The sequence below is a fragment of the Macadamia integrifolia genome, chromosome 10 (assembly GCF_013358625.1).
Source record: "Macadamia integrifolia cultivar HAES 741 chromosome 10, SCU_Mint_v3, whole genome shotgun sequence".
NCBI lineage: Eukaryota > Viridiplantae > Streptophyta > Magnoliopsida > Proteales > Proteaceae > Macadamia > Macadamia integrifolia.
This window is the reverse complement of record NC_056566.1, coordinates 18495854-18567273: the sequence shown is the minus strand read 5'-3', so window position 1 is coordinate 18567273 and position 71420 is coordinate 18495854. Positions and strand designations below refer to the sequence as shown.

At 41.0% G+C, this 71420-nt stretch overlaps 1 long non-coding RNA gene and 1 other non-coding gene across 2 annotated transcripts; one reads left to right on the top strand and one right to left on the bottom strand.

The window, feature by feature from the left end:
* The first annotated feature begins 20367 nt into the window (after positions 1 to 20367).
* On the top strand, positions 20368 to 20474 carry LOC122092570. Its single transcript, XR_006144223.1, has one exon. It is a non-coding gene; the product is annotated as a small nucleolar RNA R71 (small nucleolar RNA).
* Positions 20475 to 35252: 14778 nt separating this feature from the next.
* LOC122091310 lies at positions 35253 to 37541 on the bottom strand. Its single transcript, XR_006143913.1, has 3 exons — positions 37414 to 37541; positions 36330 to 36395; positions 35253 to 35542 (listed from the first exon to the last, which is right to left on the bottom strand). It is a non-coding gene; the product is annotated as an uncharacterized LOC122091310 (long non-coding RNA).
* Between the last annotated feature and the right edge of the window lie 33879 nt (positions 37542 to 71420).

The window sequence follows — 71420 nt, the reverse complement described above, 5'->3', positions numbered from 1 at the left end:
CGGTTGGGCCCGAAGGCCCCCCTGCCTTCTCAGATGGGTACCCACAGGTGAGTAGGAGCCCACCGGTTGTACCCACCGGTCTTGGCGGAAAAGACACTGTTTCTTCCCCATTTCTCCATTCTTTGGGGAATCAAATGGGGCTTTTCCCCACCCATTCTTCACACCCTCAAGGTCCTATAGGATGGTTCTAACCTAGATCTAGGTTAGATTCAAGTGAGGGAAAACCATCTTACCTTCTTTGCTCAAGAACGACTTCAAACCCTCCAACCACTTCAAACCCACAATGTTCCTTCCACCTTGTCAATATCTCTTCAAATCCTTCAAGATCAACACATAAATCATCTATTAAACCTTAGATTCATCATTTCAAAGGGGTTTTACAAGATCTCAAGAAACCATACTCGAATCAAGGGTTTAAAGCTTGGGTATGGTGAATGTTCACAAAACCCAACTTTTCTTACCTCCAACTGTAGATCTAGAGTTGAAGATCACTCTCCCGGCACCGGAATGGGAAGACCGAGCTTCGGCGCCGCTGAAATCCCCCTTTTCTTCCTCTTCCTTCTCTTCCTTTCTTCTTCCCTTTCTTTTCTCTCTCCTCTTTTCTTTTCTCACCAACGTACGAGGGTAATAAATGGAAAGAAAAGAAATCATAAAGCCTTATATACTATTCCTACTTAAGTGAATAGTGATGGATGGGTCACTCAGGTGGGTGGTACCCACCTGTCTTACCCACCGGTTGGGACCGGCGGGTAGGGGCCCGCCAGTAGTACCCGCCGGTGGTACCCCCCCGGTTGGGCCAGGGACCCCCTTGCTAGGACCGGCGGGTAGGTACCCGCCGATTGTACTCGCCGGTGGTACCCGCCGGTTGGGCCTGAAGGCCCCCTGCCTTCTCAGGTGGGTACCCACAGGCGGGTAGGAGCCCACCGGTTGTACCCACCGGTCTTGGCGGAAAAGACACTGTTTCTTTCCCATTTTCTCCATTCTTTGGGGAATCAAATGGGGCCTTTCTCCACCCATTATTCACATCTTCAAGGTCCTATAGGATGGTTCTAACCTAGATCTAGGTTAGATTCAAGTGAGGGAAAACCATCTTACCTTCTTTGCTCAAGAACGACTTCAAACCCTCCAACCACTTCAAACCCACAATGTTCCTTCCACCTTGTCAATATCTCTTCAAATCCTTCAAAATCAACACATAGACCATCTATTAAACCTTAGATTCATCATCTCAAGTGGGATTTACAAGATCTCAAGGAACTCTACCCAAATCAAGGGTTTCACTTAGGTTTGGTGAAAGTTTACAAAACCCAACTTTTCTTACCTCCAACTGTAGTTCTAGAGTTGAAGATCACTCTCCCGGCAACGGAATGGGAAGACCGAGCTTTGGCGCCGCTGAAATCCCCCTTTTCTTCCTCTTCCTTCTCTTCCTTTCTTCTTCCCTTTCTTTTCTCTCTCCTCTTTACTTTTCTCACCAACGTACGAGGGTAATAAATGGAAAGAAAAGAAAATCATAAAGCCTTATATACCATTCCTAATTAAGTGAATAGTGCACTTGGATGGGTCACTTAGGTGGGTGCACCCACCTGTCCTACCCACCTGAGAGCCAAGACTTGGGATTTTGACCGGGTTCGGACCTCGGCGCGAACCCCACCCCAGGCATACGATGTAGTTTACGTATATACCTTAAAATATGGATATATTACCTGTTTTATCCGTACATAGCCTTATGGTAGGTGCACGTACACAGTTTGGGTACTCCCGTCTCTTCTGGCACTGGCTCGGACTTGTCGGGCCAGCCGGTGTTTAAGGTCACCCGTGCCATCATAGCCCATAAGGAACGCGCTCTAATTTCCTCTGGATCGGTTCCTGCATGGTTAAATCGGTTCAACCGCGAAATCAGACCGGGTTTAAGAAGCGGGGTATTACAGGTTTGCCCACCGGTCCTTGCCCGTTGGTCTTCTCAGGTGGGCAAGGCTTGCCCACCAGTCCAACCGGCGGGCACCCTCAAGTGGGTGGGTTGGCCCACCGGTTCTCGCCCACCGGTGGGAACCGAGGGGCTGCCCTCTCAGGCGGGCAGGTTGGCCCGTCGGTCTTCGCCCACCTGAGGGGGTGAAAATTTGCCTTCTTCCTTGAAACTTTCCCCAACCTTGGGGAAACTAAATGGGACTGTTCCAATCACATTTTTCACACATCTAAGGTCTTATAAGATGATCCTAACCTAGATCTAAGTTAGATTTAAGGATTAAAAAGCCATCTTACCTTCTTTGCTCAAGAACTCTTCCAAAACCCCAAAATCACTTCTTAGCTCAAGAAATCACCAATGCTTCTCAAATCTTGTAAACATTTCTTCAAATCCTTCAAAATCAACACATAGACCATCTATTAAACCTTAGATTCATCATCTCAAGTGGGATTTACAAGATCTCAAGGAACTCTACCCAAATCAAGGGTTTCACTTAGGTTTGGTGAAAGTTTAAGAAGCATAGCCTTTGCTCACCTCAAATCGTAGATCTCGTGTTGGGGATCACTCTTCTGGCATTAGAATGAGAAGATCAAACCTCAACATCGCTTAAATCCATTTCTTCCTCCTCTTTCTTTCCCTTTCTTCTTCGTTCTCTTTTCTTCCTTTCTTTTCTCTCTCCTCTTTACTCTTCTCACCAACTCTTTAATGCAATAAATGAGAAAAGGAGAAACATAATAAGTGCTATTTATACTTTAAAATATCTAGTAACCACATGGGTGAGTCACTCAGGTGGGCGGATTCGCCTGCCTGTAACCGCCCACTTGTGGGTCGAAACTTAGCCAACAAGTGAGATTCGACTCTCGGCATGTATCTCACTCTCGGCACAAGGTATATTATACGTATACACTTTAGGATACGGCTACATACCAGCGTTACCTGTACATGGCCTTATGATACGTGCATGTACACGGCTTGGGTACACCGGTCTCCTCTGGCACTGACTCGGACTTATCTGGCCAACCTGTGTTCAAAGTCACCCTTGCCATCATGGTCCATAAGGAACCTGCCTTTACCCTCTCTAGTTCAGGTCCTGCATGGTTAAACCGGGTCAACTATGTAATTAAACCAGGTTTAAAAAGTAGGGTATCACACAATGAGATTGGGCCGCCTGGTGCCGGGTCAATGAAATTATGTCTCTTCTTGATTTTTCCTTGATTCTTGATTTTTGGTTCTTTGATTTAGAATTTTTCTTTTTGCCTTTGATATAGAATTTGATTTGAAATCTGATGCTTGATTTAGAATCTTTAAATTTTTTTTTCTTTTTTTTGGAAGAACGATTTTTTTTATATAAAATGGGTCCCCTCCCCTATTCATTTTCATTCTAACTTTTCTGAGTGAGTTTTGAGTTCCTAGAGCTCTCTGGTTTTTCTCGAAGTTTTCCTTATTGTTCTTGGAGTTTTTCACCTTGCTCTTGAAGTTCTTGAAGATCTTCATCTTGTTCTTGAGGGAGGAGTTATTTGGAGAATTTGATATTCTTATAGGCTTTTGTGCAAATTGGGAAACTTTCTGGGGCTTCTTACAATTTTGGAAACTTTTTGAGGTTTCTCACAATTTCAAAAAGTTTCTGGGGCTTCTCGTAGTTTAAAAAAATATGGCTGATAGGAGAAAGAGAAAGACTTTGGGAGAAGTCTAGCTTGAGAGTTGCAGCAATCCTTCCCGCAGGGATGAGGGCTTGGCCGACTGGTACTCTGGGTAGACCCTTCACAATAGTCGGTGAAACTCCATGTGGGGTTCCTGGGTGACTCTTTACATTGTATTCATTATTTTGATTATCTTTTACTTTTGTTTTGTCTTTCTTTTTATGCTATTTTTTCTTTTTGTTGTTTTTTCTTTTTATGCATTCTTTATTTCCATTAGCATGAGGGGAGGGAACCACCTACCTTGGCCTTGTATGGCCATCCGAATATGGTTCAGTCATGGCATAAGATGCTTCCTCATTGAGTAAAGCAGACAGTTGATGCGTCATACCTAGGCTGGCTAGCTTTGGTAGAGACTTGGAAGTTTAACCTGTCACTGGTGGGAGCCCTGATGGAGCGGTGGCGGCCGAGTACTCATTCTTTCCATCTTCCTGCTGGCGAGATCACCACCACGCCCTTGTGCTTCTATGTTTTGACAGGCATTCCATTTGGGGGTAGATCCATAACCCTACTTAGGGCTCTGATTGTCCAGGAGTTTGCAGTCCTGATCGGCATCACCATTATGGCTGGTTAGACACACATCCTCCTCAGGGAGATTAGTGCCCGATGGTGGAAAGTCGGCTTGGGGGAGAACCCAGGTAACATATCTCATGTGGCCCGTTCCTTCTTGCTGTTTGCTGTGGGTCAGTGGCTCTTCAGCGACCTCCGAGGGGGAGTGGATATCCGTTTGGTGTACTTCCTTCGAGATCTTCGTACACTAGACTCTTAGGACTAGGGTGGGGCTGCCTATGCATATCTCCTACGATCCCCAGATCTGATGTCCTATGGAGACAGGGGCCTCAAGGGGGCAGGCTTCATTATTCAGGTAACTTTCCTTCTTGTACCCATTTCCTTTCATTCATTTGGATTACACTTTCTTACTTTAATTTCTTGAAACTGCCTTAGTGCTTTGAGCATTTGGGGGCCATAGATCCCAAACTGAGGGACCTTGAGGCATTCTTCTTCCCTATAGCCACAAAGTGGGGAGATAAATAGGTGCTTAAGGCTCGACACCATCCTCTGAGGACCACTGCTCGTTCTCTTTTGAACGTTCACACTGAGGTATGCCATGTCTGACACTAAAATTCCTTTCATCTTCTATTGTACTTACTTCTCCTTGGTTTCGTAGGTTACTTGAAGACCATTCCATGACCTCATATTTCCAGATCTTGAAAGATTAGCCTTGGTTAAGCACTTATCTGAGCACCGAGTCCTTTTTCGGGGAATGTGTGGTCACACCTAGTATTTGGGAGAGAGAGTAGTACCCTAGTGGTTGGATATCGAGCCACGCCCTTCTCCCGGTCTTCCTCCACCCATTATGCACTGCCCACAGATCATCCCAGCATACGAGATGGAGCCTTTGGTTGGCAAGTATGGGATGACTCATTTCTGGATCAGGATAGGGACTACGGAGCCTTCCTGGAGGAGGAGACAGTATGCACTCCTCTTGGTCCTGATGGTCCAGTGGTATGTTACCCTGTCTTGAGTATTTCCTTCAAATCCTTTTCTGTTTTGGTTTTGACTGATGTTCTTTCATGGGAGAGTGAGACATGTAGATCCTTCTGCTATTTGGTCACATGCCAGTGCTATCGATCCTTCACAAGCAGGACCCTTTACCAGCGCCGGTGTGTCTCTCAAGGTTGCTAACGTCCCTTTTTGTGGCTTCCCCACCTTGACCTATCCCAACGCAGCCAACCCCAGTCTCCCTCATCTTCCCTTGGGCTGCCTATTCCTTATGATTATGTGAGTATCTAATCATCCTCCAATTAACTCTTAATTTCCTCTAGTTGATATGCTCTTTCTCAGGTGTCCCCGGAGGTCTATGCTGAGATTAGGAGGATTCACTATGGCCTGTGCAGGTTGATAGTTGCTAAGGATCGGGAGATTGCACGACAGGACATGTTGATTCAGGACCTGACCCAAAGGCTAGAGCAGGCTGGACTAGCATCTGTAGATTCCCGGTGGTTCATGAGGATAGTTCAAAGTACGGCTTAGATGATGGCTTTTGACTTGTAGGGATTTGTTCCTGCATTTATTGAAAACACAAACACATGGATATTTTCTTTCATTTTTCTTTTTCCCTCCCCTTGTTTGTTCATCATTTTATTTTAGCATCTTATGAATGAAAACTTATCTTTGGTACAAAGAAAAACTTTTTTTTTGTTTGCTTGCAATGCTTAGGTATAATCAATTCCATAACTCAAGTCATAATTAGAATAATTGGGATTACATAGGAATCCAATTACTTCCTCATTCTATTACCAAGTGAATTACATGGGAGGGAAACGACTTTCCTATGATAGACAAGATAGGTAAGTAACAAGTTGGGGGAGACGACTCTTGAGGTGGGTGAAAGTTCACTAACTCTTCTGGGTCCATCTCCTCGAGCGCTTATTGTCGGCTGATGTACATAGGCAAATAAAAGGATGTGTGAGTCAATCCCATCAACCTGACATAATTGTAACCAGGGGTCTTCATCAAAAAATCTTCTTGTGGCCTCCTCCTTGGGTCCCTCCATGCGATGTCTTGCATAGTTCTTTCCTGTAGGTACTTCTCCCAATCAGTGATGAGGTTGAATTCTGAAACTTCCCTCTTATCCTGGCAGCAAAGGGCTCTGAGTAGGCCTCTTTTTGATGGCTTGGTTAACTTCAATTTTTTGAGGAGCAAAATCTGAAAAATAGCAGGACTCCCCTGATAATGATCTAATCAGAATCTATGGCCATAGATCATGTCATCAAATCCCTTGAGTGTTTCTGTGAGAACCGTAGGAACGATGTCACCTCCCTTCTTCAACTGTTTTACTACCTCAATCAGAATGGACGGTGCACCACGTCTAGGAGTGTAGAGAATATAACGAGCTATCATACAAAGTAAATAAGAATCCTGTGATCTTTGTTGATGGATTCTTCCCATTGGTAGATATTGGATGAAGATCGGGGCCACCTTCAAAATGTCGACCTTCCCATACCTGACAAATTGCTTCACTTCCTCTTCTTTCCATCCGAAGAAGTCCTAAATTTCCTCTGAGGATTTTTTCTTTAAAGATGGTTGGAGCAAATTGCCTTTGGGGTGAGATAACATACAAAACCCAGAATTCTTCCACAGTTGGGCAAATCTCTACTAATCTAAACCGAAATACATACAAGTTAGCATCCCAGTGTTGAGGCACTTGTCGGAGTAATTAGTGATGTAGCTTCACACATCCAATCCAACCAAGAAATGACACATTTATGGATTCCAGCAATTATGGTGCCCACATATTTATGTCTAAAGTCCATTTCCTCAATGTCTCATCCAACGAGCCCATGAGTTTTCCTGAAACCAACACAAACAAAGAGATATGATGATTTATTAAAGCATTACTCATTAGCTAATGACTCAAACCAGCCTTTACCACTGTTGCATCAAGCTTTTTTTTTTCTTTACTGATCTAGGGTGGGGAATAAACTGGCCTTGATAAATTGGTAACGGGTGGCGATTTTCTTTTTAAGGGATAGAATCCTGGATAAGTGTGGACGGGCAATAGGTGAATGACAGATACCTAATGTCCTTGTATACCAAATGGTGATTCTTGAGGAATAGAACCCTGGATAAGAAGTGATGGACCAATGGGTGGATGACAAATACCTAATGGCTTTTTATGCCAAATGGCGATTCTTGGGGGACACAAACTATGATGATCTTTTCAAATACTTTGGTTATTAATCGAGGAATCAATTTATTGCCTTTAGATGGTTGAGATCGCACTTGCACATGTCAAGTTGCCTACGTATCCCTTGAAAGGAATCAGGTCTGACGAAGTTCAGGCTATTCTCCCTTTCAGACATAATATTTCTTGAGTTGATCCACATTGACCAGTCTGGGTATTTCTTCGCTTGTGGTCTATGTATTTCACACCTTTGCCTGGTAGAATTTCTTTGGCCATGAATGGGCCACTCCAGTTGGGCCTGAATTTTCCTCTTGGGTAATGAATTGGGGCTCTTTGTTCTCGAGGAACAAGTTCATCCACCTCTATATGGTGGGGCTTCACGTTCTTTTTAAAGGCCCTAGCCATTCTCAATTGATATTTCTTTAGGTTATCATTGGCTTTCATACCCCTTTCATCGAGAAAATTAAGCTCATCATGTTTGGCCTGCACCCACTCTCCTTCGGGTAGCCGACTATCAAGGAGCACCCTTAGGGATGGTACTAGGATTTCCACGGGTAGAATTTCCTCAACCCCATATACCATGGAAAAGGGGTTGCCCCTGTCGAGGATGGTACAAAAGTTCGGTATGCCCATAAGGCGAGGGGCAACTTATTGGCCCAATTCTTGTGTGTTTCTGCCATTTTCTGCAAGATGACTTTGATGTTCTTGTTGGCTGCTTCCACTGCCCCATTGGTATGTGGCTTGTAAGTGGTAGAGCAATGTCTTCTGATACTGAACTTTGTGCAGATTTTGTTAGTCTTGCCCCAGAAATGGGATCCCTGATCTGATATCAATTCTTGTGGTACTCTATATCGGGAAATAATATTTTCTTGTATGAATTGGGCTACCTTAGCAGGCGTGAGGACCACATAAGACTGAGCTTCTACCCATTTGATGAAATAATCAATGGCTATCAAGATGAACTCGAAACCATTAGATGCCTTGGGGTTGATCTTCCCAATGATGTCGATGCCCCAAGTGGAGAATGGCCAAGGTGAATTGAGCGAATGCAACTCTATTGGCGGGATATGCATGATATTAGCAAATATCTGACACTTGTGGCATTTCTTGACAAAGTCCACACAATCTGCTTCTATTGTGTTCCAATAATATTCGAGCCTAAGGATCTTCTTAGATAACATCTTGGCATTCATGTGGGGTCCACAAAGACCTTAATGAATTTCCTCCATAATGGCTGTAGCTTGTTCTTTATCCACACAAAAAAACTGTATTCCATCATAGGATGTCTTGTATAACAGATCCTCTTGAAGAATAAACTGGGTGGCATATCTTCTCATAAACTTTTTTTCTTTGTCAGTTGCTTCAATCGGGTACTTCTTTTCCCTGATAAAATCCACTATGTGAGCGAACCAAGACCGACCATCCACAGTGAGAGAATTCACCGAATTCTGATAAATGGGCTTGCTTCTTTGTTCTACCAAGAATGGTCAGACCCTAGCCATAGGGTTGCATTCTACCATGGAAGCCAAGGTTGCAATGGCATCAACAAACCTATTGTTATCTCTCTAGAAGTATTCGAACGAGATCTTCTCAAAGTGTTCAATTACCTCTTCCAGATGTTCTTGATATGGCTTCAGCTTTTCACCTCTAATTTTTCACTTTCCCTGTGTCTAGCAGATGACAATGGATAAATCTCTATACACCTTGATCCTTTTGACCCCAATGGTTAGGTCCATTTCTAGTCCCAAAGCATAGGCTTTATACTTAGCAATGTTGTTGGTACAGGGGAATTCGAGGTGGAATGACGAAGGCAAATAAAGACCGTCAGGAGTGATAAGCAATATTCCTGCACCACATCCCTTCTGATTGGCTACTCCATAAAAAAATAACTGCCAGTCATTGACTGTCTTCTTCATCTATTGCGGCAATTCCATTATCGGGAAAGGCATCATCCAAGGATCTTCCTTCTTATGTGGGATGGGCAGCCAAATGATCGGCTATGGCCTGCCCCTTGATAGATTTCTGAGTAACATAGGTAGTGTCAAACTCTGATAGTAAAAGCAACCAATAGGCCATCCTTCCAGTTAAGGATGGTTTCTCAAAGAGATATTTGATGGGATCCATCCTTGAGATCAAGTGCACCGGGTAAGAAACCATGTAGTGTCGTAACCTTTTCTTTGCCCAACTCAGTGCAGCACAAGTTCTTTCCAAAGATGTGTACCGTGTCTCATATTCCAGGAACTTCTTGCTAAGATAATATAAGGCATGCTCTACCAATTCTTTTGTCTCCTTCTGTGCTAGCAAAGAATCCATGGAGTATTCTCCTATAGATAGATACAACAAAAGCGGCTCTCCTTCCACCGGCAGTGTCAATACTGGTGGGTTCTTGAGGTATCCCTTGATTTTATCAAAAGCTTGTTGGCATTGGTCATTCCATTTTGTGGCTGATCCTTCTTCAACAGTTTGAAAATTGGTTCACAGATTGTAGTCAGCTGAGCTATGAATTTGCTAATATACTGGATGTGACCCAAAAATCCTTGTATTTGCTTCTCAGTCCGAGGTGGGGGCATTTCTTGAATTGCCTTGATTTTTATAGGGTTGACTTTAATGCCTCTTTTACTTACTAAGAAACCTAACAACTTTCCTTCTGTTGCCCCAAATACACACTTCTGAAGTTCAACTTTAGCTGATACTTCTTGATTCTTTCAAAGAAATGCCTTAGCGCGGGAATATGGCCTTGCCGATCTTTTAACTTCACTATCATGTCGTCCACATAGACTTCCACATCTTTGTTTATCATGTCATGTAATATGGCCGTGGCTGCTCTCTGATAAGTTGCCTTGGCATTCTTCAGTCCAAAAGGCATCACCTTGTAACAATAGGTTCCCCACGGAGTGGTGAAGGCTGTCTTCTCACGATCTTCTGGGTGCATGCTTATTTGGTTGTATCCCGAGAATCCATCCATAAATGATAACAAAGCATGCCCTGCTGTGTTGTCCACCAATACATCAATGTGAGGTAATGGGAAGTCATCTTTAGGGCTCACTTTGTTAAGATCTCAGAAGTCTACGCACTTTCATACCTTACCATCTTTCTTCGGTACTGGTATGATGTTGGCCAACCATTGGGGGTACTTACTACTTGTAAAAACCCTACATTCCACTGCTTCACAACTTCTTCTCTAATTTTCTCACTCCATTCTGGCCGCATTCTTCAGAGCTACCATGTTATCGGCTTTGCCCCAAGCTAGGTCGACAATCGATGCTGCACGATGTTGGGGTCGATACCGGGCATATCCTTATAAGGCCAAGAAAAGACCTCGGTGAATTCCTTCAGAAGACTAATCATCTATTTTGCTTCTTTGTCATCAAGGGTAGTACTGATTTTTACTTCTCGAATGCATTGGTCGGTTCCTAGATTAATAACCTGAGTATCCTCACGGATGGGTTGGGCTTTCTTTGGTTTGCATTGTTTTATTAATTCTTAGTATTTATTAAGATCATCATTGGAAAAAGGAGGCAAGTCATACTCGGGATCAGAAATTTCATTCACAAAAGGAGTAACAAACTCGACATACACGGACTCTGGACTTGCCTCGAGAGGGGAGGCCTACACAAAATCATAAACAACAGACTCGATTATAGACTTGATAACTGGCTTGATGCTTTTGCTAGGCGTATTCAGGCTGGTTGACTTAAAAGCATGAGAAAACTTCAAGTTTTCTCCAATGCTTGTCTAGTTTAGGAGTGGTTCAGTGGCTTGATGGATGAGGACGTGTGGCAAAGAGCCTTCTTCTCCTTCCGAGAAAGTTGCTGCTATTTCTTCAGGGGTGCAATAGTTCCTCTGGACAGGTGCCTACTTCTTCACTAATACCAGCTGATAAATCTCGTGCTCTCGGAAGTCGAACTTTCTGAGGGGTGAAGATTGGTGGAGATTGGTCAATCCTTTTTCTATGAAGTCCATCTTTTCGAGCCTGTTGTGGGATGCCATCCCGATGCCTCGGACACATCTTTGACCACATTCACAAGACATCCCGTTGCATTTGGTTCGGGCACAGTACATACAGACCATCATTCTCTGTGCTCTTCTTTGCTTTGCATATGTACTTCTTCCTCTGAAAGGATGAGGCTTGAGCTTATGCAACTCTCGGGTCCTTGGCTCTAGTAGGAGGGAGCAAATGAAGCCTTTCAAATCAATGGGAAGCGGCAAACTCCAGGTGAGCCTTATCTTCCTTTCCCATTCTCTTTTCAGGAGAACTCAAGGGCTTGGTGCCTCCTTCGATTGGATCAATGTTGTAGGATCACCAAAGGAAGACCCAGTCTCAATCAGTGCAATTTCCACTATCCCAGTGATGCAACTATCTTGGTCACTTTCATTAACTAACAACTTCTGTTGTTCCACTTCATGAGTCACCCAGTCGAACTCGTCTTGAAAAAACACTTCAAATCTTGGTTGCATCTTTGCTGTAGTTTCATCAAACCATGCCTCCACATTTCCATAAAAGGGGAAATCCTCTCCTTCTTTTACAAAATACCCATTAAGAGTAGGGTAGTAAGAGATAGAGATCTTCCTAGTCATCCTCGGCACTTTCTGCCCCTTGGTGCTCGGAGGAGTATACCTAAGACCATTCTTTCCTTTGTTCACCGCCAAACTAGGCTATTTTGGAACTCCTTGATGATATTTCCCTGGTCCCATGCCATGAAAATATTATATATTCTTCATCATCTGATTCACTGGAGGACTCCAGATGGCTTCATAGTTAGCTGGGACTTCCTCCTTTGGCCCTTCTTTGGCAATGGCTGCACAAGTTGTATTTAATTCAAAACCACTTAGTTGGACCTCTTGGTCTTGTTCTTCCCCATTTTCAATGCTGGCCAAGGTATTCACCACTTCGGGATCTCCAGTTACTATGATCACCTTTCCTTTATAGATGAACTTCATTTTTTAGTGGAGACTAGAGGACACTACCTTCGTAGGATGCAATCAGGGCCTTCCCAAGAGCATTGTTTGAGATTTTAAAATGTAACCGCAAGCGTACAGATCAGTGTAGCTACGGGTCGAACACAAAGAGACTCACAAGTAGGTTTCTCTAAGAATTTAAAGACGCAAGCCACACAATTAAAATAAAATAAAATAAATAAATAACTGAAAATAAACAAACCACGTAATTAAAATAAAATAATAAAGGAAAAAAATGCTAAAATAAAAATAAAGTAAAAGAAAAGGGATAAAGCTAGAGAGAGACTCACAAGTAGGTTTCTCTACTTAGCCCGAGAAATGCATCATAATATGAGATTCCCTACTTGACCAGAGAGTCACTCTTAAAGGGTTACTCTACTTGGCTTTAGGAAAAGGGAGACAATTAAAATAAAAACAATAAATTGATGGTTCTATGGCTAGGAGGGGCAAAGCCAACACATACACTAGCCATGAACCTTGGGGGAAAGGGATAACAATAATGTAACGACTGAAATTAAAATCCTAAATTAAGAAAGAAAGGGTAGTCAGAAGAGGGAATGAGAGGGGGGAGAGAAGACTACTGAAGGAGCCTACTTACTTGAACTTCATCGCTTGAACTGAAAACTTGATCGATTTGAGATACTACTAGTATTAAAAACCAGATCTGGAATAAGATACCCAAATCTAAAATTTCTAGTACTAGAGAAAACAATTCTGAAGAAAAAATTGAACTTGAAAGACATGCTTCATAGCTTGTTCTTGTCACCTGGAACTAAGCTTAGAACTAGAACTTGAAAATTATAACTTCAATTGTTTAAACAATAAAAATAAAAAACTAAATCAAAAATAAAAGTGCTTGCATTAATTGAATAAAAAGAACTTACAAAAGTGTTTAAAGCATAAACCTAGAACTAGAGCTAGAGAAAGAGATAGAGCAACTAAGAAAAAACCCTAGAAGAAGAATAAAGTGCCTCCTCCCCTTATGTTAATTCTATTATATAGAGAATGGGGGAGGGAAGCTAACGACTTTAGCTTCTAAAAAAAGATTTTTTTTTATCTTGTTGATGAAGTGGAGGAGAGAGAAGAGAGAAAACATGTGGAGAGAGATCTCCCACGATTTTTCTTGCCTTTTTCTTCCAATTTTTTCTCCCTTTTTTATTTTTCTCTCTCTTCTTGCACAATAAACCCCCTTTGGCCGATTTTTCTTGCTTGGATTTGGACAATATTCTATTTTAATGAGAAATTCCATCCATGCCCTTATCTTTTCTTTTCTTTTTTTCTTGCTTGGATTTGGACAATATTCTATTTTAATGAGAAATTCCATCCATGCCCTTATCTTTTCTTTTCTTTTTTTCTTCTTTCCTATTTTTTCTCTTTATTTTCTCTCTCTTCTTCAAACTTGCATTTTCTCTCTCTTCTTCAAACTTGCGTACAACTATCTTGGCCAACCTCCTTTAAGTGATGAGTTGGAGGGAGAGAAAATCTTCTAAAAAAAACCTCAACAAAATGGCAGCTAAGAGGTTCGAACTTGAGACCTCCTAATAAGCAAGGGATTTTGCACACCACAACTCACCAACTACGCTAGGTAGTTATTGTTACCAAAAATGAATCTTCAATCACTTAAGGATGTGGTCCATCGATCCTTGTTAGCATTTGGAATATTCCTTATACCCTTGGGACAATTGCAGATGGGTTGGTTCTGCATCTTGATTCAGTTTTGATCAAATATTCTTTTTCTAACCCGAAAAGAATAATCACTTCTACGGTTGACCAAACGAATGTGTACTTGCAATTGAACACTTCCATCTTGCACATAATTTCATCCTCTTCACAACAATGGAAAGAAATAGGATCTCTTTACATGTAAAATTGGAGATATAGCACCCGATAGTCCTTAAGGCCTTGAAAATATAAAACCTACAAAAAGAAAGTAATACCCAAGGTAGCTCCATTATAAATATGTAAAATGCATATTTTACTACACTAGATTTCACACATAAATGTGCTCATCAGAATTCCCCCACACTTAGACTTTGCTAGTCCTCGAGCAAAACAAAAAGAAAAAGAATAAAAACAAAAAACCTTACTTTCGTAGGAATCACGGTTGCACTTTGTATGTGCAACAAGCCCTTAAACCCCTAGGTCACCCCTAGTGGACGAGTTGTGTCTCGTGGCTGTTTGTAGTGAATATACACCCAAAATTTGGAATAAATTAATCCCAACCTTGGCTAAAGGTAAGGGCCATACCGATCCGGAGCAAAGATACTTCCCCTCACAAGGGATCCCCACACTTGAACTTTTATTACCCTTTATCAATTCCAGGCACTAGCATATTTCTTAATTTGGAACTCACTTCGTCTCTTCCAAAACATCCTTATCTTAAGGCAAAACCACTTATGAAGAAATAGAGAACCAATGACTATGGCGTTGGAGTGTTTTTGACCAAACATGTTACCTAGCATTAATGACATTTGCACATTTTTTTTCTCATTTTTTTGCTTAATAAACTCTATTCTACTCCACTACTTTTGGCCTGAATTACATGGTGGGGCAAACATTAGACACCCAAGTTACTATGTAGCTTCGCTTTTTGCATATGCCCACAAAGACAGTGATGCTAGAGCTCTTTCAGAAGTTTCCTCCCTAGGAATTTCGATCAAGACACCGCGCTTCTGAGGTGCAATGCCCTGTCTAGTTCCAAGGGAATCAACCCTTATTCTTCTTTATACCACATTTCACACTTCATTAAAATTGTGCATTTGTCAACTCATGCCAAATTAAAAAGAATGTCTCAACTCCAAATCAAAAGTACAAGGAACCCGTAGACTTACATCTGGTCCAACACCATAAAACAAGGGTCTCTTATTTTTCAAAAGAAAGTCCCATCTCAAGACACATGCTTGTTTCTTTCTCTCAACAGGGTTTTTATGCGTTCAAAATGGGTACCTTAATCCAAAATTTTATTTTCGTACATCAAGCAACCGAATGGTATGATTATTAGCCAAAAGCCAAAGTAGGACTTCATCCTTAGCAAGCTCAAAAATAAAAAGAAAAACAAACAAAACAAAGTGGAAAAAGAAAAAATTGGTTTCCCTCCCCCACACTAAAGTCATGCAATGTCCTCAATGCATGGAAAGAATTAAAAGCGAAGACAATGCAAGGGGGTCATACCTGATTAAAAGTTAGTCATCAGTGTAAAGAGGTTCATGGAGATCCATGACCTCTTCACTACCAGTAGTAGGAAACTCGAGGAACGGTTTCAAATGCTAACCATTAACTTTCGAAACTATCCCTGTTGCTGGATTCAGATTCTCCACAGCCCCATGGGCATATACATTATGGACATTAAACGGGCCATCCCATCGGGATCTAAGCTTACCAGGGAAAAGATGCAATCGAGAGTTGTACAATAAGACCTTATCACCAATTACAAAAGATTTACGTAGAATGTGCTTATCATGGAAAGCTTTGGTCTTTTCCTTATAAATCTTAGAACTTTCATAGGCATCATTCCTAAGTTCCTCTAACTCAGATTGTTGGAGTCTACGATGAATTCCCGCATCAGACAAATCAAAGTTGAGCTTCTTGATGGCCCAAAAGGCCTTATGCTCTAACTCAACTAGTAAGTGACAAGCTTTCCCATACACTAAACGGTAGGGAGACTAACCAAGGTCGGTATTGAATGTAGTTCGATGGGCCCCCAGGGCATCAATGAGCCTAAGGGAGCATTCCTTACGGTTGGGATTAACAGTTTTCTCTAAGATTTGTTTGATCTACCTATTAAACACCTCCACTTGGCCACTAGTTTGGAGGTGCTAAGGGATAGATAACTTATAGGTGATCCCATACTTTTTCATTAAGGCCTCAAAAGGCCGATTACAAAAATGAGTACCCCTATCACTAATTATTGCACGTGGTGCACCAAAGCAGAAAAAATGTTCTTTTTGAGAAACTGGACCACCACTTTGTGGTCATTAGATTTACAAGGTATGTCCTCTATCCATTTAGAAACATAATCAACAACCAAAAATATGTACAAATTCCCAAAAGAATTAGGGAATGGTCCCATAAAATCGATGCCCCATACATTAAAGATCTCAACTACCAAAATAGGGTTGAGAGGCATCATGTTCCTCTTATTGATATGGCCAAAAGACTGGCAGGTGGGACAAGCCTTGCAAAAATCAAAAGCATCTCTAAAAAGAGTAGGCCAATAAAATCTGCATTGGAGAACCTTTACGGCAGTCTTCTTAGGTCCAAAGTGTCCACCACATGCATGATCTTGACAAAAAGGGAGAATAGAATATTGCTCATGATCAGGAACACATCGTCGGATAATCTGATCTGGACATATCTTAAACAAATAAGGATCATCCTAGAAAAAGTGCTTAACTTGGGAATAAAATCTACACTGAGTCACACCGGAGTAACACCTGAAACTAAGAAGTTGACAATGTCAGCAAACCATGGTTCACTGGACATTGCAAATAATTGTTCATCTAGAAAGTTCTCGTTGACTGGAGAATCGACAGTCAAGGAATTGGAAAGCCAGGATAAATGGTCTGTAACTAGGTTTTCAACTCCTTTTTTATCCCTAATTTCTAAATCAAACTCTTACAAATGTAAAACCCTCCTAATGAGATGGGCTTTGGCATCCTTCTTCTGAACTAGGTATCTGAGAGCAGAATGATTAGTATACACCACCACATGTGAACCAACTAAGTAAGACCAAAACTTTTCTAATGCAAACACAACAGGTAAAAATTCTTTTTCAGTGATTGTATAATTGAGTTGTGCATCATTTAAGGCCCTACTAGCATAGTAAATGACAGTGGGCAACTTATTAATCCTTTGACCCAAAACCGCTCCTATGGCGAAATCCGAAGCATCACACATCAGTTCAAAATTTTTAGTCCAAACAAGTGATTGAACAATAGGAGCATTGGTCAACTCCTTAAGTTGTTTGAAGGATTCTAGGCACTCTTCAGAAAACTCAAAAGTTTAATCTTTGGCAAGTAATGAAGTGAGAGGTCGGGCTAACTGACTAAATTTCTTAATAAACCTTCTATAGAAGCCCACATGCCCTAGAAAAGACCAGACATCCTTAACAGATTGAGAAGGTGGTAAATCATTAATTAAATCCACTTTGGCTCTATCTACCTTAATTCTCTCATTGTATGTTACATGGCCTAAAACAATACCGAGATTTAACCATAAAATGGCATTTCTTCCAATTCAAAACCAAATTCTTAGATGTGCACCTTTTCAAAACTAGGGAAAGATGATGAAGACATTAAGAATATGAATTCCCATGAATTGAAAAGTCATCCATAAATACTTCTAAGAATTTTTTGACCATGTCAAAAAATATGCTCATCATGCATCATTGGAACGTAGCAGGGGCATTGCAAAGCCCACAGGGCATACGCCTGTAAGCAAATGTTCCATATGGGCATGTAAAAGTGGTCTTAAGATGGTCCTCTAAAGCAATTGGGATCTGGTGATAGTCGGCATATCCATCAAGAATACAATAGTATTCATGTCCAGCTAACTTCTCTAACATCTGGTCAATGAATGGCAATGGGAAGTGGTCCTTCCAGGTTGCCCCATTAAGTTTCCTGTAGTCTATACACACTCTCCACCCTGATTGGGTTGGAATTAGTTTATTATTGGCATTAGGAACTACAGTCACCCCAGACTTCTTAGGCACTACGTGCACTGGGCTTACCCATTGGCTGTCAGAAATAGGATAAATTATTCCATGATCCAAGCACTTTAGGATCTCTTTCTTAATGGCTTCCATCATCACGGGGTTAGCTCTTCTTTGGGGTTCCATGGATGGCTTGGAATCCTCCATAAGATGTATATGATGTTGCACAATAGAAGGGCTTATACCCTTGATATCAGCCATGGTCCAACCTAGAGCTTCCTTATTATCTTTTAATACTTTAAGTAACTCCTCTTTTTGGCTAGAAGTTAAATTTGAAAAAATTAATACAGGAAGAGTCTGGTCAGGCCCTAGGAAAGCATACCTCAAATTAGATGGCAACTCCTTAAGATCTAGCTTAGGGGGCTCAATATGGAAGGTTTGGGAATGGAATTGGAAAGGGGTCCTAAGGGCTCTACAGGTGTGTGAAGACTTCAGAAAAGAAATTTTCACCATCATTATCCAACTCATCCATATACTCTTGGAATTCTGAATCAAAATCAATATCAAAGTTGGCACTAAATTATCAGAAAAATCCAAAAAATCCTCAAGCATATTAATCTCTTCTTCTATATGTGGTTGCTTGCCTATCCTAAACATGTTAAACTCAATAGTTTGGTCACCAAAAGATAACCTTAGGAAACCATTCCGACAATTGATTAATGCATTACTGGTAGCCAAGAATGGTCTTCCTAGAATTATTGGGATCTCATCCTTGGTTGAGAAGGGATTAGTATCTAACACAATGAAATCAATAGGGAAAATAAATTCCCCCACCTTTAGTAAGACATCCTTAGTCATCCCTTTAGGAATCTTAACAGACCTATTTTCCAACTGAAGAGTAGTTACAATGGCTTTTAATTCTCCCAATCCTAGTTGCTTATACACATAGTAAGGTAAAAGATTCACACTTGCACCAAGGTCAAGTAAGGAATGCTCAATGTAGGTGTTGCCTATGACACAAGATATGGTAGGGCTCCTTGGATCCTTATACCTGGTTGTTATAGGTTGAGTAATTATGGAACTAATGTTACCTGCCAAGAACGCTTTTTTGGGCACAGTAGTGATATGTTTGTGAGTACACAAATCTTTCAGTACCTTTGCATAGACGAAGATCTGAGATATGGCATCCAAAAGAGGGATGTTCACTTCTACCTTTTTGAAGACTTCTAAAATTTTATCCATGGAAGCAATCTTCTTTTTGTTTATCAAGCGATCAGGAAATGGGATAGGAGGAACATAAGGATTATTAGGGATTTGTCCTTTTTCAAAAGAATCATTTTTGGTTTCCTCAACCAAATCACCTTTAATTTCAAAAGAATCTTTAGGTTCATCAGACGAACTTGGAACAAGAGGCACACTTGTGTCCTCAACTAAAGGAGAGTTAATAGGAGTAATAGATGGGGAAGATTTAGGAATGCTCTGTTGGTATCTCTACCACTCCTAAGGGCATAAACAACATTACATTGGTTAGAGGGCCCTTGTTGGGTCTAACCTTGTTCTATATTCAGTGGTGCATTAGTTAGTGCTTGTGAACTAACAAGCTGATGATGCATAGGGTTAGGCTTTGGTTGACTAGGTAAAGTTCCTTTCTCCCTCTTACATATAATTGAGATAACTTGGGTGAGTTCTCTCGTAAGATTTTGATGGCTTGTCATGAGGAGGGCCATATTTTTTTTCAAGTCACTTATTCTACTTACCTCTCCAGTGTTGGTAAACTTAGGGGGTTGCTGATAAGATGACAGGAGAGGGGCCTAGGAAAACTATCTGAGGTCCTACATTTGACCTAGGAAAAGTATTTTGGAAAAAATATTGTTGTGGAAAGGGAGGCCTTTGGGGTCCAGGTTGACCTTGATTATGAAAATTGGAAGGCCCTACTTGGTTGCCCTGATTTCAAGAGAAATTTGGGTGATTTCTCCATCCTAGATTATAGGTGTTACTGTATGGATTATTCTGATATAAAGCATTAATACTATCATTAGAAGTGCCCCCAGAGGTGTTGGGGTATTCTTCTATGACATGTCTAGGGGACTGGCACCAAGCACAAATCTTAACCAAATTGACTGATGATGGCTCTCTAGGAACAATAGCCTCAATCCTCTTGATTCGGCTATCCAAATGGGCTTCCTTGGCTACTATCCCATCCACAAAATATCATTTTCCTCCTATAGTTCTTTCACTCCCTTGGGTTGATTCCCACTTATGAGTTTTTTCAGCTAAGTCTAGTAAGAATTCCCATGCCTTTCCTTCATCTGTAAAGGATGTGAATCCCTCAGGGAACATAGACTCTATCATTTGTTTAGTTGGGTAATCAATACCCTCATAAATTATTTGACATAAATGCCATAAGTCTAGGCCATGGTGAGGGCATTCTTGGAGTAGATCCTTGAATCTCTCCATAAGTTTGGAAAATGACTCACTAGGCTTTTGCCTAAATTGAAGGATATCACTTCTAAGTTTATTGGTCTTGAGCGTTGGGAAAAACTTCTTAAGGAAGACAACTGTGAACTATTCCCATGAGGTTATGGAATTTGTAGATAACCCATACAACCACTTCTTAGCTTGGTCTTTTAATGCAAAAGTGATAAACCTAAGCTTAACAGCATCATCAAAAAGCTGTTGGATCTTAATTAGAATACATACCTCTTCAAATTCCCTTAGAAATAGGTATGTATCCTCAGAGGTCAACCCATGGAAGTGGGGCAACATAGTGATGTATTGAGATTTGAGTTCAAAATTATTGTCCTGGGCTTGTGGTAGAACTATGTAGGAAGGTTGGGCTGTTCTAGTAGGGTAGAACCTATCTTTTAGAGATTTAGGTGAAGGGTTTTGATATTGGTCTCCCATATTGAAAGGTTTTAAAGAGAGCAAACGTATAGGGTCACTACTTGTTGGATCTCTTCTTTTTAACCAATTCTTACTATTATGTACCCACCTAACACTCATGCAATAGAAAACTACCCACAACTAGAGTAAGACAAGCACAAAAGAATGGATAGAAAAACAATTTTTTTATGATTTTTTGATTTTTTTGATTTATTTTTTGGATTTTTGGGAGCTTACCTGCAGGGATCCGGGGTTGCTCAGGTCAATTCCTGAGGTACTGCTATAGGGCGAAACCTGTCTTTATCATACTGTGAGGTATGACGACCTCCACCGATACAACTTTTATTGCAAGTTGCTCTTCTTAGAAATTCAATAAAAAAAAGAAAAAACAAAACAAAGCAAATAAAGCACTTTGATTTACAAAAAAAAAGCGAAAAATAATATAGAACTCTCCCCGGCAACGGTGCCAAAAACTTGTTTGAGATTTTAAAATATAACCGCAAGCATACGGATCAGTGTAGCTATGGGTCGAACACAGAGAGAGCAACCACTTTATTTATTTTTTCTTCTTTTAATCATACGAAAGTGAAGTGATTAATGATTGTGATCTAATTCTAATTACCGTCCTAAACATATGTATCTAAAATAACATCTTAACCATACGTCATCTAAGAATTTAAAGAAGCAAGCAACGCAGTTAAAATTAAATAAATAAATAACTGAAAACAAACAACCCACACAATTAAAAAAAAAACAATAAAGGAAAAAATGCTGAAATAAATAAAAATAAAGTAAAAGAAAGGGGATAAAGCTAGAGAGAGACTCACAAGTAGGTTTCTCTACTTAGCCAGAGGGATGCATCACAATATGAGCTTTTCTACTTGACCAGAGAGTCACTCTTACAAGGGTTACTCTACTTGGCTTTAGGGAAAGGGAGACAATAAAAATAAAATAATAAAATAATGGTTCTATGGCTAGGAGGGGCAAAGCCAACATATACACTAGCCATGAACCTTGGGGGAAAGGGATAGCAATAATGTAACGACTGAAATTAAAATCCTAAATTAAGAAAGAAAGGGTAGTCAGAAGAGGGAATGAGAGGGGGGAAAGAAGACTACTGAAGGAGCTTACTTACTTGAACTTTATCCCTTGAACTAAAAACTTGATCGATTTGAGATACTACCAGTACTAAAAACCAGATCTGGAATAAACCAAATCTGAAATTTCTAGTACTAGAGAAAAAAAATCTGAAGAAAAAAGTTGAACTTGATAGACATGCTTCATAGCTTGTTCTTGTCACCTAGAATTAAGCCTAGAATTAGAACTTGAAAATTACAATTTCAATTGTTTAAAAAATAAAAATAAAAGACTGAATCAAAAATAAAAGTGCTTGCATTAATTGAATAAAAAGAACTTACAAAAGTGTTTAAAGCATAAACCTAGAACTAGAGCTAGAGAAAGAGAAAACTAGAGAAAGAGATAGAACAACTAAGAAAAAACCCTAGAAGAAGAATGAAGTGCCTCCTCCCCTTGTGTTAATTCTATTATATAGAGAATGGGGGAGGGAAGCTAACGATTTTAGCTTCTAAAAAAAATATTTTTTTTATCTTGTTGATGAAGTGGAGGAGAAAGAAGAGAGAAAACGTGTGGAGAGAGATCTCCCACGATTTTTCTTGCCTTTTTCTTCCTTTTTCTATTTTTCTCTCTCTTCTTGCACAAGAAACCCCCTTTGGCCGATTTTTCTTGCTTGGATTTGGACAATATTCTATTTTAATGAGAAATTCCATCCATGCCCTTATCTTTTCTTTTCTTTTTTTCTTCTTTCCTATTTTTTCTCTCTTCTTTAAACTTGCGTACAACTATCTTGGCCAACCTCCTTTAAGTGATGAATTGGAGAGAGAAAATATTTTAAAAAAAACCTCAACAAAATGGCAGCTATGAGGTTTGAACTTGAGACCTCCTAATAAGCAAGGGATTTTGCACACCACAACTCACCAACTACGCTAGGTAGTTGTTGTTACCAAAATCGAATCTTCAATCACTTAAGGATGTGGTCCATCGATCCTTGTTAGCATTTGAAATATTTCTTATACCCTTGGGACAACTGCAGATGGGCTGGTTCTGCATCGTGATTCAGTTCTGATCCAATATTCTTTTTCTAATCCGAAAAGAATAATCACTTGTACGGTTGACCAAACGAATGTGTACTTGCAATTGAACACTTCCATCTAGCACATAATTTTGTCCTCTTCACAACCATGGAAAGAAGTAGGACCTCTTTACGTGTAAAATTGGAGATTTAGCACCCAATAATCCTTAAGGCCATGAAAATATAAAACCTGCAAAAAGAGAGTAAAACCCAAGGTAGCTCTATTCTAAATATGTAAAATAAATGTTTTACAACACTGGATTTCACACATAAATGTGCTCATCAAGCATGTTAAAAGCTGTTGGTATGTCAATGACTTGAAAGTCAATGTCAAACTTTGCTGGGCCAATCTTTACAGCAAGGGTAATGATGCCAAGGATCTTCCTCTTGGTATTATCATACGCCCGTATGGTTTAGGTGGTTGGCCTCATTTCTTCCAAGTTGATGTCAATACTCTCTGCCGATCTCAATGGTAGCACATTTAAAGGGGACCCATTGTCAACAAGAACCTGGGGAACCATAAGGCATTCTACTGTGATATGGAGAGCTTGATTATGTTGGACCCCTTTGGGAAGCTCTGAATCCGAGAACATCAGAGATTGCACCGCATATGTTGCCCCTACTATATGTGCGAGATGTGTCGGATTTATTTCGATTGGTACCTGCGCATTAGTGAGGGACTTTAAGACTGCTTCATGGAGTGTGGGGGATGCCATCAATAATCCCCAAATTGAGATGTTTGCTTGGGACTTCTTGAGTTGAGCCAAGACTGGGTTCTCTGGTTCTTTCTTCAAGCTGCTAGTCTCAGCCTCATTAGCCCTTGGCTATTCTACTGCTAGGGCCTTGCCCTTATAGTTTTTCCCACTTCTAGTTTCCATTATGTCGACGGGTTTCTTTACAATAATCTCCATGGGATAGCAGTCTTCACCATCACTGTTTGTTAGGGTGATTATCCCTACCATAGAATCATCTTATTCTTCTGATTCTCCTTCCCTGCTTGGGGTGGGAAGTCGAGGTCCTCCACAAATATCCACAGCCCTGGCTTTTAGCTTCTTGACTGCATTGGAAAGTTGTTGGAATGTAGCATCTACCACCTCTGTGAAAGTGTCATCTGGCTCTATTTTCTCCAGATCATCCAACTGCTCACGATAGTAACGATCACTGATGGTTACTTCACCCAACATGTTGTCAATTTCTTCCACCCTCTCTTGCATTCTCAATGTGTTGGAGTACACTTCACATAACTTTTCCTCCATTTCTAATGTGGATTCAGGTTCATCTAGATAAACTTGCATCGGCTTTCTAGATCCTTCATCACTTTCTGAACCTGATGTATACCATTCGTTGTGCCCATCGAGGAGGCACTCGATTCGAGGATCAGTGAGCTGTCCCGTTTGGTGGAGATCCCAAGCCTTATCAAGTTGATCAAGAAGTGGGGTAGGAACTTGTTGTGGTAGAGTGTCATTGGCGTGACACATTGTGATAAGAAAACGTCTCCATTTGTCTTGATGGCCAAAACGGGTGTGGTAGGGATCATATGGTTTGAGTCCATAGATATGGAAATCAGACACATATTGAATGTAGTGGCAGGGTTGTTGGTTTTGGTTAAAAGTCTGATGGATGAGAGGGGGTCGGTGAAAAAGGATTGTGATATGAGGGATATCAGGATATGGGTCATCAGAGGAGGGGAGATATCCAGATAATAGATCAAGCCAATGTTCTGGTGGAGCAAATAGTTGGAGAAACTGTAGGATAGGATTAACTAGTTGGTGGTGGTTGTGAAGAGGATGTTGATGATGAAGAGGATCAGTCCATCGTCCTAAAAACCAATGAAGGGTGAGAAGGGGAAAATTAAGGGCGATGGTATGAGTGGAACATAAGTGCCAGAAAATGCACTTGTATATAAGGGGGAAATCTGAGATTTTAGTAGGAGAGGTGAAGGTAAACATGGTTAAGAAGGGATAGTCAGGATGAAAGCAAAGTCCTGAGATGGGGAGTCCATGTCGTCGAAGAGATACTTCAAGGAGTTGGAAGGCTGTAGTCTGACTATGAGAAAGGACGGTTCTTAGAGTGAGGTCTTGGAGGATTTCTGGTGGAAGGGTTGGAGGAAGGGAGCAACAAAGGTTATGACCGGGTGGTGGTGGAGACTGGGAGGTGGAGGCTCCGGGGGTTATGGGGAAAAGTAAAGGGATAATGGCAAAGGTTGAGGTTGGTCAGGAGAGAAAATCTGCCAAAACATTTTCTTTTCCTTTATGTGTTTGACATCAAAAGACCATTGGGAAAACCATTGAGCCCATCGTAAGAGTTGTGCCTGAGGGAGAAACTTCTGCCGAAATTCAAGAATGCGTGGAAAATTGGACATATCGAGTTGAACAAGGAACTGATGGCCAATTAAATGAAATTAGAACTTTTCTATGCCACACTTGACTGTAAGTATTTCTTTGAAAGTAGAATGATAAAGGGTTTCAGAGGGTTTGAAGGATCCACTTTTGTATCCGCAAACAGTTCTTGTAGTTGTGGAAGGCTATTCTTCAAGAAGCACTGCACCCCAATGAGTATCACTAGCATCTGTTTGTAAAATTCTTTTTCCAGTGGATAGAATCTGAAGGGTGGGGAGGTTCTCAGAGAGCTTCTGTAAGGCTCGTATAGCAAATGTATGATCAGCAGACCATGGAGGAGCTTTTTTGCGCAAAAGCTGGTGCAGCAGAGAAGTATGAATGATTTGTTGGGGAAGAAACTCTGTCATATAGTTGACGATCCCAAGAAATTGTTGAACTTGATCTTTGGTGAGAGGACCATCTGGAAATAACTGTAATGAGGTTGCAATATGTGGTTGCAGATGATATTGTCCTTTGGAGATGGTAACACCAAGAAAATCAACAGAAGGGATGCCAAGTTGCATCTTCTTAGGAGAGACCATGAGACCATATTTTTGAATAATATAATGAAATTGCTAGAGAAGCCGAAGATGATCGGATTCATTTTTGGAGAAGAGGAGAATATCATCAATATATATAAGGGCATGGTCTTGAATAGGAGCAAAGATTTTCATCATGGCTCTCTGGAAGATAGAAGGTGCTGTTTTGAGACCAAAAGGCATGACTGTCCATTGCATATGATAGCCTGGAATACAAAAAACTGTCTTTGGTCTGTCCTCCAGAACAATTCCAAGTTGCCAAAAACCGGCTTTGAGATCAAACTTGGTAGATAGTGGCATGAGTTAACTGGAGAAGCAAAGCCGGATGGGTTGGTAGAGGAAAATTTTCATCAGCCAAAAAGAAATTTAAAGGCTAATAATTAATCACCATTCTTAAATTTTCACGAATTTTTTTTGTTCGTTTGTTGACATAAAATGCCTGGCATGCCCATGGGGAGAAGGTTGGTTCTAAAAGTCGTTGAGACTGGAGTTTTTGAATCTCTTGAATAGCCAGTGAAAGATGTTCTAGATTGAGGCCTGGATGGCTGGCCTTCGTCGGATTGACATCTTCATTTTTCTTGAAAGGAAGTGTAATGAAGAAGTCAGGGTTCTGCCATAAAGGGTGAGAACACTTGAGAAGAAAATCCGAATGAGATTCTGCACAAGAGGTGGAAAAGATATGTGCTTTGATTTCTTCAAACATAGAGGTACCTGCAAGAAAAAAGGTTAGAAATAGGGGACCAAGGGAGAAGCTGTTGCTTATAGACAAGACCTTGGGGAGTCCATCGGAGAGGAAGATGGCTAAGGACATCAAAACCTATGATAAGGTCTTTTCTGGGAAAATGGGTTCCTAGGACTGTATGGGTAACAGACAAGGTGGGAAGAAGTTGGATTCTTATGGGTTGGTGGGACACAAGGGTGATATGGAAGATTTCACCATTGGCTGCAAGAAAAGGTAGGGGTGGATCTTGAGTTTTCCAAAAGGGTTGAGGAAGAACCTTTGGATTCAAGATTGTTGTGGCAACTCCTGTGTCTAGGAAAGCAATAAGGTTGATGGGTTTAGCATAAGGTTCAGGGATTATTTGGACTGAGACATAAGGAAGAGAGACTGACTGGCTTTGTAGGAGAGGGGGTGAGACACTGGGTAGGTGGCTACGTTGAGTGGAGGAAAGAAAGGGAATTATTTGGTAGAGGGGATCAGATTCCTCGGACTCGGAGAGAGAAGACTCTGGGTCTGAGTCTGTGTCAGGGAAATCAATAGCAAAGAGAGAAAGCTCTGTAGAGGCCTCATCAAGAGAATATAAAGATTCAAGGTCAGCATCCTGTAGGTCTTCATAGTGAAGAGAGGATAGCATGTGCATGACCTTTTCTTTCTTTCGAAACAAGGGACAATTCTTGGAAAAATGACCGTTTTTTCCACAGACATAACAAGCAGTGGACTTGTTTATTCCTCTAGTTTGCTTTTTCTCGAGAAATCTCCATTTTTTCTTTAGAGAATGAAAAGAGAACTTCTTTTTGAGATAGGGCTTCCATTTTTGAAGGAAAGGGGGAAGCCTTCGTTGATGAGAAGTCTTCTTGATAGCACAGTCACAAGATTTGTCACATTTGCATTTGATTTTGAGATACGAAGTATCATAAGCAGAGGAGACTTTATCAGATCGATCTTGTAAATCTTTCTAGACTTTTTTGATATTGCAAAGCTTATCAAGGGCAGTTAAAGCATAGCTGTATAAAGAACCAATAGTGCATGAGGCTAATGGAATATTTTGGCTCTTTAAGAACTGCTGTGTATCTGTGCCAAGTGGCTCTGGTAAAGAGTTCAAAAACACTTGCTTGAGATTTTCATCATCAATACCATCGATTTTATGGAATCGGCCTGTCATTCTGGAAAAATGTTTGTCAAGATCTGGCCGAAGAAGAGAACAACACTTCATCTGGAGGAATTCATCTTGGGCCTTGGAGAGATCATTTGAAACAGGGCCAAGAAACTCTTGATAGAGAGTGGTAACGAACTGGCTCTCAGTAAGCTGTACAATCTGTAGTTGTCTATAAGGACCAAGAGCTAAATACCATTCCCTGAGTTTTCTTTGGAGTCTTGCAACAAACTTAGATAGGATAGTAACAGATGAAGCTCCTTCTTGAAGTAGTTCAACATTAATCCATGCATGAAAATCAGCAATCCGAGACGCCCATTTAGAAACAGGAATATCATCCAGGGTGAAAAACTGCTTCGGGTCCTGGTTTTGATATGGGGTAAAAGGTGTTGGAGGGACTGGGGGCGGTCTGGGTGTTTCTTCAGGATTCTGGATTTCAGGATTTCAGGATTTCAGGATCATCATCCATTTCAGAAACATGAGGGGCAACAGGTTGGGGTCCTTCATTCATGAAAGAAGGAAGAGGGTTTGGGATGGTAAGGTTTATAAGGAACTCAGAGAGAGTGTTTCCTGGAGGGGAAATGATGGTATGGATGGATTTAGGAGGAGTTGTTGTAGGTATAGGGGTAGTAGATGGGGGAATGGGTGGACTTGGCCTAAGGGGGTCAGAAGGTGGAGGTGCAGGATATGAAACTGACATAGGATAAGGGGCAAAAGGAGGTGGTGCTGGTAAGGCATCTGCAAATTCACATTCATAGTCACTAAGATCCATAAGGGCAGCAGTGATGTCCATGCTGGTCGTAATCTACTATGAGCACGTCCTCTGGCTACTCGTGTTCTTTTAGGAAGAGCACGTTGTTGTCGTTGTAGTTCTTTTAATTCTTCTGTAGGGAAAGTCCTTGAAGAAGAGATAACAGGTGGTGCAGGAGGAGTATACATAACAAACGGATCTTGTGGAACAAAACTGGGAACTATCACTGGAAGTGGTTGTTGTTGTCGATGAGAAGAGGCAAAAGAAGAGGCACGAGGTAACTGTTGTTGCATCTGATGAAGTTGTGCTTCAAGGTACCTAAGGTGCTTCTCTTTTTGACTAATAAGAGCAAAAGCTGTAGTGGTATCAACAACACTAGAAGTAATTCCAGCAAGTTCAATGTGGACCTGGTCAATTTCTCTTCGAAGAGATTGGAGAAGGTGATCATGATGGGACAAAGTGCCATGAGTTTGTTGAGTTTGAGCCAATATACGCTCAAGGTACTAGTTTTGGATAGTAGCATTTTCTGCCTGCCAATTCAAAGCTACTTCAACAGGAGAAATGGGTTCAGAGTGTCCTATGGCTTGGACAGATGGTTTAACTTTCCAAACGTGGCGAATTCCATGAACATCTGGACCAGAATCATGGAGTTCGAGAAAAGGTTTAAGGGGAGAAGAAGAGGAAGAGCCTGGAGTATACATACAACAGGGAGGAATGAGTGGAGGAGGCAAATCAGGTTTTGTAGGAGGTTTGCACAGGGAAAGAGGAGGTTGAGAAGAAGTCTTGGGGTTTCCATATTTGACAAAGAAGGGGTATTTTGATTCAGTACTGAGGGGTCCAACAGAAGGATCACCCGCCTCATATCGTTCTGATAATTGTTGTTGAGTAGACTTTCGTCTAGAAGAACGACGAGAAGGAGGGAGGTCATCTTCAGAGTCTTGTAGGCAATCTTCACAGTCACAAAGGTCAAAGTATTTATGACCAGTAACTGGATCTTGGAAGAAGTAAATCGGAGCACCCGTAGAATCAAAAGATTTGATAGGGATTTTTTCTTGGATCATACCAAAAGATGTGGGAAAAGGACGGGACCGCGGGGCAGGAAAACAGATTTCTACTTCACCATTAGGATGAGTAATATATTCTGGATCCGTAGACTAGACTGGTTCAGGAGGGGTTTGTGGCTGAGAGGCTGAAACTTGTTGTTCATAAGCTGTAACCCAAGAAGAGGGAAGGAGACGAAGAAGTTCATCTCTGGAGATTTGTCGTGGAACATAGGTACAACAAGGGACTTGGTTAGAGTCCATTGTAATGAACAACGCATCTTCAGAATGGCCAGTAAGAAGATCAAATGCATGATTCTACAAACGATAAGCCATCTGATAGTGCAAGGTAGCAACCTTGGAAATAGCATTCTGGGGGACACCAGTAATATGAATATGGAATTTCAAGGCAGTGGAAAGAAGAGGGTCTGTCAAAGGAATATTAAAATTAGGATACAGTGTTAAAAACACTGTTTCAACATTCAATGTAGTCTGGACAGTAGCAATCATGGCATGTTGATACCGTAAAAATCGACTGTCTAGCAGGGCAACTCTGGAGACCACTGGAAGTCCTTTTCGACCATGAAAAGAGAGAGCGAACTTGATAGCTCCTAGATGGAGATGAGTATAACCTTGGTGGATCCACTAAGGAATGAGATCCGAAGGTATCTCAAGAGTGAAAAACTGCTCTTTATCAGTAATAGGGACATGGAGTTGATCAAACCGAGAGGCCTGTACCAACTCTTTTAAGGGAGGAGTCTTCTTAGGTTTAAGAAGAGTAGTCCATCTTGGGGTGTAGGTGTTTTTGGAAAAATAGTATAGGGATTAAGGAGTGGAGTAGGGGTAGCAAGGATAACTTGATCATCAGGAACATAAGATAGTTCATACAGATAATCTAAAGAAGAAGAGGAAGATCGGGAAGAAGAAGATCGTTGGGGAGAGGAAAACAAAGAAGAAGAAGATGAAGCCATGAAAGTAACAAAGGAGTTTTAAATAGTAAAATCCAGATCTGAACCATCACCGCTTGCTGGAGAAACTGGAGTAGGTAAAGACACAGCTAGTCGAGGCCGATCAAGAACCCCCCTGATCATAGTACCTAACTGCAAAGTAACCCTAGCTAAACAGGGCACTGAACGGCATCCTTCGCCTGAAAGCCCACAACGCTCAAGGGTCTTTTTTTGCCAGTAGGAACCATAAGCAGGGATTACTTGCAAAAGGGCGTGGCCTAGACTGTATCTTTAGCTACAGAAGGTTCAATCCAGACAAGAGGGATAGCCAGAAGAGGTAGCCGGAGAAGAAGGGGTTTGGCTCTGATACCATTTAATAGCCACCTGTCGGATAAGCTATTAAATCATTACCACCAATAGCATAGACTGAGAAACATGTCGGATGTTTTGATGAGTAGTATTCTGACTCATCATCATAATTATTGTGCCCAGACCCTAGGTAGTTATCTCAGTCTGGATACTCATCATCTTCCTAGGATTCAGAGTCATCTCCATCCTTTTCATCTTCATTCTTGTCCTCATCATCATCGTCATCATCCTCTTCTTCACTGATTTTCCCCTCACTTGGCTCTATCAGATTCTTCTGGACCATTAAATTCTTCGGCATCCAAATGCTGGTAGTATTCAGAGCGTATGGATCAGAAGATTTCCATAGGGTTGGTCTTGACATTAATGGCTTGAAGTTGGACCAGTCCTGACTCATCATCCACTGTGTCACTCCCTATATGGATTAGGGAGACATGTTCCTTAACCTATTCCCCTATGGCCAATGCGGTTATTGCTCTAAGAAGATCAACTGTAACCTGTTCAATTACCTCTGGATCATCCTCTAAAGATATAACGGGATGAATTAGAGAAGTGGAGTCACTTTCTTGGTCTTCCAATGTGGTGCTGTGGACCCTTCTGTTGATGAGGAAGGATGAACGATGGGTGTCTAATTTTTCGATTCTTCTTCTGATGATTCTCTTCTTCTGGGAGTCCTTAGATTCTAGCCTTTTGACTCATGATTTTCTTATAAGCTCGGGGCATTCATATGATTCTTCCAAACTCTAGATACAATGAGTTGAGTGGGATCACTTTCTGTAGTTTCTTCATCCAGATTGTTCATATAATCATGGAGTAGATTGGTGTTGACATTGGGAGGCTACTTGACCTTGACCTCAATTGTTCCATTGTCTACCAAGTCCTGAATTGCATGCTGTAAACCCAAACATCTTTCAGTATTATACCCCTTATGGGTGTGGTAGGCACAATATTCATGATCCATATACCAAGCTAGAGGAGGGTTGCTGATCACTCTTGGAGCCACTGTCCCTAGCAATCCTTGCTTCTTTAACTTCTCATATGCAGCTATTATGGGCATTCCCAAATTAGAAAACTATCTTCTTAGGCGAGGGGCCTTTTGGGTGGGTGCATCTGCTTGTATTATAAAGGGTTGTGAAGGAGCGGTTGGTGAGACTGACTGCTGAACTGCACTCACCATATTAGTTTTTGGACCCTTTCCCTTTCCGACTTAGGTGTTCTTGCTTGCATCTTAGGAGGACCCTTGATACTGGCCTCTCTCAAAATTCTATTCTCTACATGTGTTCCGGTGGCTATTAAGGCATCAAAAGTTTGCAAATGTTGATAGTAAAGAACATCATAATAGGGCTTTGACTGGTTTCTATCAACATCTCCACTTGCTCTGCTTCTAAAGGCCGATCTGCCATCTTGGCGGCCTTATCTCTAAACCTCATCAAGAAGGCGGTGAATCCTTCTCTAGGCTATTGCCTCAAAGTCTCAAGTTCTCGTCGCTTCACATCTACTTCGGTGTTGTACGAGTATTGTTTGGTGAAGGCTTTCACCACCATCGGCCAATTCTGAGTTTGGGATGACTCCAACTGTGTGAGCCACCTTAGTGCTGGTCCCAATAGGGTTAGCATGAAGGCTTGCCCCATCTGGTTATCTGCCAGTTGCCATGACTTGGTGATGCTGAGGAAGACTTTGAGGTGAGCTTTGGGGTCTCTTGACCCATCAAACCTATCAGTCTGCCACTTGAATTTTTTGAGAATTCTTACCCAGGAGAAGAAACTCATTTCCTTTGAATCCACTGCTTGGCCTTTCGAGCTTTTTCCTGCTCGAATCATGTTCTCCAACTTCTCTAACTGCTCTCTGAGTGTCTTTTCTTTCTCCATCTCTGGAGGCTCCATTCGGACATGTGCGGAAAACTCCTCTTCCTCATCTTCAATCACTACCTTGGGAGGAGGGACCCTGGAATAGACCCCTCATTGACTATTTGGGCAAGTTGGTGAAGATCCTCTTTGATCGGTTGGCCTAACTTGCTCTAGTTCTCCTGAGTCAACCCGAGAAGAGTTCCCACGATAACCTGTAGCTCCATTCTGATCCACATCTCCCGTAGCCAGTGCCGGCTCATTCCTGGGATTAGTTCTTGGAGGATTTTGAAGTGCATACAATATCTGAGCTATCCCTCTCTTAACTTCAGCCATTTCTATTTGCAAGGTCTCTGTGGGATGGACCCAGTCCTATTTCGGTGATTCAGAGTCATGTGGATCCATACTAACTGAGCTGTAATCACTTGGTGGTAGACAGTCTCGAGGAGACAATAGAGGTGACATTAGACTTAGGCGAGTCAACGGATTATCCTAACGTGTCCAAAGGGACCGCGGAGAATACTTGAGGTGTGGAATTGTGCCTGAACCAAAAGTGGCTTATTTTAGGATTCTTGAATTTCCAACCCCTTGTTCACACATTCACTAGATTAAAAAATAATGATCCATCCAAAGTTAGTCTGCTTAATGATAGGGGTGGATAGGGTTCAATGCCCTTGGTCCACCCAATGTCATAAGCAGGAGATTCATACAAGTGGCTTGTCGAGAATATTCCCATAAGACATTCCATGTAGTAAAGTCATGCTTTCCTTATTCTTTTTCCCACTAGGTGTCCTTCCTCTTGATTTTCTCGGGGCTTCTAGGGACTTGACGTGACTCTGATGGGATTTCCCCTGAGTCACGTATCTGGACTTTTTCCTTAAGAAGGAGGGACACCTTTTATCCGAAACCCATTTAGGAAAGCAATTCTTTACGATGGAAATATAATATAGGAACATTCCTTTTCAAGACCACAAACAAGTTCTACAGTTAGCTTGTGGCGCTCCTAGCTTCTTCATCTATTTTATACATGATGCGAGCATGCAGTGGATGCAATAAGACCGACAAGGCTTCCTTGATAGGATCTATATACACAAGGTACGTGATCCTTTTGATATACCTGTAGGTACGAGATCAAAGGGGTGACTTCCTTGCCCATTACTCGTGACTACACATGAGGTTAAGCAACTGGCCACGGGGTGGTGGAACCGTGAGTGATTGTGTGCAAAAGTATAATGTAGGGTAACCATCATTCGATCTTAGAATGCCATAAAGTGCACGGACCTCCTCAAGGGTGCTGGCACAAATACGGACATCCTCACCGTTTGATGACGCATTTGATCTGAGAATGTCATAAAGTGCACAGACCTCCCCGAGGGTGCTGACACAATTACAACATCCTCACTGTTTGATGATACCTTCCATTCTTGTACAGGAAGCAGGTATCATTTGCTCTCAGAGTACATAGTATGTCATGCATTGACCTCCCCGAGAGTGGGTGTGACAGGCAGTACCCTTGCCAAATGATTTCACTTCGAGCACGATGTATGATGTAGTTAGTGAATATAATTACAAACATAGGGTTAACCAAACACATTTTCAAACAAATGTGGTGGAAAATGTTCTTGCATTTAAAGGTAGCATCTAGTATCGAAAGCTTGACATTTTTCCCCAGTGGAGTCGCCACAATGAGGGTAGCAGCCGGAGATGATGAGACGTCTCTCTTCCCTTTTGGAGGGGGGGAAAGGACTTGCATCCCGACCTCTGTCCTCTCTCTTTCTCTTTCAAGTGAGGGGAGGGGTTCGTGTCGTGTGTGCTTTGCTTGTGGGCCCCGCACCACCGTATCGCCACTCAGAGATATGTGGAAGCCTATTTTGCAAGAGTATAAAATTCATCATTTGAGATGGGGGTTTGATGATAGTCCAATACGGGGATCGGGATCATACAAATGGGGTTTGGAGTCGCCACCTAGGGTTATGGGCCTAGGACCTGGGGGTGGGCCCGATTCCTAAGAAAAGGGCCAAAATTTGGTTTGGTCCAGAGATTTAGGGTAAGTGTCAGGTTATAGAATTGGGAAGGTGTTAGGCACCCAATTTACCCGGTTCAACTGGTTTTCCTACTGGATGCTTAAGAACGAACATTTTCCATAATTATTACTATTCTGCATGTATGGCCAAGTTATCACACATATATACATTGACTGAATTTAAGCTACTATGTACATTAAAACAAGGTCTATTAGATATCTACATTATGCTTAAATGAGGAGAGAGATTATGTCACACCCTACCTAGCCCTTTATATGGGTAACTTGATACCTTACCGCACTCAGTCAGCCCCTTTAACCAGGATCCTACTCCAGGAGAGTCCACAACACCACAACCATATATGCTAAAACAATAATCAGAGTTCAGAAATGGATCATATAAAATCAAATATAGATGATATCCATAGAGTGCTTCTATGTGATACTTGATACCATATATACAATGAATCACAACAACATATCCAGTAATCCATATATATATACATTCATCCCATTCTAAAACAAATATTTACACAAAATATCTTCTAACAGTAGTTTTACCCTCCAACCTGTATCAACAAAAACTGATTTTTCACACTTATCCACATATATACACAAAAGGATAATCAAATACATCAGTCCTTAATATTGCCGTCCATCGTATGCACAATCATCACATTCGCAGTCATGCCCATGGCTGAAATCATCAAAATCCAGAATACAAGCAAACTGATCTATAACCATGTCATCGTGGTCTGAATTATCAACATGCAGCTGATTGCTCTCCTCATCTATGGAACAAAGAAATGGGGGGTGAGCACATGGTGATGCTTAGTGAGGGGTGGGATAGAAACAAACACACCCATCCATATGCAATGCATGCTCCACAGAATAGAATGATGCTCATGAATCCATTTATTTAACTATTCTGATTTCCTAGTCCATTACTAAGTCTCATCTGCTATGGGTATAAGTGCTACCGACATAGGTGGAATTCCCTACCCAGTACGTTGGGCCTTAGGAATATAAGCTACGCCGTAGGCAGGAGCCAGCCAGTCCTAGTCAGAGCCTCAATCCCTCAGTTAACCCCTAAAAGGTAACCCCATATCAAAAACCACAGGCATACAGTATGTCATATCCTGTCTCACACACACATCACATCTATCACATCCACCATTGGTACAGTATGTCGTACCACTCACAGTGCACTGCTGATCAGGCAGTCATTTTTATTGGGATTAGTCCATACCAAATCCCCTACGGACAAGGGGTGTAGCACTTGGGGTTATGATACCTAGCCCAAAATTCTACATGGTGCACAACAAATCATCCGAACTATATATGCACACATGAGCACCTGCACGTGACCCATCTCAGTTACCTTTCCTTCCACATTTCCACCATCATCATATCCATCATACCACAAATATGCAAGTAGATGCAAATGATGAAAGTGAATGCAATTGCACAAATACAACAAGTGCAATGCAATGCAAATGCACAAATACAATAAGTAATGCAGGCTCAACATTAATAAACACACCAAAAGAATGAGGGTTGAGAAGGGCACCCACTCACAGTGAATATCAGGGCCCACAATCTCTCCTGGTCCCGAGGAATCTATCTCACGGCTATCTGGGATTCCTAAAAATCAATAATTGTACATATGTATTAAAATCAGGTAAATCTTTATCTACCCCTAACAGTGCTACCTAATATCTCCCTAATAAGATCATCTATAACCTCCCTTATATGCTCCACAATTACTCTTCAATTCCAATTTAACAAATTTCATTTTAAATCCTTAGGGTCTTACATGGGATTCCGTAGAAATTTCAGATTTCCCCCAATTTGACCCAATTTCTTATATAAATTTATGAACCTAGAGTGGATATCAGTATTTTAACTTCAAAATTGATGATAAATTCTCAATTCCATAAGCATGCATGGAATTCATACTCAATATCTCTTGCATTTGTCTCTATACCCTCAAATTAGTGAAATTGAGATGGGATTTCTTTCCAATTTCTAATTAATTCTCTGTTCCAAAGCTTCAAGTAAGGAACCCAGTCTCCCAGTTCCAAATCGGCCTTCAATAATGAAGATCCCACCTCAGATTTCATTTCACATATATATAATTCCATCTACAATAGTAAAAATAAAACCAATTTTCATGATAAACCCTCAATTTGAGGTTGCTTGTTTGAAATTCATCATTAATCTTACCATGCATGTGATCTACCATCAATTCCCACCTTGCAGGTGAATCTTGGATCTCAAACAGTGAAATAAAAATGAATTTTTACCTAGCATGTGGAGAATTAGGCTTCAATTAACTTGCATGTAAATTTCAGACCTTAGAACAGTAAAATTGAATGGATTTTCTCTTCAACCACATGAGATTTTTCCTAATTGAGGAGAGTCAGTGAGAATCCTCACTCTGTGGGAATTGGTCATGGTGTACACATCAATTGAATAAATTATTACATTCCTTTCCAATTTAATCTACCAATTTTAGAGAAATTAAACTCTATGCAGTTGAGTTGTTACTGAAATTTCTAGACTTCCTCTCTTTTCACAAATTCTAGTCCAAATCAATTAAAACCCCCTTTTATTTCCAAAATACCTCTTATTAGAAGTTAATCTAGGTAAGATTTCTTACCTTTTTGCTGAATCCTCTTGTAATCTCCTAAGCAAATCGATCTCTACCGCAATTCTCTCTCTTCCCTTTTCTTCTTCTCCTCTCTTCTTCTTCTTCTTCTTCGTTCTCGTTTCTTCCTCTTACTAAAGGGTGAATAGAATGTGAGAAATAAAGGTTAGAGAGGAGGTGATGGCCTTTATATAGTCCCTCCTTTTATAATATTAAAATATATATTTTATATCTATTTTTTCACCCTTTTTACTGAACCGATAGTTGCCGTTTCAAACCGGCAGTTGTTGCTTGCTCTCTGTCGGCTAAGTCTTGTTCATCCGGAATTGATCCGGCTAGCCGGTTGAATTTCCAGATAAATCCAGTAGTTTCCGGTTGCACTCTACCATTAAAAGACCTATCAAATTCTGCAAAACAGAACTGAACCGGTAGTTGTCGGTTGACCTTTGTTTCTTGGCCTGTTCAAACAGTTTATACGAAAATGATCATATCTTTCTCATCCAAACTCGGATTGAGATGATTCAAGTTGCGTTGGATTCACAACTCAATGATATATCATTTTGTAGAAGAAATTATCTTTATATATTATCATATAAAATGACGAAAATGCCTATGAACATGAACCTTGCTGGAATCACAGCAATTATACTGACATGTTGTAAACAACATGTATCCAAGTTTGTTCGGGTCTTATTATTTAGTCATTTTGGAATCACCTAGGGTTATTCTATTTTCCAACCTTATTAAGGTTATTAATTTGCCTCTTGGCCCACTTTTCTTGCTGATCCCTCCAACACCGTTGGCAGTAGGCACAGGTACACGTTGGGTCATGCTTCCCTTCCTGGCAATCCACTGCTGCCAACTAAGCTAGTGTTGGCCTCTCCAATTTGTTACTCTTCCCTGTTCATAGCTAATATAAAGAGGTGAGATTTGGGGTGTTACAATTTCCCCCCTCCTTACAAAAATTTTGTCCTCAAGATTTGCAAGGGTTACCTAGTAAACCAAATAGTTTGGGGTACTTCTTGTTCACTTCATCTTCCCTCTCCCAAGAAGCTTCTTGCTTTGAATGATTCTTCCACTTGATCTTTACATATGGAATGGTTTGACTCCGGAGTTGGTATTCCATCCTATCATAGATTCCCTCAGGCAGTTCTTCATAGCTTAAATCATCATCCAACTCCAAAGGCTCTATAGCAGGCAATACATGTGAAGGATCTGGAATATACTTCTTCGACATAGATACATGGAAGACATTATGAAATCTGTCCAGTTCTGGAGGTAATTCCAGTCTATAGGCCGTCTTGCCAACCCGATTCAAGATCTTAAAGGGTCCTATATACCTTGGACTTAGTTTACCTCTTTTTCCAAATCTCTTAATGCCTTTGATAGGTGAAATCTTCAAAAATACTTTTTCACCCACCAAAAACTCTATAGGCTTCCTCTTGTTGTCTGCATAACTCTTCTACCTGGATTGAGCTATCTTGATTCTTTCCCTTATCATTTCTATGTTCTCACAGGTAGCTTGTACCAACTCAGGTCCCAAAATTCTCCTTTCTCCCATTTCATCCCAATACAAGGGAGTTCTACATTTCTTTCCATACAGAGCTTCAAATGCTGCCACACCAATAGTTGATTGATAGCTGTTGCTATATGCAAATTCAACTAATGGTATACGCTTATCCCAACTATAGCTCATATCAATAGCACATGTCCTTAACATATCTTCCAAGGTCTGAATTCTTCTTTCTGTTTGTCCATTTGTCTGGGGATGAAAGGCTGTGGTAAATTTTAATTTGGTTCCCATTACCTTTTGTATGCTTTCCCAAAATTTAGAAGTGAAACAGGAATCGCGGTCAGAAACAATATTGACAGGCACACCATGACATCTTACAATATTATCAATGTACAATTGTGCTAACTTCTCTATAGAGTAAAATATGTTTATTGGTATGAAATGGGCCACTTTAGTGAGTCTATCAACAACTACCCAAACCGTGTCATTTCCTTTCCTAGTTCTAGGTAATCCTATCACAAAGTCCATAGTGACATGCTCCCATTTCCACTCAGGTACTGGAAGAGGTTGCACTAACCCATGTGGCCTCTGTCTCAATGCCTTCACCAGCTGACAATTCATACACTTTGCCACATGTTCAGCTACATCAGTCTTTATACCATGCCACTAGTAGGTTTTCTTCAAATCTCTATACATTTTAGTACTGCCAGGATGTACAGAGTAAGGTGTGCTATGGGCTTCATTCAAAATCAACTCTATCAGCTTCTCTTCCCTTGGAACACACAATCTATCATTGAACCACAAAGTTCCATCTTTCACTGTGAACTTCAAATCCTTCTGTCTTCCATCATTAATAGCATTCATGGTTTTTCTCAACACATCATCTTTAGGTTGGGATTCTTTGATCTGCTCAAACAAAGATGGTTTAATAGTAAGAGTGGCAAGTGTTGTATCTTTAGGTGTCTCCACTTCCATAATTACCTCTAAACTAAATTCTCTTGCCTCTTCAATCAACATAGGGTTAGCAGTAAGTGCTGCTAATGTAGTAACCTTATGTTTCCTACTGAGAGTGTCCGCTACCACATTAGCTTTCCCTGGATGGTAATGAATGGTGCAGTCATAGTCTTTCAGTAATTCTAGCCATCTTCTTTGCCTTATATTCAATTCTTTCTGAGTAAAGAGATACTTTAGGCTTTTATGGTCACTATATATTTCACATTTCTCTCCATACAAATAGTGACGCCAAATTTTTAAAGCAAAGATGATTGCCACCAACTCTAGGTCATAAGTAGGATAATTCTTCTCATAATCTCCCAATTGTCTTGAAGCATAAGCAATTATCCTACCATTCTGCATCAATACAGATCCCAAAATTTGTTTGGATGCATCACTGTATACTACCAAACCTGATGTACCATCTGGAATAACAAGGACTGGAGTTGTTACTAGTCGGTTCTTTAATTCCTAAAAACTGTCTTCACACTTTTTAGTCCATTCAAACTTAACTCCTTTTCTATTCAACCGGGTTATAGGAGCAGAAATCCGAGCAAAATTCTCAATAAATCTTCTATAATAACTTACCAAACCCAGAAAACTCCGAATCTCACTAACATTCTTTGAAGACTCCCAATCTAATACTGCTTTCACCTTTCCAGGATCAACTTCAATACCTCTAGCTGATACAACATGTCCTAAAAAATTCACTTGTGATAGCCAGAATTCACATTTGCTAAACTTAGCATACAACTGTTTCTCTCTTAACCTCTGTAAGACTAACCTCAAATGAATTGCATGATCCTCTCTACTCTTGGAATATATTAAAATATCATCAATAAAGACAATCACATATTGATCCAGTATATCATGAAATACTCTATTCATCAGTCCCATAAAAGTGGCTGGTGCATTGGTCAGTCCAAATAGCATCACCATAAATTCATAGTGGCCATACCTTATGCTGAAGGCTATCTTCTGGATATCACTCTCCTTGATCTTCAACTAGTGATACCCTAACCTCAAATCAATTTTAGAGAATGTACTAGCTCCTTGCAATTGATCAAACAAATCATCTATACGGGGAAGCGGATACCGGTTCTTAATTGTCAACTTGTTCAACTCCCGGTAGTTAATACACATCCGTAAACTCCCGTCTTTCTTCTTCACAAACAAGACTGGACCTCCCCAAGGTGACACATTGGGTCTAATAAAACCCTTCTTCAACAAATCTTACAACTGTTCCTTTAACCCCTTCAATTCAATAAGAACCATTCTATAAGGTGCCCTTGACACTGGTGCTACCTTAGGTATTAAATCAATACAAAATTTAGTTTCCCTATCTAGGGGTACACTACTCAGATCCTTTGGAAATACATCTAGAAATTTTTTGACTACTTCCAGTTCTTCCAATGTAGCAGTCTTCTTGATAGTATCTTGGACATATGCCAAATATGCTTCACATCCTTCATTTAGTAATTTCTATACTTGAATAGTAGAAATCAATATCTTCCTATTTTCCTTTCTGTGTCCCTAATATATAAACTCATCTCCATTTCTTAATCTGAATAATATCTTATTCTTAGCATAGAGCACACAAGCTCGATATGCTGACAGCCAATCCATTCCTAGTATGACATCAAAGTCCTTCATATCTATGCAAATCAAGTGGGCTATCATATTTCGCTCATATATCTGAATGATACAGGGTTCATACACATCTTCTAAGTCAACAATAAATCCTGTAGGTGTACTAATCATCAACTGATGAGCTAACTTTTTAGATTTCACACTCAGATTTAGAGCAAAGTTAGAAGACACAAATGAATGAGAGGCACCAGAATCAAACAATACATGTGTTGGTATATTAGAGACAAGCACTATACCTATCACTACTCCAGGTGCAACCTCGGCTTCCTTGGCTATCAGTGCGAAAACTTTCCCAGATGCCTGTGACTTCTCTTGGTAGATGCAGAAGAAGAAGAAGCCACACTCTGCCCACTTGGTTTCCTCTGAGGACAAAATTTTATATAATGCCCCGGCTGTTGGCATACATAACATCTCACAAAGATAGGCTGGACTATAGAAACTGCTGGCTGAGACTATGCTGATTGTGTTTGGGTAAAAGCTCCACTAGTCTCTCTCTGTCTGGATACTAGGGTAGAAGAAGAAGCTCCCCTTCCAAACCTTCCAAACTGTCTCCTTGTGTTACCTGGCCTAGCCCTTCTTGCTGTATGAATCTGGTAGCCTTCCCTTTTCTTGTCCTCAATGGACATTGCAATCTAAACCACATCAACATAGTTCTGGAGCCGGTGTGCTACGAGCATAGCCCAAATACTAGATCTCAGACCTTTCTCAAAATTCTTTGCCTTTGCACTATCATTCTTCATATGTTCCAGGGTAAAATGGTATAAATCCTCAAATTGCTGCTGGTACTCTAACACTGACTTAGGTCCTTGAACCAAAGCCATGAATTCTGACTCCTTCCCATCCCTCACACTGATAGGGAAATAGTTCTTATAGAACACTTCCCCAAACTGATCATAGGTGGGATGTGGATACATGGCCAACAGTATGGGTCTGGTAGCCTTCCACCAGGCATAGGCTTCATTCTGCAGCTGATAAGTAGCACACATAATCTTTTTCTCATCACTGCAATTTAACACCACTAATGCCTTCTCAACTCATTTCACCCATTTTGATGGTGCTAATGGGTCAGAATTCACACCACTGAAGTATGGGGGCCTATATTTCTGGAATTTCTCCATCAACTTGCTTGTATCTGTCCATACTTGTACTACTGGTGGGTTCTCTAACCCTTGTTGTCCTGCTTGAATACCTACAACTGGCACCACATGAGCTGCTTGCCCACCTGTAGTCTAGGGTGCTACTTGTGCAAGTGGAACTAGTATTCCCTTGGCACGTAATGCTGTGGCCACTTCCTCAATCATCCTAGTCTGTTGTTGCTGCTGTTATTGTTATTGCTGCATATTTTGTTGTATTTCTTGTTGCAGCCCTTGTTGTATACCTTGGACCGCATTGGTCACTATAGCTGCCACATCTTGTGCTGTAAGTACTGGTGGTGCAAGTGGTACTGATGCTGCTACTGTTGTAGGAGCAGGCACAGGAACTGATTCTTGTGTTCCTAATACTGACTCACTTTCCCTTTCTTCACTCACAGACACCAAAGGGTGAGCTCTAGTAGTAGGCCGACCTTTTTTCCGATGTCCTGATCCTTATTAAGGTTGAGCCCGTTTTGGTGGCATATTGGGAATTATCCTGAAAATCGTAACGTACCAATTCCCAATGCTCAACACAAATATTTCCAACAAGGATGAGTAATGCAGCATTGGTCAAATATAAAATTCTCTAGTTAAAAGAAAACATTCACATCCTAATTTTGTTTCTATCACACACAAAAACATTCACAACAATTAAGCTTTTATTTTTTTACTTCCTATCGCACTGGATGATCCTAAGATCCTATGGGTTGTCAAACTTGGTCCTAGAGTTAGCTCTGATACCACCAAATTGTCACACCCTACCTTGGCCTTTATATGGCACAGGTGCACCGGCACTAGATACCTCACCGCACCCAGTCAGCCCGTTTAACCAGGATCCTACTCTAGGAGAGTCCACAACACCACAACCATAAATGCTAAAATCATAATCAGAGTTCGCAAACGGATCATATAAAATCAAATATAGATGATATCCACCCAGTGATTCTATGCAATACTTGATACCATATATACAATGAATCACAACAACATATCTAGTAATCCTTATATATATGCATTCATCCAATTCTAAAACAAATATTTACACAAAATATCTTCTAATAGTAGTTTTACCCTCCAACCTATATCAACAAAAACTAATTTTTCACCACTATCTACATATATACACAAAAGGATAATCAAATACATCAGTCCTCAATACTGCTGTCCACCATATGCAATCATCACATTCGGAGTCATGCCCATGGCTGAAATCATCAAAATCCATAATACAAGCCAATTGATCCATAACCACATCATTATGCTCTATGAATTATCAACATGCAGCTGATTGCTCTCCTCATCTATGGAACAATGAAATGGGGGGGGGTGAGCACATGGTGATGCTCAATGAGGGGTGGGATAGAAACAAACACACGCATCCATATGCAATGCATGCTCCACACAATAGAATGATGCTCATGAATCCATTTATTTAACTATTCAGATTTTCTAGTCCATTACTAAGTCTCATCTCCTATGGGTATAAGTGCTGCTGACGTAGGTGGAATTCCCTACCCTGTACGTTGGGCCTTAGGAATACAAGCTAAGCCGCAGGCAAGAGCCAGCCAGTCCCGGTCAAAGCCTCGGTCCCCCGGCTTACCCCTAAAAGGTAACCCCATATCAATAACCACAGGCATATAGTACGTCGTATCCAGTCTCACACACACATCACATCTATCACATCCACCACTGGTACAGTACGTTGTACTACTCACAGTGCATTGCTGGTCAAGTAGTCACTTTTATTGGGATTAGTCCGTACCCAGCCCCCAATGGACAATGGGTGTAGCACTTGGGGTTATGATACCTAGCCCAAAATTCTATATGGTGCACAACAAATCATCCAAACCATATATGCACACATGGGCTCTTGCACGTGACCCATCTCACTTACCTTTCCTTCCACATTTCCACCACCATTATAGCCATCATACCACAAATTTACAAGTAGATGCAAATGATGAAAATGAATGCACTTGCACAAATACAACAAGTAATGCAATGTAAATGCACAAATACAATAAGTAATGCAATGTAAATGCACAAATACAATAAGTAATGCATGCTCAACATTAATAAACACACCAAAAGAATGGGGGTTGAGAAGGGAACCCACTCACAGTGAATATCAGGGCCCACAATTTCTCCTGGTGCCAAGGAATCTCTCTCACGGCTATTTGGGATTCTTAAAAATCAACAGTTATGCACATGTATTAAAATCAGGTAAATTTTTATCTGCCCCTAACAGTGCTACCTAATATCTCCCAAATAAGATAATCTATAACCTCCCTTATATGCTCCACAATTCCTTTTCAAGTTCAATTTAACAAATTTCATTTTAAATCCTTAGGGTCTTACATGGGATTTAGTAGAAATTTCAGATTTCCCCCAATTTGACCCAATTTCTTATATAAATTTATGAACCTAGAGTTGATATCAATATTTTAACTTCAAAATTGATGATAAATTCTCAATTCCATAAGCATGCATGGAATTCATACTCAATATCTCTTGCATTTGTCTCTATACCCTCAAATTAGTGAAATTGAGATGGGATTTCTTTCCAATTTCAAATTAATTATCTGTTCTAGAGCTTTAAGTAAGGAACCCGGTCTCCCAGCTCCAAATCGGCCTTCAATAATGAAGATCCCATATCAGATTTCATTTCACATATATATATAATTCCATCTACAATAGTAAAAATAAAATCAATTTTCATGATAAACCCTTAATTTGAGGTTGCATGTTTGAAATCCATCATTAATCTTACCATGCATGTGATCTACCATCAATTCCCACCTTGTAGGTGAATCTTGGACCTCAAACAGTGAAATGAAAATGAATTTTCACCTTGCATGTGGAGAATTAGGCTTCAATTAACTTGCATGTAAATTTTAGACCTTAGAAGAGTAAAATTGAATGGATTTTCTCTTCATCCCCATGGGATTTTTCCTAATTGAGGAGAGTCAGTGAGATTCCTCACTCTCTGTAGGAATCGGTCATGGTGTACACATCAATTGACTAAATTATTACATTCATTTTCAATTTAATCCACCAATTTTAGAGAAATTAAACTCTATGTAGTTGAGTGGTTATTGAAATTTCTAAATTTCCTCTCTTTTCACAAATTATAGTCCAAATCAGTTTAAACCCCCTTTTATTTCAAAAGTACCTCTTATTAGAAGTTAATCTAGGTAAGATTTCTTACCTCTTTGCTAAATCCTCTAGCAATCTCCCAAGCAAATCGATCTCTACCGCAATTTCTCTCTTCCCTTCTCTTCTTCTCCTCTCTTCTTCTTCTTCTTCTTCTTCTTCTTCTTCTTCTTCTTCTTCTTCTTCTTCTTCTTCTTCTTCTTCTTCTTCTTCATTCTCCTTTCTTCCTCTTACTACAGGGTGAATAGAATGTGAGAAATAAAGGTTAGAGAGGAGGTGATGGCCTTTATATAGCCCCTCCTTTTATAATATTAAAATAAACATTTTATATCTATTTTTTCACCCTTTTTACCGAAACGACAGTTGACGCTTGCTCTCTGTCTGCTATGTCTTGTTCATCCGGAATTGATTGGGCTAGCCGATTGAATTTCTGGATAAATCCGGTAGTTACCAATTGCACTCTACCATCAAAAGACCTGCCAAATTCTATAAAATAGAACTAAACCGATAGTTGCCGGTTTAAACCGATAGTTACCGTTTATTGACCTATTCAGACAGTCTACACGAATATGATCATATCTTTCTTGTCCAACCTTGAATTGGGATCATTCAAGATGGGTTGGATTCTCAACTCAATGATCTATTATTTTTTAGAAGAAATCATCTTTAGATATTGTTAAAGAAAATGACTAAAATGCCCATGAACATGAACCTTGCTGGAATCGTAGCAATTATACTGACATGTTGTAAAGAACATGTATCCAAACTTGTTCGGGTCTTATTATTTAGTCATTTTGGCATCACCGAGGTCATTCTATTATCCAACCTTATCAAGGTTATTAATTTACCTCTTGGCCCACTTTTCTTACTGATCCCTCCAACACCGTTGGCAGAAAGCACAAGTACATGTTGGGTCATTCTTCCCTTCCTGGCATTCCACTGCTGCAAACGAAGCTAGTGTTGGCCTCTCCAATTTTTTACTCTTGCCTGTTCACAGTCAATGTAAAGAGGTGAGAATTGGGGTGTTACAGATTATAACTGAATTTGACCCCTATTTCGAGTCAAGAGGGGTGGGCCCCTGATTAGTACCGGTTCAGACTATCTTTCATGTTCTCCTGGCTCAAGGAGAGATGGTCTTAACCTCCAACTTCCTTTCTTGAGAGATGCTACTTGTGATGGTATTCGAATAGGGTTCCGGTTAGGAACAGATACTTTTGGATTTGGATTCAGATAGAGCCTTGGCTAGGGAATGCTATTTTTGGATTTGGATTCAGATAGAGCTTCGGCTAGGGAAGGCTATTTCTGGGCTTAGGTTGAGGTGGCACTCCGGCAAAGCTTGTTACCTATTAGGTTAGGCAATGCTCTTATTCGAGTAAATGATACCCATCCAATGATTTGAATCCATTGGAGAAAGGCAAGCCTTGGTTGTTGATTAGAAGAAATAATAACAAAGCCACTATTCTCACTAAACCGCCCCTCTTAAGTTATTAGTAGCCCCTTATTACCCATAGCTGGGGATAGGCTAGGGGAGGGCTAGGCTGAGGTGGCACTTCGACAGATCTTCCACTGGGAAGGGCTATTTCTAGAAAGATTCTAGGGGCACTCGGACATGGCTTCCACTAGGAATTGCTATTTTTGGAAATAAACGGATTGACCTAAAAATGGATTGAAGAGCTCTAAAGCCCTGAAGAACACTTTGAAGATCCGAAAAGAGTTTTGGATCTTGATAAAGATGTCTCTGTAGACCCGAAGAACCTCCAAGGGGGGTTTCTACTTTGGATAAAACTCAAGAACACTCAAAGGAGAAGGTTGAAGAACATACTACTTTTGGCAAAAAACTAGATCAGACTAAGAACTTGGATTGAAGATCTTCAAAGTCCCGAAGAACACTTCGAAGATCTGAACAAGATTTCGGATATTGACGAAGTGTGTGAAATCCAAAGGAGGGGGTATTTATAGGTTTTTGTGGCCAATGGGAAAGAGGAAACATCTTTATCCAATGGTCGAAAGAAGGGTTCTTGCCAAAAGTGGGGGGATAGGGCTTTTATACATTGGGTAAAAGAGGACCAAAATGGGTGGGGAGGGCTTTTGTCCAATAGGTAAAAAAGGGTTTTTTGGGAGAGAGAATCACAAGCAAAAAAGGGGCTTCTTGGTCTTAAGTGGGTGAAAAGGGAATTTCTTCACCCACCGGGTCAGGGGAACACCAATCCCGGCCATGGACAGTGGCGCATGGGACTAGGCCAAAGTGCACAAGGCATGGTCAGTGTAGGAGAGTATGCAATGTGGGCGACGTCATGGGTGTGCGGCACATGGTGCACGAGTTGTGGCATGTGGGTGTGCAACGTGTAGCACACGGGTAGTGGCATATGGGTGTGCGGCACGTAGCGCGGCACCATGACATGGGCAGTAATGGCAAAGGGGGCACAAACATGGGCAACAGGTAGGCATGCTGGGCAGTAGCCAACACACACATGTGTGTGGGATGGCCTAGTGGCCAGCATGCAGGAAATAGTGCACGGGCACAAGCATGTGCCCGTGGGGGCAACGGCAATGGTGCGGCAGAGCGGGAAATTGACCGCGGGGGCATGGGCCGCTGGTTGCTGGGCTAGGTAGTGCATGGCTGGGCTAGGTAGTGTATGGATGGGTTGGGTAGTGCATGCACTGCAGCATGGGTAGCAGGCACACGTGCTGGCTGGACTACTGGCCAGCGTGCGCGATTATAGGTTTTTTCGGTGATGATTACGGGAGATCCGTTGGTCCAATTTTGGCGAGCTATATATCGTCGAAATTGTATTCTCAAACACTATCCATCCATGCGATCATCTTGACTAGATTATTTTGTATATAAAAAGTTAAAATTGGACCCCCTTCTCTCCTGCGTGAGGGTTTCTAGGGTTTCAGGTCTAGGAGTGTTTTCATCATCATCTCTATTGATCAAAAGCTAAAAGTCGCATCCACGATCCACATTTCATCATAGCTGGAGGAGGGTGAAAAAATTAGGTGTCTATAAGGGGACAATAGGAAGTCAAGGCACAACACTGCCTTGACCACTGAAAATACCTGGGCTGAATCTGGTGACCCTGAATCCAGTGACCTAATAGGATGCTGGTTGGGTTCCGATGCCCGTGGGCCCCACCACCTGCATCGTGGCCACTCCCATGTGACCTCACATACTCTCCCACACCCTTCCTCATGACATGTACACCTTATGAGTCTAAGCAGGTGGGCCCACGTCTCCTGAATGATAGATTAACCTACTTGGACTAGACAAGGACCAACTAAACAGGCCCTAAGCATTTCATTTACTATAAAAGGGGAAGTGAGTTCATTTCTCACTTCCCACCTTGTCCAAAATATGGGAGGGAGAGAAAAGAGGAGGGAAAGGAAGAGAAGGAAGGAGGAGAAGGGAGGAGCTTAACCTAGCTCCTGGGTTTGCGTCCCATTGCCGAAATCTTACCGGAGGTAGGTGTTACTTCCCCTACCACTCTCTTTCTTCATTTTGAGCAAGTGTAGTTGAATATGGGAGTGAATCACCAGGTTGGAGGGGCAAACCTCAACCCGGCACCTCCTGGAAGTTTGGTGAGTGTGTATTTCACTCTCCTATGTGATTGCTGAGCTCAAACCAAGCCGGGTGAGCTCTGACAACACTTGTGACCAAATGAGTAGCTTTGGTTTCAACCATTTGGTTGCTGTATCTCTCAAATAGATCGATGAAATTGGAACTTCGTTGGCTTAAAATGGAGGTAGGGAGATCCCCTACAAACTCCACGAAAAAAATATCCCCAATTGTGCCCAAGCAGGAAAACCAGCAAATGAGGCGGGCTGTTGTTGTGATTCCACCGGAAATAGCCTTTGTAGGATCCGGTGGCTTATTTTCTGTGAAGGGCCACCAAAAACACCATTGATATTTTTAGTGGATTTTCCAAAATTTCGGTGGCATATTTCCAGTGACCTTGCTATCATAACCCAAATTTGACAGAACTTGTGTCCTTTGGGGGTAACCCATGTGGGTCCCCTCTGATGTTTTCGACACCCATTAACACCTGATTAGCCTTGTACATAGGATAGAGACAAGCATATACAAAAAAATCAGAAGTCAATGAACACTGGTTGATACACTTGGAACCCGAACCAACCAAGTACAACCAAGGTGAGGGATGGTTGACTTTATTTTGTGGCATGTTTGATATTAGAAATTGCTCACATGTGTTAGAAATATTAAATGATTATTTAATTGTTAACATGATTATATTGATATTTGTGAACATGTTATTTATGATGAATCATTATGTTTATAAAATGTGGAAATTGGTTATGTGATTATATCGAGATGTGGATTGTGAGACGGGATCCGGTCTGGCCGGGGTGGTTCTGGTACTGTGATCACCGTGTGGATGTTGCATTCATACATTGAGTATGTGCATTAGATTTAGATATAGTCGTGGATTGCACTTTTGGCCGATGATAATTCTGGTATCATGCACTCCGGGATTATACTTGGAAATGGATACGCTTTGTGGTCAATGGTAATTCCAATATCATGTAGTCTATACTCAACTATTTGTATGCTAGCTAGGCTTGGAAATGGATGCGATGTGACCGATGGGTGATTCTAATATCGTATTCCATACTAATTGTATCATTATGCAAGGCATGTAGAATATTTGTGGTTAGGTGACAATCCCTATGCTACGTCCCCTTTCCAACAGGGGTAAATTTTTGGATAACCCAATAGTGATATGTTCGATGAATATTTTCGGAATGCCACTCTCGCAGTATGATGTAATTGTTGTTAGAGGTAGGAAATAATTTGGCATGGCCGATGGTGATTCCGATGTTGTGATTTCCAGGAGGGGGTTATCATGGGTTTGTTGGGTGAGCAATGGTCACATTCTGGGACCAGTAGGTTCCTAATTACAACTAGGCTTTGTATCACTAGGTGGCCGATGTGCAAGTTCTAGGACCAAGGATACATCCTAAAGTGTCGTAATAGCATTTACCAAATATAGTTGTATACTACGTGGATTAATAATCAAATGAATTGCATCATTCACATCATGGAATATATATTTACTTTCTATGCTCATGTCATCATGGATTATATTTGTATATGTGTGTATTAGGTGTGCAAGGACCCCACCCCTCACTGAGATAGTTGGAGCTCACCCCTCATATATATTGCTTTTTAGATGATGATGCAGGTACCGTAGTACCACTAGGATGTGACTCTACTTCCTCTACACCCGAGTAAGGAGTCAGTGACTGGTGGATGCCAGAGGCTGAAAAGCATGACTAGGACTGTGCCTGTGACACCTGTGCTTATTCGACACCTTGAGAGGCTTGGTGTCTTTTTGTTATTTTGATACTGAATGGTTTAATGGTATTCTTATTTGGTTTATGATATGTAAGTCATGGATATGAAATTGAATAGCTTAGTTATCGATATATATTAAATTAGATGTTCCCCACTTCATTTATATTCTGATTTATTATATACTCTGATTTCGCTCAATTGTTCTTGTGGTTCATGTTGTGTGGTTATGAACGTTAAGGTACTGCTATCAAAGATCTTGGTAGAGGCATAATATGGGTAAGCATCTTACTCACACCGCTGGTATTCCCATAACGGGGTGTGGGATGTGATAGGACTGGTCCCACTCCTATTTTGGCCATTTTACACCTCTTCCTAATGAGAGTATTGCCAAACTTCCCTCTCTTCTTTTGTACAAGTAAATCCACCCCAACTAGGCAGCCTATCTCCTATGCCAGCTAGGTCTTGACACTGAGCTCAGCTACTTCCAGTTTAGGGTGTTACAATTTCCCCCCTCACAAAATTTCATCCTCAAAATTTGCAGTGTTGCTCATCATCAAGGATCAATCCCATTTACTTCAACATCACCCTTATCCTCTGAGTTGCATAATCAAATTCCCACTTAGTGTTACTAAAATGGCCATATGCCTTAGTAGTACTGGCTGACTTCAGTAACACACATTAACACATTGATTGGCCATATTGGTCCTTTATCTATTAATGACCTTATTCCCTAAGAATTGAGAAATCAACATATCTCTCTACTTATCACTTTCCAATATCAACCCTGTTATATCTTCGCACATTCAAATATTATTTCTATCTTACCCATGTATCTTTACTAGGGTATTCAGATGTAATCTCTAGAAAGATATACAGAGTCCTAGAATTCCACATTAATTCTGTATTAGTTGATCCACAATTTCACTCTCCACTCTATGAGAACCATACATGTGAATTCCATTTCCATATCATTTCTTCTAACTCAAACTATTAATCATATTATAATAGATCCCTCTTTTTCTTTTTATTTTATAGTTTCCATCAAATACCCAAGATAATATCCCATCATTTACTTGGCTTCACAATATTCGGGCTTCTGACTTCACTTCACCATACATATACATATACTTAGTGTACTATTTATTTCTCTTATGAAATCAAACTTTCATACCTTTATTCACATTGCTTGACCTCTAACTACATTCAAGCATACTAATTATTCTCATTATTTCACCAATGTCCAATTATCCACAATTCAGCCTAATTTAAAATTTTAAATCTTCACAATTCCAGATAACATGCTTTAACTTTCATATGCTTTCTTCACATACTCAGACATATATAAAATGATCTTATAATCTTGATCCTCAATGGTCCATAATGTTTCCTCACATTCTTACCTCATAAATTGTTTTCTTTAATCTTAAATAACCCATACAACTTGATCCCAGGTCTACTCACTTGGATTTGTTATCATTCTCACTATTCCACGTTTCCAATACTGACCTTGTCGTTCCGATCCTAGTAATGCCGAATTTATTGGGTGGCATAACATTTTAGGTATCAACTTCCGATATCATTCTCACTTCTTTACAAGGAGAGCACTCATACCACTTCATTTGCCTTTTTGGTACATACAACCGAGGTCGCTGTGATTACCACTCCTGATCAACGGTAACTGCAGATGAACTCATACTTGCCCTTTTTCATGAGTCAAGGATAGTAGGTGAAGCAAAGGGTCATGTCTGGAATCATTATATGATATTATTTACCCTGATACTAACACCCCTCTATTCTTTTCCTGAAATTTTACACACACATGGGGTAGCTTTCATGTTTAGGCTATTGCAAAGTCTAGATATGCTTCGTTACCCTTGCCTAACATTTCCTTCATATAAGGTGCCATCATCACCATCTTTTTAGCCTTCTTCTCCTTACTTTCTTGGGTAGTAAGTCTGCACATTACATATGAGCTTTGTAGGCGGGTAACCACTCTATATGAGGTATTAAGCCTCATCTAAGTATATGGATGAAACATGGTAACTCGTATCCCCACAAGTAGGATACCAACTATCAACTTGCGTGCCAGACTCTCTAACTTATGCAGTGAAAGTACAAGTAAATATGAAGCACCAGAATTCAATAATGCAATTGAGAATGTCAAATAAATGGGATGCATTGGTTATTTAGCAATGCATATGAAAATTCCATCCATCACAACAACATACCTATGACTACCTCAGATGTAGTCTTGGCCTCTTTCCCTGTCATTTATGAATGCCTCTTCTTGCATTCTAATGCCTTGTTGTATTTGGACTGGCCGACTAGCTATTGATGTTGAGAGTTCCACACATGATTCTGCTAACTTATTTTGTGGACACAATCTATCTATATGCCCAAATTGATTACATATATAACATTGCTTCATCTGTAAATAGGATCTAACCTTATGTCTAGGTTGTTTACATGCAAAACGCCGCTTCTTCTGTAGACCCACTTGTTGAGGTACTGGTGCTGCTGGCCTAGGTTGTTGTGATGCTTGGCCAACTTCTGGTCTACTAATTTATGGTGCAACTAGAGTAGTGTAGGGTACTTCAACAGTTCTAGTGAAACCTCTGCCACTAGATAATGTGTCTGCTCTCCTTGCTGCCTGGGCACGGTAATTCTCTCTTTGCTTCTCTTCTACAAACTTGGTTGCTTGAACCACTTTTGCATATTTCTGAAGGTGATGTGCAATCAGTAGTGTTCCAATACTAGCCCTCAAACCCTTCTCAAATTTCTTGGAATTAGCTCTGTTAGTCTTCATGTGATATGGTACAAAGTAATGCAAAGCTTCAAACTGTTGTTGATACTCGAGGACAGATTTTGGCCCTTGTGTCAAAGCCATGAATTTTTCCTCCTTCTGGTATTTGACACTTTCAGGGAAATAATTCCCATAGAATGTCTCCACAAACTGATCCCAAGTGGCATTGGGATCAGTGGCCATAAATATAGGTCTTGTGGCCTTCCACCAAGGATTGCTTCATCCTATAGTTGATAACTGGCACATAACATCTTTTGCTCATCTATGCACCCCAACAAAATAAAAGCTTTCTCGACACCTTCTATCCATTAACCTGGTGCCAATGGGTCTTGGGTCACTCCACTGAAATAAGGGGGCCAAAACTTCTGAAATTTCTCCATTAACTTAGAGTTATCTATCCACACTTGTGCAATCGGCTGTGTGTCTGATGTATGCTTCCCAGGTGATGTCACTAGTACTAGCTAAGATGACTGACCATTGGCTGGTTGTGCAGTAGTTGGAACTCCTAGTGCAATAGGTGGTATAGGAGTAGGAGTAGGTGGTGTAGACTGCACAATAGGGGGTTGTACCACAGCTGACTCCCTGACACGGATAGCTGTGACTATATCAGTCATCATGTCCCTATATTGTTGTTAGAATTCTTGCATCACATTACTGACCATGGAAATAACACCCTGATTTGTCATCATAGGTGGTATGGGATGTGGCACATGTTATGCATCTATTATCTCATCTTCACCCTCATGTTCAAATTCATGCAAAGGGTTAGGATTTGCCCTCCTGGTGCGATTGTGCCTCCACAGTTGTGGGTCATCTTGGGGATGGGTACACATCGGCATTTGGGAAATTTCCTATGAAATGAATAGACTGATTAATCTCCCAACTGATTTATGCATATCATATGATGACACTACATGCTTTAAACTCATACATAGTAGTAGTAGGAAATTCATAGTAGATGGGAGTCATCATCTTAATCCCCTAGCAGATGACACCAATCTATATCAACCTAATTCTCAAACCCTAACTTGTATTATAGTTATACTTATTTAATTCCAATTGTTCTTATCTTGCTACATTTTATTTGTCCAACTATCTATAAGAGTTATGCTCTTTGAATTATTATGAGTGAATGGCTTTTGCACCTAGGCTAGTCTTCTATGGTGCGTAATAAATTTTATGCACTTATCTTCAGATTTTTAAATTTAATCCTAATCATCACTAGTAAATCCTAAGCTCCGGTGCACTTGTGAATTAAGACAGAGCATCACACTCTAATACCATTCTGTCACACCCTGCCTCAAATTGGCCAAGGTATGTGGCATTGGACACCCACATACAGTCAGCCTAACCTTCCAGGATCATAGATCTAGTAATTCATAAATGACAGAAGTAAAATCCCTCAACAACTCGATGTCTCGTTAGACACAAGCCTCATAACTGTTGCCATAGTCTAATCATGCCTCAGCACTGGTTCCACCATCTAAAAAGAGTAATCAATGAGAGGTGAGCTTCACAAGCCCAGTAAGGGGTGTACATGCAAGCACACATAAACAAATGATGCAATGCATGCTTAAACAAATTAGATGATGCTCATGATCTAGTTTTAGCACACAATACCTAGCAAACAATTACTAAGTCCAAGATACGGTCTCAGTGTTACTGCAACATAGGTGGTATCCCTGGTCCCGAAAATCCCATCGGTCACCCAGCAATACAAGCTAGTTATAAGTTAGGAGCCTATAGGTCCTGAAAAACTCATTAGTCACCCCGCAAACCCCTAATGAGTAACCCCACCCTATAGCCACGGTCTTGAAAAACCCATCGGTCACCCAAACTGTAGAACAATCATAGTCCTAAAAATCCCCTCGATCATCCATTCGGTGGGGCAGCCATGGTCCTCAAAAACCCATCGGTCACCCAAACTATAGAACAATCATAGTCCTAAAAATCCCCTCGATCATCCATTCGGTGGGGCAGCCATGGTCCTCAAAAACCCATCGGTCACCCATCCTGCATTCACCACTGAGTATAGTACGTCACAATGTGGATATGGTACTCTCAATAACATACCATCCCTTAGGATTAGCCAGTAAGTAACCCCGACTAGCAATGGGTTTAGTACTAGGGACTGTGAATCCTAACCAGATGCAATCTACAAGAGTGTGTATACCATCACCATACATCACGCACCATTCATACACACATCCTCTGACCTCTAGACCTATGGTATCGAAATGCACCTCAGCCACACCATGCCCTAGACCGTCAATACCACAGTTATAACTGTGGACCTCATCCACAGAACCATATTCATAGCTCACAATCACATAACCACAATAACTTACCTCACTTACTTCCATAGTCCAGAAACCATTCCACAGCCTCATCAATACATATTCATAGGTAAGCAGATAAAAATAGAAAAAGATAAACAAATCCATCATATCGTAATCACATACACATGATTCATAAAAAAAATATAAAATAATGCAAAAACACTCTGTAAAATAAGGTCAAACACCCACTCACCTCAAAGCCCAATCACAAAGTGCGATAGGATCCCCCGGAATCAACTTCGTATCCTCGCCCGATTGTTTAAGTTCCTAGCTGATGGTGTATGATATTATTAAACATTTATAATACCTTATGTGACTAACTACATGTTCACTACTGAACCCACAACAACTCTTGAAATCCCATGTACTAACCTAACTTAAAGTCTCGGAAAAGCCCCCGAATTACCCCTATCCATAGGGTTAAATTTAGGTCAAGTAGGGAACATAACCCACAAGGGGTGGGGCACAGTTCAGCCAAAACAGGGGCTGATTGGGCTTAAAACACCCCAACCGGTGGGTGTCAATTGGCTGGCTGCTTGCCCCAACTGGTGGGTTATTTCTACAGAAAATTTTTACAATTCCATAAGCTGTTCTGCTGATTTCTTTGGCTTGGGCTACTCATGGCCGATGGGTATTGTCCATGGTAACATGGGAAAGGTCTCTCATTATCCCTAGGGTCATTTTACAGTCCTCGAAACCACCAATTACATTAATAATTTCTGCCCTATTGTATTTCACAATTTTCTTCCCTGGAATGGAAATTTCAGCCCTTGGAACCTATTCCCTAATTTTCCGAGCTCCAACTCAATTTATGGGTGGCTGTAGGGATGTGCTACAGGTCTTTACATCACTCAAATTTACATGTACATCAAACATTATTCACTAATTTAGCCCTTCAGTAGAATTCAACCCAATTCGTATGCATGCAGTACAAGATTCCCTCTTTGGGTGGCTGCATGCTTGGGAATTCGGTTGAAACTATCCCTAATCTGAAAATTACCTATTGTAATGCCATTTGAGAGTATTTTCTTACCTTAAGTTTACAGGTACATCTTGAATTACATATTAATTTAGTCTCTATAATAGTATTCAACCAAGTTTCCTTGCATGCAGTCCAAATTTCCCAATACTGGGTGGCTGCATGCTTGGGAACCAAGTAGAATACCCTTCTAATTTATATCCATCTTGTAGAGCACTGCTCCTAAAACCCGATTTATTGACTTGTTGGTTCGGTTTGTTCATACAGGGTCCGAACCGACAAGGATTGATGTAGGTACCCTATGGTATATTACAACAAGGGTGACATCAAATACGGGATGGTCAGACAAGATCAAGCCGGTGCCAATGTGGTTCGCACGTCGAAGCCATGATACACATTAAGAACCCATTTCCTAACAAAATTTAGCAAGGTTGGCCATGTTTTGGCCAACTGGCCGGTCACAGGTGGGTGTGACCCCCCAGTGTGACTCACCTGTAGGGAAACGTGGGCCCCAGCAAGCCGAACTTGGGTGAGCACACGTGTTTCGGGTTCCCCATCGTAATGAAGTCATGTGTGCCCGATAATGGTGGCTACTTTGCCCGGTATCACGATTTAATGCATTCCGGACTTGACAAAACCAGACACACCTTAGTAGATATTTATAACCCAAGGTATAAATAGCATTTACTCCTCTCTCTCTCCCATTTATTATTTTAGAAAGAGTTTGGTGGAGAGGAGTAAAGAAGAGGGAGAAAAGATGGAAGTGAAGGGAAGGAAGTGAAGGAAGTGTTCCCCCTTGATTTTTAAAGCAGTATCTTGCCTTTTCGTCGCAGGAATAGTGATCAGAGTCTTGAGATCTACATATTAAGGTAGGTACTGCCATAAACCGTTGGAATATGATGAAACCCTCTTATGTGTGGTCAAATCAAAGAGTCAATGGAAATCTTATGTGATTTCGTTGAAGGTATAAAGGAAGGGAATCCGAGATTTGAAAGCATTTTGGTGACATTTTGAATTGGGAAAAAGGATCCTAAGTTTTTGGGATTTCTTGAGCTAAGGTATGATTTTGTTCCCGAAACTTTGATTTAAACTTAGATCTACGCTATGTCAGGTGGATGAAGCCTAAAATTTATGGGACATGTGTTGGAAACAAACCCCTTAGATTCCCAAGAGGTGGGATGAAGAAGAGAAGAAGCACAGTAGAACCCGCTGAACATTGGTGGGTAGCACCGGCGGGTACCCTGACCCACTAGTGTGACCCCCCAGTCTTACCTAGGCTTCAGAGCCTACAAGCCGGTAAGACCAATGGGTATAGGCACTTACTAGTTAACCCACCGGTCTTGGCTGGGCTTTGGGGTCTTATCAGTGGTTAGGACCGATGGGTACCTGCACCCATCGGTAGCACCCACCGGTTTTGGGTTTGCCCCTGGTTCCTATTGGTGGCTAGGACCAATGAGTACCCAGACCCACCAGTAGCACCCACCAGTGTGTGTATGAGTGCTGTCTACCTAGGAAACTTGCACAAATGGGTCCTCCTACCCACCTGTAGGACCTACCTGTGGTCCAATGAGCTCCATTCAAACTCGAATTCATCGACAACCACCTATGCGTTATTAAACGCATCATGGCCATGTCTTGCATCATTTTATGATTCCAAAATGGAAATATTCTAAGTTTCTTATTTGTGTTAGGTTACAAGACTCTCATCTGTGCTCGTCAGATCTTACCCGTACTGCATGAGCATATTTTCATACAAGAATAAGTAAGTGGGGAGAGGATGTTGATTTTATTTTGGAGTGTTTATGGCATCATCTTCATTTCATATATATCATCTTAACATTTTGAATGCCATTCTCATGCATATGCTTGACTACTGCTGGGTGCATTTAGGAATGAATATGTTGTATCTTTAAATTTCCAAATACTCATTATTTGTTTTGAATCATGAGCATGGATTTATCGATTGTTTGATTATGACGATGATTAGTTGGGCATGTGATGAATTATTGGATTAGATGCCATAGTCGGCTTGAAAACGAATGCATTGGTACACCGTGGAATGGGACACAGAAGTACTATGCAGTCATACTATCTGATATAGGAGCATGTGGTTAGGATTTGACATTCCCTCATACTATGACCCTTCCCAATAGGGGTTTAGGTGTTGGGTTATCATTGGGGGAAAGAATTGGTCATGGATCGCTGTGGTTGTTAGAAGTATGTTTGGCTGATTATTAGGATAGTTGGAAACCTTGGTGAAATTTACTTTTCTATTGTGGTTCGGCCACAATTTACTTTTCTATTGTGGTTCGGCCATAATTTACATTTCTGTTGTGATTCGGCCACGATTTACTTTTCTGGGTACTTATGGCCAGCCCTCTTCGACAACCCTATGGGTGTATCACAGGATGGAGAACATGTCTCGTACCCAGGGCATACACACACTGTGGTTGTGAGTAGCACATAACCTATGACTTAGTAATGTTGCTTAGGTGGATAGGCCTAAAATGAATCTCATGCATGAAGTATCATTTGAAATGAAATTGCTTGTGTGAGTCTTTCTTTCCATTTATTGAGCTAGTGAGCTCACCCCTCCTATATACACTTTTTTATATGATTTTACAAGATTTCCTGTAGAGGAACAAGAGCTGGGGTCCACCAATGAACCTCCAGTGGGGGATTAGTGGGTCCCGAATGGATTTGGGCATGGTGTTGGGTGCCCGTGCGAGAGTTGCATTGCGGGGCAACAATATATCTCTAAACACAACTCTTCTTTTAATTATTTCGATATGTTCCCCTTTTTGTACTCTAGATATTTAAATTGTTATTTCTTATGTAAATATCATGCCTACAGGCCCACATGTAAATATACTATGTATAACAATTTGGGTATCAAGAGTAAGTGGGGAAAATTCAAGGTATATAAATATATATGATAAGTCTTCCATTGAATTAATTAATTATATTTTCAGATTTGTTATGGCATGCTATGCTATGGTTGTTGTATCAGATGATCCTAGTGGTTTTGGGTTACCCAGAGGGAACTCGGTCACCAGTCTGTTTCTATGTGAGCGGGGCATGACAACGGTGGTATCAGAGCGCGATGCTCTAATCACTCATAGCTTGCAAGTCCAAAACCCTATAGAACCTATAATAGGATTTGGGGTTGGGGAAAAATGCAAAAGACTTCACATAAAAGCTGTAATGACATAAAACTCAAAATTTCACCATGTTCCATCTCAAAATGAGAGTACAAAAGAAAAAAAGTTTCTAGACAAGAGAGAGTGACATAATGAAAAGAGAGAAAAGAAGAAGAGAATAAAAGAAGAGTTCCCCAAAATAAGAATTACATAAAACCATTCCAAACTTGCTATACCACAAATCAATCATCTATGTCAATAACTTCTTCTTCCCAGGACCTCGAGTTGATGTGGAGGTGACTATCATCATAGTCGAAGCGACGGTTCACCAAATCCACCTCCTTCTAGAGCTGTTTTAGGCTCCCCATCATTTCCACGGAGACCGAGGCCATGGAATTGGATAGATATGTAAGATCCGTATCCATGTGTGCTTGGTTCTCTAAGATTTGCTCTTGGCCTGCCTGTAGTGCCTCTAGCCGGTCCATTATCTTTTGAAAATCAAAAGCCCCAACTGGAGATGGTGGTGCTACATCAATGGGAACCTTATCCTCCATTGCCTCTTCCTCATCCACCTTGGGAATGTAATTTTCATCCTCCTCATCATCCCCCTCTTGAGCTACTTCCTCGTCATCGGCCATTATCACACCATGCAACTCCATCTTGTGTAAGATTCCCTAATAAAATTGATCCGATGGGGACTTTCCCTCTTCACCCCACAGATCTATATAAAAATACTCAAATATCCTTGTGAGAGATTGGGCGTACGGGAAGTTACCATCGGATGGATGTGCAGTGTGGTACTCTATGGTCTTCATGATGACAAAGGGGAGGCATATACGAGAAGCATCCTCCAAGGTCATGTAGATGCAATAGGCCATATACACTCCCATAAAATTCACCTGGTTCCTGTGACCAGCTCTAGGGTTGAACTGAACTAGGCGGCTAAAGAACCAAACCTCAGGAATGAATGCAGTCTCAAACTTAGGATGGATTGCACCACCATAGATGGTCTCATAGAAGTGGCTCTGTAAATCCTGGCTCATGAAAGGGCCCAAAGCCTTGGCTCTGGGAGGACAGTAGTACCAGTTGCCTTCCATGGAGATGCCCAAAATCTTTGCTAGCAGCTCTATGGGGAGTCTGATGTCACGTTCCTTCACCTGGCTTGTGAGGGTGAGCAATCTACTATCATAAGACACCTTAAGGTTGCAGTAGAACAACTGAACAAGCTCAGGGTAGCATGGGGTGGTGACGAAAAGCATGGACTACCAACCCGAGGCAATAAACTTCTCCAGTAGCCACACTTTAGAGAAGTCCTCTACTACCACTGATTTCTCCTTGAGCACGGGTTTTCTGGTGAAGTTAGACCAAGATATGGCTGCCTCAAGGCTCTGGAACATATGCTCATCATATTCCTCTGGATCCACCGGAGTACTCCTCCTTGCACGAGCCCTGTGTGCTGAAGAGCTCAAGGCTGCACCTCTCCTCTTTCTACTAGGAGCATTTCCATTCCTTGATGAGGAAGCAGTTTCTTTACCTTTATGTGAAGACATTCTACAAAATCCATATGGAAGACATAAGAAACTGACAAATATTTCAAGAGGAATTAGTTAAAGCAAGGGATAAGAGGGGATCAATGCAATACGATCATAAGAAGGAAAATTTGTGTGAATGGCACTCATATTAGGTACATTGTAGGGGGAAATGTGTATTAAATGACAAACAAGAGGAGAAAACCCTATAGTGCCAATGCCATAGTCATAATGTGCTCATGCATGAACGATAAGTTGACAGAGAAATGTATTGTCAAATACAATGTAATGACCAAGTGAACATCAATGGGTCATGAGTATTTGATACACATTATACAAATAAAGGCGAAGGGATTTAGAACATTTTACTTAAACCATAGACTCATGTAAATGCCCAAGCTAGCATCAATCCAAGACATTGGACAGAATTCCAAGAGAAAAAAAAAGGAGAAATTTCATGGAAACGAGCATAGACCATGGATAATCATAGCATTGAGGGAATTTCGGCAATAAAATATAAGAGAGGGTTCAATTTCACACAATTACATGTGTATTAGCCCTATTAAAGAGGAAACAAGGAAAACCCCCCAAATTCCTCATGAACCCTAACCTAGGAATAGTGAAAATTCATGCCAAAGAGTGATTAGTGTAGCATACATACAATGTGACATCCTCACCACTATGATGCAACCAAATGGGAGTGAATAAACCCATTTGGGTCATACATGGTGTAAGAAAAGAGAAAGAGAACAAGAAAACCCTAAAACAAAAAAATTGGGAAGAATAGGGTTAAACAACTCATGGAAACGACAAATGTGATGAATGAAGGAGGGAATCATGGACAAATGACATACTCATATGCTACATTCATTTTAGTTGGGAAGAATCAAAAGAGAAACAAAATTTAAAGGATATAGAACAAGATCAAATGAAATTTAATAGTTCAAAGAGAGAGTGAAGAAGAGAAACACTTACTTGAGGATTTGAGGTTGAGGTTGGACGTTTCAATCTAAATGTAGGCGAGTAGAGTGCTTGGTAAGAACTTCTTGACCTTCTTGTTGCCTTGAATGAGTTTGAGAAGAGAGGGAAAAGAAAGAAGTGAGAAATGACAAAAATGAGGGCTTTCTTGCCCTCATATTAGAACCGCAGGCATGACCGCTAGGTCGCAACCAGTAGCTCCTGAACCTAGCCCCACCTGCCGGTGTGGGTTTTTGGAGCCAAAATACCCCGAATTGAAAATCCTGCCTCCCATACCTGGTAGACCCCAATTTTGCATGAATTGTAAGCTATTGTGCAACCAATTTGCATGCATGCTTATGTGGGGTGATTATATTTTTTTTTATGTGGGGGTTAATATTGTGGATGCATACTATAATGATGGAATGCAATATAATATGTGATCAGAGGCGTGATGTGCATTTGATTTTGTGTGTACACGTGATAAATGTAGCACTCAATCATACCTAACTTTGATGCAATTTAGGTACAAAGCATCATGGTATGCATTAGATCCGGTAGTAGTGCACGAGGAGCCCCTCGTAGTCCCTGTCCTATTGAGCGACCACCAAATCCTCAGGGACCTTGACCGGGGCCCTAGATGGGAAGAGATAATTGAGAACCCGCCTATGCATGAAATCTCGGATCCTCCTCCCATTATCACTCTAAATTATGTTGCGGCTCTCATTCAACAATCGCAATAAGCATTTCAACAGTAGTTACTCCAGCAACAGTAAACTTTTATGAATGCTGTGCATCAACAGTTGAACCCTATGCAAGTGGGTTAGCATCCCCGTGTGGTAACCTTTCCACCAGATCCTCCCATTGTGCTGGGTGCAGGAGTTCAATCGGGGGGTACATCTCCTCGAGCACCACCCCTTGATGCATAGAGGGGTACACCTCTTGTAGTACCACTACAAGACCAACCTGGTGGTACACCTCCCATGGTGACTCCACGGTTCCCACCTTTTGGCATCCCTCCATATATGATGCCACCGTCGTATCCATACTATCCGACTTATCCACCTTATTACTCGTCGACAACTACTACTGCAAAAGCGGTGGAATCTTTCAAGAAGCACTTGCCACCTATCTTCACTAAGGTGGGGAGTGATTCCTTAGAGCCAGATCGGTGGATCCAAGAGATGGAGTAGATATTTGAGGTGGTGGAATGTACAGAAGCCCAAAAACTCATCTGTGCGGGCTTACAGTTGAAGAATGAAGTCAATTTATGGTGGAAAGCTTCCAAGCCCATCTTGACAGCAACCACTTGGAACCAACATCGGAACAATTCAAGGAATTATTTTTGTTAAACTATTATCTCAGCATCTTTAGAGACCGAAAGAAAGCAGAGTTCACAGCCTTGACTCAGGGAAACAAGTCTATCCTTGAGTACCAATAGCAATTTGAGGACTTATTTTGTTTTGCTCCTCCACACATGAAAACAACGGAGGAGAAGGCAAAGAAGTTTTTGAAAGGGTTGAAGGTAACTATTGGTATGGTATTGGGGCTATGGATTTGACTGATTATGCCTAGATTGTACAAAAGGCCAAGACAATGGAGGATAAGCAAAAGGGAGATTCTTCCACCACACCAGGGCTCTAGAAGAGGTCCAACCGTTATGTGGATTCGGGCAACCCGAGCAAGAGTTTATGTAATTATTGTCCATCATATCAGTAGCCATACAATCATTGGGTTATATGCCCCGACCAGCTGGTGGATTGGGTACTACCTCTTTCTACCCGAATACTAGCATGGTGCCTATAGCCCTGAGGCCTCCTCGTCTTGCAACTGCACCAGGTCAGATACAGAGAGCCCTAATACTAGTGCAAGCATCCTAGAACCGATGCTATGTATGTCACGTAGTGGGACACTTTACCAAAGATTGTCCGTACAAGCCAGCCGTCGTATAGAACCAGCCTCCTGTTTATAGACCCACATTGGTCTAAGAGGGCCCACCTTAAGGAAGAATGTATGCATTGTCAGTCGAGGAGGTTGAAGCTAGCCCCGATGTTGTAGCAGGTATCCTATCTATCTCGGGTATACAGTTTATGTGTTATTTGACTCTGGAGCATCACATTCTTTTATATTTAAAAGATTTGCTAGGAAGATTGATATGTCACCTAGGGCACTAGAGGGTAAATTGATTGTTTGCACACCTACGAGGAAGGTAGCACAGTTAAATGAAGTATATGGACCATGTTTAGTTGAAATTGGTGGGAAGAAGCTGGATGCCTAGCTTATCAAGTTCAACATGCATAACTTTGATGTTATATTGGGTATGGATTGTTGTCAACTCACTGGGCGAACGTGACGTACGCTGAGAAACAAATTAAAGTGGTCAATGATGAAAGAGAAGAGCTAGTGTATCAAGAAAATAGGGCGAAGCGACCTAGAGAGGTTCTCATCTCTGCCTTACAAGCGATGAAATTACTAGAGGATGGATGTCAAGGCTTCTTAGCTTCAGTACAAGATGTGGAAGCGAAAGTCACACCATTAGAGGAACTAAAAGTAGTTAGAGAGTTTCTCGATGTCTTTCCTGATGATCTAGCCCGGCTACCACCTGATAAAGAGCTGAAGTTTGCTATTGATTTGGTTCCTAGAGCAGCCCTAGTGTCTAAAGCTCCGTACAAAATGGTACCACTTAAGTTAAAGGAGTTGTAGACTTAGTTGCAAGATCTGTTGGAGAAGGGATTTATACGCCTGAGTGTTTCTCCTTGGGGTGCTCTAATTTTATTTGTCAAGGAGAAGGATGGGAGTCGACATATGTGCATCGATTACTAGGAATTGAACAAATTAGCCATAAAAAACCAGTATCCATTGCCACACATAGATGATCTCTTTGATTAGTTGCAAGATGCTAAAGTGTTCTCAAAGATTGATCTCAGATCTGGTTATTATCTACTCAACATAAATAACAACGACATACCCAAGATGGCTTTTAGGACTCAGTATGGTCACCATGAATTCCTAGTGCTATCTTTCGGGTTAACCAATGCACTAGTAGCATTAATGGATTTAATGAACCGATTATTCCATGATGTTCTTGATAAGTTGGCCATCGTTTTCATCGATGACATTTTGATATACTCGAAGATTGAAGAAGAGCATGCGCTACACTTAATGATGGTACTGCAAAGGTTACGAGAGCAATGGTTATATGCAAAATTCAGCAAGTGTGAGTTTTGGCTCAAGAAAATTAGATTCTTAGGACACAAAGTGTATGAGAATGGAATTGAAGTTGACCAAGGAAAAGTAAAGGCAGTAGTGAAGTGGGAAGCACCCAAGAATGCGACAGAGATTAGAAGCTTCTTGGGATTAGCGGGTTACTCCCAGCACTTCATCAAGAATTTCTCTTGAATCGCTGCTCCAATAACCAAGCTAACCAAAAAGGGCATGAAGTTTGAATGGTCTAAGGAGTGCGAAAGTAGTTTCCAAGAGTTGAAGAGCCGATTGGTGTCAACCTTAACATTGACTATTCCAGAAGGCACAAATGGTATGACGGTCTACATCGATGCTTTTAGGATTGGGTTGAGTTGTGTTCTCATGCAACATGGTAAGGTAGTGGCGTATGCATCTAGGAAATTGGAGGAGTATGAGAAGAACTACCCCACTTATGATTTGGAGCTGGCAGCAACTATTTTTGCCTTAAAGATCTGGTGCCATTATTTGTATAGGGAGAAGTGTGAGATATTTAGTGATCACAAAAGTCTCAAGTACTTCTTCACCCAGAGGAGATGGTTGGAACTTATGAAAGATTATTCAGCTTTAGCAAGAAGCAACATTGATGGATGAAGTTCTTTTATATGAGGGAGCGACCTTGGAGCTTGACCATCAGCTGGATAATGTTGAGCAACTAACTCTATCTTTGGTGGCACTACAGGTACAACCATCAATCAGATAGGAGGTGATCATGAAACAACCCTTGGATCTTGAGTTACAAAAGATCAGAATTAGGATTTAAGAGAAAATAGATGATCCTGATTTCACAATAGCCAGTGATGGAGCACTATTGTTTTGGGGTAGGTTTTGTGTGCCTAATGACTTAGAGATACAGGACAAGATAATAAAAGAAGCACACAGCTCAGGGTACACGATTCACCCTGGAAGCACCAAGATGTACAAGGATCTTAAGCAAAGTTACTGGTGGCCAAGGATGAAGATTACTATGTCCCTATACATGGCGCAGTGTCTCATGTGTCAGAAGGTCAAGGTGAAGCGGCATCAACCTTATGTCACTCTTCAGCCCCTTTTCAGTACCGGAGTGGAAGTGGGATATGATTACCATAGACTTCGTTGCTGGGCTACCTTGTGGACCCAAGAGGGTGGATGCAATCTGGGCGATAGTTTACAGGCTTATTAAGACTACTAATTTCATTCCAATCGAGACTACCTATTCCACAGACAAGTTAGCACAACTTTACATGGATAATGTAGTTTGCTTGGTGCCGATGAGTATTGTATCAGATAGAGACTCAAGGTTCACATCTAAAATATGGAAAAGCCTCCAGTATGCCTTGGGAACACAGGTGAACCTAAGTACTGCCTTCCATCCACAGACTGATGGGAAATCCGAATGAACCATACAATACTAAAGGTATGCTCCGAGCCTATGCAATGGAAATGAGTGGTAGCTGGGAGGAAAATATACCTCTTATGGAGTTCTCTTATAATAATAGTTATCAAGCCACTATTGGAGTCGCTCCATATGAGGCATTATATGGCAGGAGGTGCAAGACATCCTTATATTAGGATGATGTGGGAGAACGCCAAATGCTTGGGCCGAAAATGATACATATGACATGTGATAAGGTTGATGTCATTATAAGATTAAGGCGGCCCAATCATGTCAAAAGAGCTATTTGGACAACCACAGAAAAGACATTGAATTCCAGGCAAGGGAGAAAGTATTTCTTAAAATCTCTCTTACCAAGGGCTTACACAGGTTCCACAGGAAGGGCAAGTTGAGTCCAAGATATATTGGCTCGTTTGAGATCTTGAAATGGGTTGGCTCAGTAGCGTATATGCTGGCCCTTCCACCTTCACTCAGCAATATTAACAATGTATTCCACGTTTCAATGTTGAAGCGGTATGTCCATGATCCATCGCATGTTCTAGCTATGGAACCAGAATATTTAGAGACCAATATGACTTATGAAGAACAGCCTGTTGAAATCCTAGATTAAAAGTTAAAGACCCTTCGCAACTGTTCCATTACTTTTGTAAAGGTGTGATGGGCTAACCACTCACTTGAGGATGCGTCTTGGGAGAAAGAAGATGAAATCTAGGCTAAATACCCTCATCTATTTGGACAACCACGTAACTTCAATTTCGAGGATGAAATTTTTAAAAAGGGGGGGTAAATGTAGAGCACTACTCCCAAAACTCGATTTATTGATCGATTGGTTCGGTTTGGTCATGCAGGGTCTGAACTGACAATGGTTGATGCAGGTACCCTATGTATATGATAACAAGGGTGACATCAAATGCGGGATGGTCGAACAAGATTGAGCTGATGCCCGATGTGGTTCACATGCCTAAGTCTTGCCCTTGCACATATCATAAGGCCATGTACGAGTAAGGAAGGTATGTTATCATATTTAATGACGAGAACCTAATCCACGACAAGTGGCAGGAATGAGATATGCATTAAGACTGATGGGCGCTTCCCCCACTGTACCCACTTATAGGGAAACGTGGGCCTTAACAAGCCCAACTTGGGTGAGCATGCGTGTTTCGAGTTTCCCATCGTAATGAAGTCATGTGTGCCTGATAATGGTGGCTACTTTACCCGGTATCACGATTTGATGCGTTCTGGACCATAGAATGACAAAACCAAACATGCCTTAGTAGATATTTATAACCCAAGGTATAAATAGCATTTACTCCTCTCTCTCTCCCATTTATTATTTCAGAAAGAGTTTGGTGGAGAGAAGTAAAGAAGAGGGAGAAAAGAGGGAAGAGAAGGGAAGGAAGTGAAGGAATTGTTCCCCCTTGATTTCCGGAGCCGTATCTTTCCTTTTCGTCACCAAAATAGTGATCGACGTCATGAGATCTACGTATTGAGGTAGGTAACGTCATAAACCCATGGAATATGATGAAACCCTCTTATGTGTGGTAAAATCAAAGAGTTAATAGAAACCTTATGTGATTTCTTTGAAGGCTTAAAGGAAGGGAAACTAAGATTTGAAAGCATTTTGGTGAAATTTTGAGTTGGGAAAAAGGATCCTAAGTTTTTAGGGTTTCTGAGCTAAGGTATGATTTTTTCCCCAAAACTTTGATTGAACTTAGATCTATGATATGTTCAGGTGGATGAACCCTTAAATGTGTGGGAAATGTGTTGGAAACAACCCCCTTGGACTCCTAAGAGGTGGGATGAAGAAGAGAAGGACAACAAAACCCATTTAACACTGGTGGGTAGCACCGATGAGTACCCAGACCCACTAGTGTGACCCCCCAGTCTTACCTGAGCTTTGGAGCCTACAGGTGGGTAAGATCGATGGGTACCTTGACCCGTCGGTATAACCTACCGGTCTTGGCTGGGCTTTGGGGCCCTATTGGTGGGTAGGACTGGCGGGTACCTACACCCATTGGTAGCACCCACCGGTTTTGGGTTTGCCCTAGGTTCCTACCTGTTATACAAGTGAATCCACTACAGCAAGGTAGCCTATCTCCTATGCCAGCTTGGACCTGATACTGAGCTCAGCTACTTCCAATTTAGGGTGTTACAAATGTGGTAGACATCCTTAGTTTTTTGGGATTGGTCAAATACTATAGAAGGTTTATTAAGGACTTCTCCAGCATTTCTGCTCTAATGACCCAACTTACACGGAAGGGTGTGAAATTTGAGTAGTCTGATGCATGTGAAAAGAGTTTTAGAGAGCTAAGACAAAGATTGATGACAGCTCTAGTTCTGACTATTCTAACCGGTACAGCTGTATATAGTGATGCATACAAACTGGGTTTGGGCTGTGTGATAATGTAGGATGGGAAAGCCATTGCTTATGTGTCATGTTAGTTGAAGGACTATGAGAAGAACTACCCTACTCATGATTTGGAATTGGCAATCATATTTTTTGTCTTGAAAATTTGGCGGCACTACTTGTATGGTGAAAAGAGTGAGATATACAATGACCATAAGAGCCTTAAGTACTTCTTCACCCAGAAGGAACTCAATATGAGATAGAGGTGTTGGTTAGAACTGATGAAGGATTATAACTAAACTATCCACTACCATCCAGGAAAGGCTAATGTAGTAGTCGATGCACTTAGCAGAAAATTATAGACCCTGACTCTTACTTCGTTGACTACCGATGAGTATCTGATTGAAGAGTCCCGGAAGTTGGATTTGAAACTACTAGTTGAAGGTGTCACCTTGTCATTATTGGCATTGGTGGTGCAACCTAGCACAATGAACCTAATCATGCAATTCAGACTATTGATGCGGAGTCGCAGAAATTAATAAATGACATCAAGGAAGAGAAACAAAACGATAAGATTTCACCTTGACTGATGAGGGAATCCTTAAGCTTAAGGGAAGATTGTGCGTGCCCCGATAATGGTGGCTTTAGAGATACTATTTTGAGAGAAGCACACAACTCATCATATTCCATTCACCCCGGCAGCACCAAGATGTACAAGGACCTAAAAGGTTTTTAATGGTGGAAGGGAATAAAGAATGATGTAGTGTCACACCCCACTTCCAGTAATCCCAACTTAAAATTAAGAATACCAGTGGTGTGAGTAAGACACTTACCCATCTTACCAACCTAGCAGGATCTCTGATAGCAGTATCTTAACATTCACATTCTCACAACACGAACCAAAGCAATAGCAGCGGAATCAGAGTATAATAGTGGAATCATAATTAAAGTGGGGAATCATTTAAATGATAATGTATAATCATAACCAAGTTATTTGTTTACAAATGTCCACGACTTATAAATAGTAAGCCCAAAAGAATACCATTCACAATTTGGTATCAGAATAACACAAAATAGCACAGTCCGGGTCGTGCTCTTCCGCTTCTGGCATCCACTAGTCAGTCACTCCGTACTCAGGTGCAGAGGTAGAGTCACATCCCATCTGCACAATGGTACCTGCATCATCATCTAAAAAGTAATTTCCATGAGGGGTGAGCTCTAACTAGCCCAGTGAGGGGTGGGGTTCATGCAGAATCAAGCACAATTATCCACATATATAAAATAAATCATGATGCTATGAATACAGAAATAGATACATATTCTATGATACAAATGATGTAATCCATTTATTTTTTAAAACCACCTAACAATACAATTAAGTCTGGTAATTGCTACTACGACACATTAGGCTGTATCCCTGGGCCTGACACTCGCACATCAATCACCTAACTATACAAACCTTAGTCGTGATTTGGAGCCTACTGGTCTTGGAATGCGATCGTCGGTGGTACCTGCATCATCATCTATAAAGCAATGTCCACGAGAGGTGAGCTC